The sequence below is a fragment of the Taudactylus pleione genome, unplaced genomic scaffold (assembly GCF_031769625.1).
Source record: "Taudactylus pleione unplaced genomic scaffold, aTauple2 ptg000032l, whole genome shotgun sequence".
Taxonomy (NCBI): Eukaryota; Metazoa; Chordata; class Amphibia; order Anura; family Myobatrachidae; genus Taudactylus; species Taudactylus pleione.
The window spans coordinates 11,865,096-11,937,184 of record NW_028284434.1 but is presented as its reverse complement, the minus strand read 5'-3'; positions in this window follow the sequence as shown (position 1 = coordinate 11,937,184).

Here is a 72,089-nt window from a genome sequence, read left to right as displayed (position 1 = left end):
AGGGATGAAACTTGCTATCCTCGAGTTTCTGGGATAGTACTGCCCCTACTGCTTCAGAAGAGGCATCTACCTCAAGAATGAATGGGTAGTTAATGTTGGGTTGTCTCAGCACAGGGGCTGAAATGAAGGCTTGCTTTAAGAGTTGAAAGGCAGTTTCAGCCTCTGGAGGCCATCGGGAGGGATTTGCCCCCTTGCAAGTTAGGGCGGAAATGGGTGCCATGAGAGTGGAGAATCCTTTGATAAACCATCGATAATAATTTGCGAAGCCCAAAAATCTTTGTACTGCCTTCAAAGAATTCGGACAAGACCAGTCCAATATTGCCTGAACTTTCTGGGGATCCATTTCAAGGCCGGCACCTGAAATGATGTAACCTAGAAAGGGAACTGAGGGAACTTCAAATACGCATTTTTCAGCTTTGCAGTACAGGTGGTTCTTTTGTAGGCGAGTTAACACTTCCTTGACTTGGGATCGATGTCTGTCAATATTGGAGGAGAATATCAGAATATCATCGAAGTATACTACCACAGAGATATATAGTTAGTCCCAAAAGATCTCATTCACAAAGTTCTGGAACACAGCAGGAGTGTTACAGAGACCAAAAGGCATTACCAGGTATTCATAATGCCCGTCTTAAGTTTTGAATGCTGTTTTCCACTCGTCTCCGGCTCATATCCTAATGAGATTGTAGGCCCCTCTTAAATTCAGCTTGATGAAAATAGTAGCGCCTTTTACTCAATCAAAAAGTTTGGTAATGAGGGCTATCGGGTAGCGATTTTTGATAGTTATATCATTTAAGCCCCCGTAATCGATGCAAGGACGCAGGCCTCCATCCTTCTTAGACACAAAAAAGAATCCTGCCCCTGCCGGTGAGGAGGATGGTCGAATGAACCCCTTTTGCAGGTTCTCCTGGATGTATGCTGACATGGCCTTAGTCTCGGGTAGGTAGAGTGGGTAAGTACGACCTCGCGGAGGAGTTTTGCCAGGAATCAACTCAATGGGACAGTCCCACTCCCGGTGAGAAGGCAGAATATCCGCTCCGGTTTTACAGAAGACATCAGAGAAGGAGCGATACTGGTAGGGAATTGGAGTAGTGGTTGCAATGTAACTACCTTTGCCGGGTTTGATTTGAGGAAGGCAGGATACTTGACAAGTTTTTCACCAGGACTAGATCTGCATGGTGCCCCAATCAATATTGGGGGATTGCTTGCGTAACCAGGGGTATCCAAGGATGACTTCATGGGAGACTTTGGGAATTACTAGGAATCAGATAGTTTCTGCGTGGAGAGCTCCGACACAAACTGGCACTGGCACTACTGCAGATAGAGTGATGGTGTGGTCAAGAGAGGAGACAGGAAGCCGAAACCTCTAGACAAGTTCAGCAGTGATAAAATTTTCAGCAGCCCCTGAATCGAGGAGAGAAAGAACAGTTTTAGAACCAACGGAGATCTCAAAAGTAATGGAGAGGGTAGATTCATTTTTTGATGGAGACAGGGACATCACTCCTAACCTGGTGTCTCCGGCACATAATTAGGCTCGGGAGTTTCCCGGACGATGTGGGCAGGCTGCAACCATATGACCGGTCTCCCCGCAGTACATGCATAGACTTTCTCATCGGCGCCTCTGCCGCTCTTCTACCATGAGGCAAGCCCGGATAATCTGCATGGGTTCATCACCCGCAGGTTCAGACGGAGGAAGGGTTGGAGTAAAGGTCGGCCGTAACCTAAAGCGATCTCCCCTAGTTTTCTCACTCTGCCGTTCTCTGTACCACAAATCCACTTTATTGCAAAGAGAGATAAGCTCGTTGAGGGTAGCCGGTGGATCTCGAGTGGCGAGGTCATCTTTTATGCGATCTGTCAATCCATTCCAAAAGGTGGAAGTCAGGGCTTCTTCATTCCATTTTAGTTCCGAAGCCAGCGTTTGAAATTGAATGATATATTGACTGACTGGTCGGTTCCCTTGGCGAAGTCGCAGGATCTCCGTTGCTGCAGAGGTTGTTCTGCCGGGCACGTCGAAAATCCTTCGGAAGGATGTGAGGAATTCAGAGTAGTTGTCTAGTAACGGGTCGGACCTCTGCCAGAGAGGTGAAACCCAGTCCAGGGAAGAACCGGTCAGTAGAGACACTATATAAGCCACTTTGGATTTTGGAGATGGGAAGTTCGCAGGCTGAAGTGTGAAGTGGACGTCACACTGGTTGAGAAACCCACGGCACAACTTGGGGATCCTGTCAAACTTATTGGGAGTTGGAAGGTGCAATTGAGATGGTGCAGGTGGAACAGGGACAGCTGGAGCTGCTGGCTGGTTGGTGGTGGCAGGCTTATTAACAGTAACCAGGGAAGCTTGCAGCGTATCCTGAAGAGACATTTCCTGCAGGAACGGTGCCATTTGACGCTGAGATGCCTCTAGTCCCTCTAGGCAACTAGCGATACCCTGGAGCAAGTCAGCCCTCAGATCCTGTCCACTGGCTGAATCCATTTGGCCAGTGCAAACTGTCATGGCTTGGCATCCACTTGGACCCGGAGTGGAGTCGGTTGATGAATGAGGATTCGTTTGCTGGTACTTGAAAGCAACCGGCCTTAGGGGAGTATGACTCATGAAGGTGTTAAATTCGTAAATAAACCTTTTTAATACATTCCTGCCTATAAACCTCTAAGGTTCACCTGCCTAGAACCTCTAAGACAAAACCTGCCTGTACCTTCTAAAACCACAAGATGTCGCTATTTTGATTATACCATTAATGAAATACCAAGACAGTTGAATAGCGGTTTGAAGCGCTAAAGATTATTATTCAGGTAAAAGTACAGATGTTACAACGCTATGATCTAATAATGAGCGCAAATAAATTGTACAAACATTAGGTCATAAGGTACAGTTAAAATACATGAAACGGTTATTAAAGATCAAAATACAATGAACAATATGAGACAGAGAGGCAGAGAGAGAGAGAGAAAGAGAGAGAGAGAGAGAGAAAAAGAGACACATTAAAATACAATGAGAGCTATATCAATGTCTGCTGAGAGCACATGTTCAAGATGGCTTGTGATGGAGTGTGTGTGTGTGTTTGTGTGTGAGGGGGGGTTGGGAATGCTTCCTGCCCTATTGTTCAAACCGCATGGTCTACAAACAAACTCCATTATGAAGCTACCTCATTGAAATCTCCCATAATGCCATAGTTAATTAAATATGCACGCTGGATATGCCAACACATCAGGCAAACACTGCACAATTTAATATTCCAACATGTACCACACAAGCTGATTCCAATATACAACAATACCATCCTACTACAGACCTCTTCCAGTAGTCACTAGACCATGGGGAGGGGGAAGGGCCAAAGCACATGTTTTTCCTTTGTTTGCAAGCCTCATGAACCCTAGGCAAACTCAATCCTGCACCAAGCTGCAACTCCGCAAATCATCCATCAATGACCACAACCACAACAAAGACAATATACCTATCTGACCCACACAACACCACAACTGGGCAGAATCACAATTTCCCTTGTTCACCCCACATGGAGGCAAGCCATCTCCAACAAACCGCAGACAACATACCCATCTGACTCACACAACACCACACGGCAACCACCCACGACCATTCAAAGCTACCATCAATTCAACCTCCACGATACAACACTGACACCACCCTATGATCACATTCATGAGTATACAACACACACCAAGCCCATCTCTCCCAAGCAGAGATACCGTTCAAGCACATGGCAAGGCCCCAACACAGAACACATGGCAAGGCCCCAACACAGAACACATGGCAAGGCTGCAACACAGAACACATGGCAAGGCCCCAACACAGAACACATGGCAAGGCCCCAACACAGAACACATGGCAAGGCTGCAACACAGAACACATGACAAGGCCGCAACACAGAACACATGGCAAGGCCCCAACACAGAACACATGGCAAGGCCCCAACACAGAACACATGGCAAGGCCCCAACACAGAACACACCAGAGGGTCTCAATCAACCAGCATCAATCATCCTCAAATATCACGACAACTCCACAATCAATCCCTTTCCTGCATGCTGACAACAGACCACTGTACCCTACAGTGCAGATGAAAAGCACAGACCAGACAACACATCATCCACTGCATGCCAACACAGACCCATGATTATCCTTAGAAAACTACAAACCACACACCATGCTAAGCTAATAACAGATTAACACCAAACATAGCTACAGACACCCAAATAGGCTAAATATTGCACATTTTATACTCAGCTATAACCCAGAGGAACTGAGACCCATTATTCTGTTGTCTGGTCAGGGAGTGTACCTCACTCTTCCTTCTAAAATCTGCAAGTGTGTCCCAGTCTGTTTCTCCAAGTGTGTGCATGCTATGGTTCCCACCCCCTTTTACCTGTGAGGTCATCAGAAAGGGAGTATCCTTTTGGGTTACCTGAGACTACTGTTAATTAGATTCTACTCTCAGCTAGCTAGCTCTATTGATTTGACTGGAATAACCAGTCCTTTGGACAAAAATGTAAACAGGCCTACACCATGTTATTGTCTTTTGGTAAAAGTTAGAAATCTGTTACAGGGCATTTAATGGACAATTCCAAATGGATACAAAAGGTCTCCAACTTCCTTTTGTATCCCTCACATGCAAATCTAAGCTGCTATGGAAAACAACATTTCAAATAGATATTCTCTCTAACATTCATATTTCATAGCCGCATGTTTTGATCTTCATATTGATGTCACTGGAATGCTGCGGAAACAGAGTAGATCAGTACGGCTCCACACACAGTCCAATTGTCATTTACTAAGCCATAGTTACAGAAAACAATCATTTCTTAATTATCCTTTTTGCGTTACGGGACCATTGCTTTTAAATGTATGTATGCGGGGAAAACACCACTGAATTGCATTGTGCGTCTGAGGGTCGGTGGGGCACTCAGCGAGCAGCACTAAGCTGGAAGGGCATCTATGTGTGTGTGTGGCCATGCCAGTATGATTTTGGGAAGGATCACTATAAGTCTGTGTGATATTATAAAGTCCACGCATGATGGGCCACATGTACACACACACACACACATATATATATATATATATATATATATATACATATACACACACACATAAGCACACATGTATTTTTCTGATGTTCTTAAACTGCAAATTGCAAAATGTGTTTATACAGTGAATTTAATTCTCATACAGGAAGGAGGCTTCCAGCTGTGCTGTCGGAGCCTCCCTGTCTAGTCTGCCTGTGTTTGAGGAAGGCTGACTATGTACCTTTTGTTTACAAAATAGTGCTGTGAGATTTTATTTCTAAGATGGAGTCTTGGCCCTTTACAAGACAGCATTGCGCAGATTCCAATTGCAAACAGATTCTGTCTTCGCCAATTATCTGGTTTTCACAGTCCACCCTTTGATAGCCAATCAAGCGCTATCACAACCTGTTCTGAATCTGTTTAGCCATGCATGAGAATATACCGTTCAATGTTATTATGGTATGACACAGTATGGTCATTTGAACCATTCAGATAATGCGTCTCCGGGAGGGACATGAAACTGTCCTTATACGCACACCTCGGATCCTTAAGGGATCATGGGAAAGATGTTGGGATGCACCTATCCTATAAGGAGAGCATTGGAAGGGGTTGGGACTGCATTACCTAAGATGTCTTAAAACAACATAAACGTTATATCCATGCATGACCACTCAAACTCAGGCTACATTATTATACACTACATATTGGACCGGCACTCCCCTGGTTTGGTATAGCACTCCTCCTTTCGACTCCTCTGCATCAATGCCGACATCAACTCCCATTGTCTGTATCAGTACCCCATCACCGAAACCAGGAATCCCCGAGCAACCCAGGATGGTGAAAACTCTGAAAAAGAATACAAAAATGAACACAGCGGACTGGTCCATTGCTGCAACACTGATCTGCAATTTCTATAGCTCAGATAGCTCACAGTCACCATTTAATCTTCCCAGCACAAGCTCGCGATCGACAGGTCCATGCTATCGGCCTCGTCTCTGCCTAGTATCTCCTCCGGTAGATTAATCCTCCCTGTATTTGGTGGAATGGACTCTGGCATCTTAGTCGGCCACCCTTTGAGGATGTAGAATTTCGTTAATACATCGGATATGGTTCTATCCCCCGATCAATCAGGCAATCTGAACACAAGAAATTATTAGATCAAATGAATTTTTCTCCAGGTTTAAAATCATTACAGTTTGCTTCAGGCATGTTAGTAAATAACACTTCAATTCCTGTTGTTCTTACACATTGTCATGAGAACCTGCACAGTAACCTCATAATATTTTCACATGAGGCTACCTGGCAAAAAGTATCTCAACGGGAGACAGACAGGTGGTCTGGGATGATCTTGATACTAGTACCTATCACATTTCACATGTTGTAAAAGATATTACTTGTGAAATGAGTATCCCTTCTATCACTAATTCTAAGGATACTGTATTGATACAAAAATTCCTGCAATAAAAAAATTCTGTTATAAATGTCTACGGTTCTATTGTTTCCTTGTCCCCTGGGTAGGGCAGTACTTCAAATATTTAACCTTAGCCGGGTATGGCTGTCGTATGTCTTTGGCAGCCTTGTGTCCTGTATATGAGAGATAAAGCAAAACAGTTTAATATCATTTAAACATACGGGCTGAAAAGATTTTAAACAGTTCTATAAAGCTTTGACAAACAATACTGGGTTAGTCCCTGGGACCCTGAGGCTTTCGTGTCTATGTGCAGTGTACCTCTCCCTTATATGGAAGCAAGAGGGCACTGGTAATTGGGGTATGGGAGGGAGAAAATAAACAATAGTTAAGCTACCTTACTCTGGATCTCTTACATTTTTATGGGTTTTCACATTGACTGTACCTACACCCCCATCTGCATATGACGGTGGTGGTGCGCGTGAACCATCTATACTACCTTCCACAACGCTACCGTACCGCACGTGCGCGCTATTTCGCAGCTCGTACGCATTGCAATTCAGCGCTGCGGGTTTTATTCTATGGTAATGTGCTCACGACGCTAGTTTGCGTCATTTGCACATTGTTAAGCCACGCATCCCCTTCATGCTGCCATATTTTTTCTAAACAATCAAAATGCTTAATCTTTTTGCTCTCGGGATCGCACCATACTGATGAGATCCTGGACATTATCTAACACATTTTTATCAAAATTACCAAGTCTGGGGAACGGACTAACACTCATTCTCGTCATATTAAACCATATATCACAATACCTTATTGCATAAGTACCGTACTTAGTTATGCATGATACGACGGGCCGATCTGATCGGCGCCTCCATTAGCAGCACATCATTGCCTAACATTTCTACTGTTTGCGTGGCTCCCATTCTGAGACAACTCCTACGCTTTTCAATAAAAATTGAAACCGGTGAAAGACAATCAAGATACTTTCACTTACCTGTTTATACAGTGAATTTAATTCTCATACAGGAAGGAGGCTTCCAGCTGTGCTTTTGGAGCCTCCCTGTCTAGTCTGCCTGTGTTTGAGGAAGGCTGTCTATGTACCTTTTGTTTACAAAATAGTGCTGTGAGATTTTATTTCTAAGATGGAGTCTTGGCCCTTTACAAGACAGCATTGCGCAGATTCCAATTGCAAACAGATTCTGTCTTTGCCAATTATCCGGTTTTGACAAAGGAGTGGCACACGATGGGATCAGAACTAGGCTGCGAGACACTGGCAGAACTCAGAAACCCGGGGTAGGCTGGGTAATAGCAGGTAGTCTGGGTCAGGAGACCGGTAGTAACAGGAACAAACCACACCAAGGCTGAGAGGTGAGTCTGCAGAAACACACTGGTAATGGCACTTTAAATGAGCAAGGGAGCACAGAGAACTAGCTCACAGCATAAGCTGTGATAGACATTGCACCTGATTGGCCAGAAACAACATGTGACCGAAATCCAAGATGGCCACGCCCAGTGGTCACCGCACGGAAGTGCTGCCGGTCTCAGCCCCTCTCACCTGCCTCCAGATGGAAGCCCTTGGTCTGTGGAGACACACAGCACCCAGTGCTGTTCTCCAGGAACCTGCACCTCTGCTGGAAATGCCATGCCACAGCACCCGGAGCGGTAAGCGCTGTCATCTCGGCAGCTTGTCACCCCTGGTCGTGACATATACAGAGCAAATTCAATCTGTCTGGAAGGGAAAAAATAATAGAAAAAAAAGTATTATACTCCTTGCGCTCAAACGGCAGCTTACCAGAATCCAGAGTAACAGCGGCAGAGGAGGGATACCACAGGACCCATCCAGAATCATTGTGGGACAGATGAGGATTGATAGCTGAGAATTGACCCGGGTTAAACAACATCTTTTCAGTGGTTATACGCATCTGTTACTCTGGATTCTGATAGGAGACCAACTTCACCTGTGATAAATTATGTACCAGTTGTACATTTAAGGAAGATACAACGCTTTTGAGAACTTCCTTTATTTTCATTATTTCTATGTGTTTTGCTGTTTGTTCAAATAAATGTGTTTTTTTTAATATAAACACTTATAGGAGATGATCTATTTTGCCTTACACATAAGAATTTTGTTGTAAGAGATTGTGCGAAAAATCACATTACAATCTGCACTAGATTTTTCTATATTCCTCTCTTACATGTCTCAACATATATGTGTTATTCTGCAACACCATTTGGAAGTGAGCTTTGAAAAATAAGACTTCGTGTGACACACCAAGTTAAGTACATTTTGTGTGTGTATTTCATACAGGTGCTAAGGTAGGGTATGCTATCCACATTATTCTATATGGAAGGGAAAAAGACTAAAAAACCTATTAGGGGCCAACAACCTGATACCATCAGTATTGGTTAGGCTTACCTCAGCCCATCTCCAGAACCCTTTGGGGCTACAAAACATATCAGCTCTTCTGTTCTTCTTTTGGATATAGATTTCAAATCCAAATTCAATCCTGTACATGACAATACACCTTTTCCTGAGGACCATTTGATATTTGATCCTATTCTTCCTAGTTATGTGTTTTCCCAAGAATTACCAGTAAGAGCTACTACACTGCAAAAGAAAAGTTCTTCTTTCCGTACTAAACACGATCTGAAAATTGGGAGCTCCACAGTTCCTCATGCTAAATCTTTGTGTGCTTTAGTTATTAAAAATACTCCTTTTTTAGGCATTACTAAAGACTTTGTGGATGATGAAAGTTCCATCTATAGTGAAGATGAATGGTCTACAGATCATGAAGATGAGAATAATTTTTTGGGATACGAGAGTTGGGAAGATATCTGAAAATTAGTTTTCAAGTCTTGTGGAACCCAATTCTTTTTATGTCTTCAAGCAAGATTCTTTGATTTTCTTGTGTTTTCAAGTAATACATTTTTTCAAGATTTGTGTTTTCCTTCTACTCCTAGTGAAGATCTTTCAAGGTTTTTGGAAGTTTTGAGTTCAAGAGGATTACATCTAGAAGATATTCACTTTTCCTGGTGGATAGCTGATCATGTTTTTCTGTGAAGTTCCAGCCAAACCTTTATTGGTGTCCAGAGTCCAGCCTAAAAAGAGGGGGTACTGTCAGGATTCTGCCTGGGATTGGCACAGTGCCGGCTTCCCCTCACTAGCGTGAGCAGTGAGACATCAGGTGCAGCAGTAGGTGACTTGCTGAGTATTCTCCTGGGGCCCAGATGACTATCACGCAATTCTCCATATTGGAGTTCCTGCGGTGATGGTCATAGGTGCAGCCATCTTGGCTGAATCACCTGATATATCTTTATCCAGTGGTATCTGTGTCAGTTCTCAGCTGACTTGCTCTTCCAATGGACAGCTACCTGGGGATATAAACAGGACTCCAGGTGAACAGGAAATTTCCTGATCAACTTCGTTATTCCCAGATGGTTGCTGTTTGCTTCATCCAGGCATCACATGCAATCTTCCAGAGACTCTTCCCCATGGTATTTCCAGTATATTCTCAGAACATCTCCTATGTACTGAGTCCTAGTGATTATTTACAAAGTGTCCTATCCTTGTAGAGCAGTGTGATAGAACATCTATGTCTGTTTGCTATTTACATATCATTGTACAGCAGTGCTACAGAACCCCTTGCCTGTGTGTGCTAACTCAAGTGCCTTTTCCTGTGATTATTTGCAAAGTGCCATATCATTGTGCAGCAGTGTGATAGAACATCTTTGCCTGTTTGCTCTTTACATATCCTTGTACAGCAGTGCTACATAACCCCTTGCCTGTGTGTGCTAATTTAAGTGCCTTTTCCTGTGATTATTTACAAAGTGCCATATCCTTGTGCAGCAGTGTGATAGAACATCTTTGCCTGTTTGCTATTTACATATCCTTGTACAGCAGTGCTACAGAACCCCTTAGAGGATTAATGTAAAAGTCTGCACTCAAAGGTTTTGCTAAGGAATTAGAGCCTCTATCTGCTAGACACTTGAAGGGTATCCCAACCTTCCTGTGTAATGGTATGGAATGGAGTACAGTGTCAGCGCTTAGAGTTCCTGCTATGTTGGCAATATGTAATCATTGTGGAAATATATAAAATTATTATTCTTCACATGGATTAAGTTTATAAGGTAATGTCTATTTAGTCTCAGTTTGATCCACCTAATGCAAGCTGTAGGGTGGGTGTTCTTATAAAGACAATTTTAGTGTTTTGTCAATAGTAATCAATCACTGGTTTGCAATAACTTGGGGCAGGTAAGTTCATCTGTGTCTCAATGAATAAGTAAGGGTGATGCTCATTAGTGATGGCGTGTTGTGGAAAACTTCTCTCCTCTCCAGCTGGTAACTGTATCAGTATGTTGCCACTCCACCTAAGGGTTCACACAAAAAAACAAACAAACAAACCAAGGTGTCAGGTACTTGTGGACACTATTGTACAGAAATGGTGGGTAAGATGTGCAGACTTACCAAGGTTCCGATGTTTTCCTGCTGGTCCACCTGACATATTCCTGTGGCTCGGTGGATGTGTGTGGGTGAGGGATGAAACGTGTTGGGCCACTGGAACACCATATTTTTACCATCCCAAATCCTGACCTATATGTATGTTCTATTCATTGTGACACATGCATTGGAGTAGTGTTGACTATTAGTGTTTTTATACTCCCTGCAAACACACAAACCGAGACAGGCATGAGGGCAGAGAAACAAACAAAACCTTTTTATCTCCTCCTTGCACATAGTGTTATGTGTACCAATTGGACCACAGAGTCTGCTGCCTTTTTCCCCCTCCTCCCCCCCTCACCCACACACATCAACTGAGCCACAGGAATACGTCAGGTGGACCAGCAGGAAAACATCAGAACCTGGGTAAGTTGCACATCTTACCCAGCATTTCTGTACAATAGTGTCTACAAGTACATGACACCTTGGTTGTTTTTTTTTGTGTGAACCCTTAGGTGGAGTGGCAACATACTGATACAGTTACCAGCTGGAGAGGAGAGAAGTTTTGAACAACTTGCCATCACTAATGAGCATCATCCTTACTTATTCTTTGAGACACAGATGAACTTTCCTGCCCCAAGTTATTGCAAACCAGCAATTGATTACTATTGACCGAACACTAAAATTGTCATTATAAGAACACCCACCCTACAGCTTGCATTAGGTGGATCACACTGAGACTAAATAGACACTACCTTATAAACTTAATCCATGTGAACAATAATCATATTATATATTTCCACATTGATTACATATTACCGACATAGCAGGACCTCTAAGAGCTGACACTGTACTCCATTCCATATCACTACAGAACACCTTGCCTTGTACTCAGTATGCACAGTGGTGTACAAAGTACAGATCCTCCTTCTCCTCGAATCAGCAGCATATCCTCATTCTCCAGTGTTAGCTGCAGAATGTACTATTCAGTGGATTTCCTTTCTCTGGTCTGCCACCGCACCTCTTCAGGAAACATCTCTATTGTGCTACTCTGTACTAGTGGTACAGAGATTATATTTCCAGAGGGCCAAAGTTTGGTGTCTTTCCCTATTCCCACTCTCATGAGATCCCTGACCTGGGGACCGCCTGCCAGGTGCAGCTGAAACCCATATCCCGCTTGGAGGGGTCACTGGTGAACACCTCCCAGCAGGTTAGACTCCGCACACTAGGTCAGGTCTCACTTACATCTGATGCTTGTGGATGAGGAGACTGAACAAGCAGGCCCCTTACTCCTGACTCCTTCATTGACTCGGGACCACAAATTCCAACCCCTCAATATAGAAATGAGCGGGTTCGGATCTCAGAGATCCGAACTCACCCGAATTTTGAGATCTGGGGCGAGAACCGTATGTGCATTTGGTTCCTCTGCCAGCCCAGGATCTCAAGCCAAGGCAAAACAATAGAGATCAAATCTTGCAGTTCGTGAGCTTTCATCTCTATGATCTATGTAGTATATAGGGACCACGCAGTGAACGCCATTTCACTCTGGCTGTGGAGACTGAACAGGTAGGGTGGGTAGTGTAGGGCTGGGAGAGGTGCTGGTGCTGTGCTGTCTGCTGTGTCCTGAATTGGTGATGATCCATTCTGGGCTGGTGCTCTGTTGTCTGCTGTGTCCATCTGGGCTGTTGCTGATCCATCTGGGCTGGTGCTGTGCTGCCTACTGCTTCTATCAGGGCTGGTGCTGATCCATCTTGGCTGGTGCTGTGCTGTCTGCTGCATCCAGCTGGGCCCAAGTTCTGGACCCCAAAAAATTTAAATGTTTTTTCAATTTATTTTCTGTGTGTGTGTGTGCGTGTTAGGCTTAGCTGCACAAGATACAGCAAGTTGCAACATAGTGCTGTCCAACTCCGGTCATCATCAATTGGTGCTCTGGGCCCAAGTTCTGGACCTGAAAATAAAAATAAATTGTCTTTATTTGTCTAATATTTGTCTGTGTGTGTGCATGTTAGGCTTCACTGCACAAGATACAGCAAGTCAGCAACGCATCCTAGTGCTGCCTAACTCCAGTTGTCATCAATCTGTGCTCTGGGCCCAAGTTCTGGACCTAAAAAGAAAAAAAAAAAAATTGTCTTTTTTTGTCTAATATTTGTCTGTGTGTGTGTGCGTTTTAAGCTTAAAGCACAAAATACAGTAAGTCAGCAACACATCCTAGTGCTGCCCAACTCCAGTTGTCATCAATCTGTGCTCTTGGCCCAAGTTCTGGACCTGAAAAAAAATAAAAATAAATTGTCTTTTTTTGCCTAATATATGTCTGTGTGTGTATGCGTGTTAGGCTTAAATGCACAATGTACAGCAAGTCAGCAATGTAACCTAGTGCTGCCCGACTCCGGTCATCATCAATCTGTGCTCTGGGCCCAAGTTCTGGACCTGAAAAAAAATAAATTATTTTTTTGTCTAATATTTGTCTGTCTGTGTGTGTGTGTGTTTTAGGCTTAACCGCACAAAATACAGTAAGTCAGCAATGCAATCTAGTGCTGAGCAACTCCAGTTGTCAACAATCTGTGCTCTGGGACCAAGTTCTGGACCTGAAAAAAATAAAAATAAATTGTTTTTGTTTGTCTAATATTTGTCTGTGTGTGTATGCGTGTTAGGCTTAACTGCACAAGATACAGCAAGTCAGCAACGCAACCTAGTGCAGCCCGACTCCAGTCATCATCAATCTGTGCTCTAGGCCCAAGTTCTGGACCTGAAAAAAAAAATCGATTGTCTTTATTTGTCTAATATTTGTCTGTGTGTGCATGTTAGGCTTAACCGCACAAGAAACAGCAAGTCAGCAATGCATCCTAGTGCTACCCGACTCCAGTCATCATCAATCTGTGCTCTGGGCCCAAGTTCTGAAGCTGAAAAAAAAATAAAAATAAATTGTAATTTTTTGTCTAATATTTGTCTCTGTGTGCGTGTTAGGCTTAACCACACAAGATACAGCAAGTCAGCAACGCATCCTAGTGCTGCCCAACTCCAGTCATCATCAATCTGTGCACTGGGCTCAAGTTCTGGACCTGAAAAAAAAAATTGTTTTTTTTGTCTAATATTTGTCTGTGTGTGTATGCATGTTAGGCTTAACTGCACAAGATACAGCAAGTCAGCAATGCAACCTAATGCTGCCCGACTCCAGTCATCATCAATTTGTGCTCTGGGCCCAAGTTCTGGACCTGAAAAAATAAATCAATTGTCTTTATTTGTCTAATATTTGTCTGTGTGTGTATGTTAGGCTTAACCACACAAGATACAGCAAGTCAGCAATGGATCCTAGTGCTGCCCGACTCCAGTCGTCATCAATCTGTGCTCTGGGCCCAAGTTCTGAACCTGAAAAAAAATAAAAATAAATTATAATTTTTGTCTAATATTAGTCTGTGTGTGTGTGCATGTTAGGCTTAACCACACAAGATACAGCAAGTGAGCAACGCCTACTAGTGCTGCCCGACTCCAATCGACATCAATCTGTGCTCTTGGCCCAAGTTCTGGACCTGAATTTTTTATTTTTTTTGTCTAATATTTGTCTGTGTGTGCATGTTAGTCTTAACCGCACAAGATACAGTAAGTCAGCAACGCATCCTAGTGCTGCCCAACTCCAGTCATCATCAATCTGTGCTCTGGGCCCAAGTTCTGGACCTGAAAAATAAAAAATTGTCTTATTTGTCTAATATTTGACTGTGTATGTGCGTTTTAGGCTTAACCACACAAGATACAGCAAGTCAGCAATGCAACCTAGTGCTGCCCAACTCCAGTCATCATCAATCTGTGCTCTGGGCCCTAGTTCTGGACCTAAAAAAAAAAAAAATTGTCTTTTTTTGTCTAATATTTGTCTGTGTGTGTTTGTTAGGCTTTACTGCACAAGATAAAGCAAGTCAGAAATGCAACCTAGTGCTGCCCGACTCCAGTCGTCATCAATCTGTGCTCTGGGCCCAAGTTCTGGACCTAAAAAAAAATATAAATAAATTGTCTATTTTTGTCTAAAATGTGTCTGTGTGCGCACGACTGCACGTGTGCGAATTTTGTAACCACACTTTGGCTACACTATTGGTGCTTGTGACACTGCTTCAAGACTGCAGAAAATATGGAGGGCTGTCACATGACAGGAGAGCAAGGCAAAGAACCACATGTTGTAGCTGCCGCCAGCAGTGCAAGGCCATCAACTTTCACATCCTCTATGAAGGCCCATGCCCCAGGGCTTAAGTCATGCCATCTTTATGGTAAAGCTTCTTTTGCTGAAGTTAAGAAAAAAAATTTAAAAGAAATTTGCCTTTAGATAAATAAAATTGGAAATATGCCATTCACTAGATGAAGTGGCAAGGAAAGATAAGGCCTTGGCCTTTCTTTAGGAAGACTGCTGGTTCTGATTCTGATAGCCCTTCTGCTTGTAGTAGTAGTAGTGATGGTGGTATCATTAAAAAATTGAGTTGTTAAGATGAGTAAGACAGCTCTGGAAAAATCAACTGCGTGCCCTGAGAAATCGAAATCACAAATCCCCAAGGAGAGTTCAAGTGTGTCTGCAGTTGCCAAGTGTAAGCCAGACCTAAATACTAGTGTACTGGATGATCCTCCAAGTTCCAACATTTGTGTGCCCTCTGTAAATGTGGGGAAGTTCTGTCAACATTTTGCAGACGTAGTCATCGAGGATGCTTTTGTGGAATTGCAAAGTATGTTGGACTAGTGGATCAAGCCCTCTATTCACTTCACCAGAATCCAAGGGTAGTCAATCTATTGAAATCTGAAAAATATATTTTGCCGACCATTCAGGATCCTAGGTTTAAGTCCTACCTTGTGAGTTTTTTTCCAACAGACTGAATCTAGAACTATGATAAGAGCTGTTGGTAAAAATATTGTCAGCTGCAGCCGCACATGAAATACCATCATGTCCTCCTTCAGTTTCTGCAGCTTCCAGGAAAAAACTCAATTTTCCTTATAGAATGCCTACTGGTCATGCAGATCGTTCACTAAAAATGATATCTGGTCAGACCTGAGAGAATTGCCTACTAGTGACATGTCTTCTACCTTGACTTTGTGTGATGCAGTCTCCATTCACAGAATGGTGGAGGACTATTTCAGAGATAACATCCTAATAGGTATGTCAGACAGTCCCTTTCAGTACTGGCAGGAAAAAGAGGCAATTTGGAGTCCCATACACAAACTGGCTTTGCATTACTTAAGTTGCCCACCCTCCAATGTGTACTCCGAAAGAGTTTTCAGTGCAGCTGGCAACCTTGTCAGTGATTGGCGTAGGAGGTTACTTCCTCAAAATGTGGAAAAGATGATGTTCATTAAAATGAATTACAAATTCCACGAGGAATACCTCTACCAACAATTACATCAGAAAATTACAGAGGCGCCTATGGTGGATTCCAGCGGGGACGAATTGAAATTGTGTGAAGAAGAGGATGTACACACTAATGGGGATGACAAGAACAATGACAAATTGTAATGTAAAGCCAGTTTGTGTATGGGATCATTTTCATTTCCATGTCCAATGCACATTGGCAGCCTTTTTTATGGGGTCCAAACAAACCAATCATTTCAGCCACAATTGGCAGTCCTTGTCAATGAAATGATTGATTTGTTAAACTGTGAATGTCCTGTTTCGTATATAACATAAGGGTGGGTGGGATGGCCCAAGGACTATTCCATCTTGCACCTTTTTCGTTTCCATTATGTTCTGATTGGGGCATTGCTGCATGACATTTTAAATTAATGTTATGGTTGGTTTAGGACAAATGATTTTTTTTAAATTAATTTATTATTAATTTTACAGCCAGGGGCTGTATCAATGAAATGCTTTTTATTAATTATTCAGCCAGTGGCTGCACCCAATGAATTGTTTTTTAATTAATCTATTATCAATTTTACAGCCAGGGGCTGCACCCAATGAATAGTTTTTTAATAACTTTATTATTAATTTAACAGCATGGGGCTGTACCAATGAATTGCTTTTTAGTAATTATTCAGCCAGGGGCTGCACCCAAAGAATTGTTTTTTAATGAAATTATAATTAATTTTATAGCCAGGGACTGCACCCAATGAATTGTTTTTTAATTAACCACTTAACTGTCGTGGTCAGTTTTGATGCAAATGCAGCCAGCTGTACTTCAAATGACAAGGTGAGATTGCACCGTCTGGCTATTTTTTTGAAGAGAAAATTTGTTCTACACATGTGCAGAACAGATCTCTTCTGACTACCAAGACTTTTCTGCAGACCATGTAATTTCTGACCAGTTTTGCTGGAAAAATCATCAGTTAAGTGGTTAATTTATTATCAATTTAACAGCCAGGGGCTGCACCCAATTAATTTCTTTATATTAATTATTCAGCCAGGGGCTGCACCCAATGAATTGATTTTGAATTAAATTATTATCAATCTTACAGCCAGGGGCTGCACCAATTACTTTATTTTTATTAATTATTCAGCCAGGGGCTGCACCCATTGAATTGTTTTTTACTTTTTCAATTAAATTAATATTAATAAAGAAATCATATACCAGTAGAACTCAGTTTCATTCCACTTTCTATAGCTATGCGCAATGAGGGTTCTACTTCAGACCAGAATATTTATTGGAAGAATAGACAGTAATATATTGAAATCAACAGAACATATAGAGATGTACAGTATGTTCCTTGAAAGTAATAGCACTGTATTAAATAACAAAAAGGCAGGGTCCCACTTCTGAGAGCAGATATTCAGGTCTGGTAATGCAGTAGATAACTACTTACATATATTTAATAGTCTATTGCAACATATTATATTTATGAGTGAGGGCAAAGGTTCCCAATCAATTATCATGACAGAGATACATTTTGAATGATGCAAAATAAATTGTCTATGAATTTTTCACATTTACAGCAGTTTTATTAAAACCAATTTGTGGATCCCAAACTGGATGCATTGCAGGAAAGCCACGGGTTTGTGACTGCCAATCATAAAATACATGGCCAAACAGAAATGCAACCATGTCTACCACCACATACAGCAACTGAACCTAAAGATGACAGTTAAGCACAATTTACTTAATTTAATAATTATTGCTGAATTTCTTAATAAAAAAACTTTTGGCCTAGGGAAGCCATGACAAAAATGCTAATACTTTAGAGTACAGTGATTTAAAAAGTTTGGAGCAGAGTTACATCATACTGCCAATTAGCGTAGTTGCTCTGAATTATTTACCTAACTAGAAAACTTCTATTTAAATAAGTTTTGTTTATATATTCATTCATTGAAAATCAATTGATTTTTGATTAATTTTTATTTTATTTATCACCACGAATATTTATTTTCTCATTTGACTGTACTGCATTCAATTGTATATTATTTGTATGTAAAATTTCTCTATATTCTGTTGAATGATTTTTTATTGTTCATATGATCTCATACATATCGTGATCCATTTTTTATCATAATTAAAATCTTCTAACAGTTATTGATAAGCGCAGCTGATTATCTTCTTTTTTAAAACACATTTGTTGAAGTATTTGCACATCCTTCATATTTTGGCAGCAGCTTTTCTATAACATCAAGTCTTTAGGGGAGCGCTAATACTCATCAGTTTCTCCCTTTTATACATATTTATCCCTAGTACAGAAGATGGTGTACTCTGGATTACACTGGTATACTATGAAGACTTACAAATGTAGGAGACAAGCCGGATCAAAACCAAACAAACAAACCAGGAATCAGACAATATGTAAAGTGCAGTACCAGACAGGAGATGGAATCAGGTCACTGACAAGTCAAAAGTCATGGATGAGCAGAAAGAATTTCATGATTAAGGAATGCTGGAGTAAAGTTGGGAGCCTATACTCTAGTACTGTTCAGTGCTCAGAGTCTCCTATATATGAGGCCTGATTGAAAAATAATGAAAGTGCCTATTTTTTTCTGTCCCAGTTAGACGTGGCAACACTTTGCTGGTTGTTGTGAAGCTCATACATTGATCTTCGTATGTTCGTCGAGGAAGATGTGTCTTTGAGGGATGCAGTCAGGAATCCGATGGTTGAAATGCCAACCGCTGAATTCCCAACTGTCTAATCCTGGCGGGGGTCTAATGACAGGCGTCGAGATTCCGACACCTGTCATTTTACCTACACTTGGAGCCCAATGCCTGGAATACCAATTGAAGGTAAGCCGGGCGCTGGGTGCAGCCAGCCGCAGGGGGGAGGGTTATGTTAGGTGCTTCTTTGTGGACTTAGGGTTAGGCACCCCTGCGGGAGGGTCAGGGTTAGGCTAGTGGAAGGGGGTTAAGGTTAGGCACCCCCCCAGGAGGGTTAGGTTTAGGCAGTGGGGAAGGGGGTGTTAGGTTTAGGCACTTAGAGAGGGGTTAGGGTTAGGCACTAGGGAGGGAGGTTAGGGTTAGGAACCTCTAAAGGAGGGTTATGGTTAAAGGGGGGTAAGGTTAGTACTTACCTCTAGTGTAGTCGGTATCTTCTCTGGTGCCGGGCTTGTGGCATCAGGATTTGAACTGGCAAACAAAGTTCCGGTGGTATTTCATACTGATCCCATCTTTGAGATTACGTCAGAGATATGTGATTTTGTGTTAAACTTGGAAAAAGCAGAAATGAAACTCATGAAATGTTACTTCAAGCATATGGTGGAGAAACACTGAGCCATGCTGCAGTATTTTGGTGTTGGATGCATCCTGATGTTCTACTGGAATTGCAGAGGGTGCGCTGCAAGGTGTTGAAAATCAACTAAGCACCATAGGTTTGAGGAGAGAGACATGAAATGTATTAGGTATTCTGAGAGTGCCAGGAAAATTTTAGACAATGTAATTGGATTTGTGACCTGAAGAATCTGAAAGGGACCAATGAATCTGGGAGTGAACTTCATGGTAGAAACATTTAATCAGAAGTGTTTAGTTGACAACCACACTGTGTCACCCTGATTGGCATACACATATATCCAAATAAACTTCTCCAGGTTCTGGTTTACTCATTCCATCTATCCATTACACTAAGGGTAGTGAGAAGCTTAGGTTGACCCCAAAGCACTTATATAATGACTTCCAGAATTTAGGAGTAAATTGCACCCCACGGTCCGAGACAATGTCCTTGGAAGACCCTTGTGACCTTGGCTTTGTTACTTACCATGATATTGTTTCCCTTCTTGTATGAACACATCAGCTAATTTTGGATCCAAGGGAAAGCCTTTTAATGGAACAAAATGAGCAACCTTGGGGAATCTGTCCACCACCACCCATATGGTATTGAAGTTTTGACAGGATGGTAGATCAGTGACAAAGTCCATAGATATATGGGACAACAGGTGATCAGGCATCGATAGTGGACCTAAAGATCCTGAGGGAAAATGAGGTGGAATCTTGTGTTGAGTGGAGGTAGTACAGGCTGCCCCAAAGTCTTTGACATAACCATGCACAGATGGCCACAAATAGTTTCTAAGGATTAGTTACAGAGTTATTCTCACACCTGCATGAACAGTGAAGCGTGATGAATGTTTGCCCACCGAAGTAGTTTAGGCCAGATTTAGGCTGCTATGAATCTTTTACCTGGTGGAATCTTGACCTTGAAGGTGTTTGCTAAAAAAACAAGCAGGGTTCAGAATGAGCTTGTTATACCATTCCTGTTCCACATTAGCAGAACTGAATGCTTGGGAAAAAGCATTGGCTTTAGTGTTTTTGTTACCTGGATGGTAGGTATTCGCCAGATTAAAGTGATCAAATAATAATGACAATATAGACTGACGGTAATTTAGGTAGTGAGCTGTTTTGAGATATGTCAGGTTATTGTGATCTCTATTAGCTGTCACTGGAAATTTTGCACTCTCCAACAGGTATCACCATTCCTGAAGGGTCAACTTGATGGCTAATAGTTTTTTATCCAGAATGGTATAATTATTCTCTGGAGAAGAGAACTTACGGGAAAAGAACCCACAGGAATACCACTTGCAATCTTCCTATGTCTGCAAAAGGACTGCCCCAACTCCTACCATAAAAGCGTCCACCTCCAGGAAAAAGGTAGGTCAAATTAAGGTGATCTTAGAATTGGTGATGAAATAAAATACTGTTTTAGAAGGTTGATAAACCTTCCTTTGCCTCAGGAGGCCACACTCAAGTGTCTTGAACTTTCTTGCTAAGAGCAATGATGGGAGCTGAAATAGAGAAGTATTTCCAGATGAACTGATGATGGAAGTTGCAGAAACCCAGGAATAATTGTATTACTTTTAACCCAATCAGACAAGGCCAGTTGACAATGGCAGCATGTTTCTATGGATCCATCCAAAGGCAAGAGCCTGAAATGTAGTAACCCAGGAATGTCAGCTCCTTTCACTTGAAGGAGCATTTCTCTCTTCTGTAGCTTTAGGAAGAGCTGATTAGTCCAGAGTACTTTACAGTACTTCACTAATGTGTTGACAATGGCTGACTACTTCTTCAGAAAATATCAGGATGTCGTCCAGATATACCACTACGTACTTATATAACAGGTCTTGCAAAATATGATTCATATTTTTTTGGAAAATAGCAGAAGCATTGCTTAATCCAAACGGCATGACTAAGTACTCAAAAGGGCCATCACGAAGTTGAACACTGTATTCCACTCATCTCCAGATCAGATCCTGATTAGATTATAGGCCCTGCGAAGGTCTAATTTGGTAAAAATCTTTGCCCCTTTTATTCAATCAAAAAGCTCCAAAATCAGAAATAAGGGGATCCAGTCCTTAACGGTAATGTCGTTCAGGCCCCAATAATCATTGTATGGGCTCAGACCACCATCTTGTTTCTTAACAAAGAATATGCCAGTTCTTGTGGGAGATTTTAGACTCTGATGAACTCATGCTCAAGTTTCTTCTTGAAGTATTATGACACCGCCTAGGCCTCAGGAAGTGATAGAGGGAACACTCTTCCACAAGGGAGCATTTTCCCACGCAACAAGTTAATAGAGTAGTCCCACTCCTGATGAGCTGGTAGTGTCTTAGTGGCCTCTCACAAAATGGGTGCATGCTGTACTTTTCCGCTGGGTGCTTACTCACCCCTCCCATTCTGTGAGTGTGCCCCAGCACATCTCCGCTGGCACCTTCTGTCTGCAGGTCATTTTTTCTCTCAGCTGCCGCAATGATCAGTGTCTCACATGGAGCTGTACCTGGGTGCCAAAGCTAGTATTTTTGTCACCCGAGGCAATACAGTAATTTGGTGCCCCCCTGGTAATTCCCCCATAGTAATGCCCCCTGCAGCAGTGCCCCTATAGTAATGCCCCTGAAATAATGCACCTGTAGTAGTGCCCATATAGTAATGCCCCCATAGTAATGCCACTGTAGTAGTGCCGATATGGTAATGCCCCCATAGTAATGCGCCTGTTTTAGTGCCCATATGGTAATGCCCCCATAGTAATGCCACTGTAGTGACGCTTGCACAAAAAAAACAATACTTACCTTAAACCCCGCTCCTATGTCTGCCACCATCTGGTTCTACTGGCTGCTCCTCGGAACTATGGGACAGACATCATGACATCTCTCCACTTGGAGTAGCCCTATGGCACCAGGCTGGAGTACACTGGTGGCAAGGGCCAATCACTGGAGACCTAGTGGTATAAAGGAAGTCCAACTGCACTTCCTGATTGCCAGTGCTTTATTGTCTTCAGACCTGCTGTATCCTAATCTAGGAATCTCTCTAGCAAATGATCTGCCTATAGACTCCAGTGCTATTGTTACCTCCAGCAATTCCTGGCTCAAACCAGGCAACAAGTTAATAGAGTAGTCCCACTCTTGATGAGCAGGTAATGCAAATCGCAGTGTTCCTGCATAACTGGTACTGCAAAATCCCAGTGCTCTTGAATATCTGGTACTGCTTATCCCAGCAATTATGTATGACGTGGCTAACAACTAAGGCACACCACTATAATTACGATCGGGATGGCGGATGTCAGGATTCCGGGATTGGGATCTAAACTGGTGTTGGGATTGACACCTATATTTAGTACTGGGTTGGGATTTCGATGACAGGATTTCAACAGCCGGCATCCCGTCTGCTCTCAAACTGACTACATTACCCCAGTGTTTCTGCATAACTGGTACTGCATATCCCAGTGCTCCTGTATAGGTGGTACTGCTTATCCCAATTCATCATATATCTATTACCTTCTCCTTTTTTTCAATGTTAACCCTTCCAGAACCTTGTACATACAGTATGTCACCTTTTTGCCCATTCCCAGGTTTGCATTAAACTTGCAGGACACACTAAACTTGCAGGACACATATGCAGCTACATTCAACCTCTCCTTTCTCTCCTTTTACACATGTACTGTATCTGCAAATCCTTTTTCTTCATGGCTGAAAGCTTGGATTGTGCTGCACTATGGTCCAATAGATATATCACCTGCATCACTTACCTCACTCACAGCTCACACAGCACCTCTGATCAAAAATATCCCTTTCAAAATAGACACTTAATATATTCACCTCTGTTTCAATATCAGTTTTAAACCTCATTTCTGGGTCTGACCCAGAGGTTGGAAAAGGGTTCCAATCCGAAACAGACCCGGAATTTCCCCGGCGCCTACCCAGGATATTCCCGAGTCTGTGCCATTCACACCAGTGTGCAGTGACCTGGCTCTTCTGGCATTGAAGTGGACGCATGGAGATGACATCATCTCCAAGCGCCCCTGAAGCCGGCTAATCGCAGGCCTGCAGCGAGCTCCAGGTGACCATGACCCGGATCGCACCATTTACACTGCAGGGATCCATGGATCATTCCCATGTTAAACTCTGCAAGTTTACCTGGGTTGGATTGCCGGGTCACTCGACTCAGGAATCCAACCTTGTTCCCTTTTACACCAAGAAGCTACACGGGTTAACCCTGCAATAACCTGGGTTTTAGCTCTGGTGTAACAGGGGTATTAGTCTACAGCATGCTAACTCCATTCAATATGCTCTGTCTACAAAATACTCTTGGTCTAAACAACTATTTAATGTTTATTTATAAGAAAAGCCCAGTAAATATTAGATAAAGTAGTCGGTGGTGTTCCCTAGAGTCCAAATATGAAATTCCAGAAATGGCGAGAAAAGAAGACTCTTTGTTAGGGGCAAAGTGTCAGCATGTGGTCTGGGATCAGCCTTTACTCACCGCTGAACTGGCGTCCTTGGGGTCCGAGGTGTTTGGATGCCTGGTGTGCTGTGGTGAGCTATGGCTGAGGATTATCCCCGGGGTTTGCTAGGACTTCCATGCATGCATCCTGGTTCCTGTGGTAGCGGGTATGGGTGCAGCCATGTCATCTTCACCTCATCAGTCTCCTCCAATGGCAGTCCTGTGGTCTCTCAACTGATCTCACAATCCAATGATCAACTGCCTAGGGGTATTTAGTTCTGACTCCTGCAACAGGAAGTTGCCTGATCAACATCACTGTATTACTTTCCTCAGTGTTCCTGACTTCTTGTTGTCTTCTGAGACCTACATGTACTCACTACCTGTGTTCCTGTATCAGTCTGTGCCCACACCTCTGGTGCATCTCAAGAGCACCTGTGTATTTATTTCCAGTGTTTATGTATTCTCTGTGTATCCAGTACTTGTGCCTTCATGTTTGCACTTCCCGTGTGTCTCAAGTAGCAACTTTGTGTACTCAATTCCTGTGTCTCAATACAAGTTTGTTCCCACATGTCCAGTCTGTTGCCAGAGCATCTTTGTGTACTCATTACCCAGACCTCAAAATCATCTCGGCATATCCAGTACGTTCCCAGACAATCTTTGTGTACTCAGGGCCTGATTCAGACGTGGGATTAGAGAGAGATATCTCTCTCAACTGATCATCTTGGTGAAACCATGCTACACTGCAGATGGGGCAAATTTAAAATGTGCAGAGAGATTTAGATTTGGGTGGAGTGTTTCCAAACTGACATCTAAATTGTAGAGTAATAATAAAGCTGTGCAGTATTTGTGGGCTACATGCAAAAGCAGCCAGTATTTACACCACATGGAAAAAAAAATTGTATTTACACCCCTTGCATTGCAATATGTTTTGTTCAGGTACACAGTTGAGAGAGATATCTCTCTCTATTCCCAAGTCTCTATTCCCAAGTTCCTGTATTTCAGTACAAGTCCGTCCCCACACTCCTGGTGCGTCCCCACTGCATCTTTGTGTACTCAATAATCGGATCATAGTACAAGTTCTTGTGTGCACCTCCCGTACATCTCAAGTGTATTCCCAAGTACTCATTCCATTTACCTTTACCAGTTTGTGTCAATGGCTCTAGTGTGTCTCAAGTGCAACTCTGAGGATATTCCCTGTGTTTTCCTGACCAAGCCTATCTCTGGATCATACTCCTCTAGTGCATCTTGTGCCTCTTTATTTCAGTTCCTTTCAGTGTTAATTTATGCCTAGTCTCCCTGTGTTATTTCTAATGTTCCCAGTGTTAGTGATTTTCTCATAAAATTTGATATGGTCTTCTGTCGCTCCCAGGTACCTGTCCAGAGGGCCGCGACCTGCTCACTTGGTGAAGCAAAAACTAAATCCCAATTGGAGGGGTCACTGGAGAAAACCACCAAGTGAGTTAGACTCTGGGCAGGTCTAGCCAAACCTTTGTTTTGCTGCAATTAGAAGACTTAGGCCCTCATTCAGAGCCGTACGCTCTGAGCAGAGCACACGCTCTGAATGAGGGCCGGCCTCCATGAAAATGGAGCGTCCTCCTGGACGCTCGTATAGCTGTGGGTCACCACCCACAGGCTATACGAGCGTGCAGTTTGATGGCCGCGATGGTCTTGACCATCGTGACCATCGAAACTGCGAGCCGGAGCCTGCGGTTGAGGTTTTCAACCGCAAGCTCCGGAGTGATTTTGGCTCTATCAGAGCCAAAATCACTCCCACTGACATCACTAGTGATGTCAGTGGGCAGATGGGAGGCGTTCCCGTGGGAACGCCCCCGTCAGGGAGGCATGCCCCCGGAACGCCTACCAAAGGGGGCGTGCTGTCAATCAACATTGACAGCACGCCCCCTTTGATCAGACACAGCGAGCGACGGACTTTCCTTCGCTCGTCGCGTCTGGCGCATGCGCACGACGGAGCTCCCTCCATTGTGCGCATGCTCAGTCCAGAACATCGACCCACTTGCGAGCAGACAGCCGCTCACGAGTGGGTCTGAATCAGGCCCTTAGTCTGTCACCCCCATCATTGCTTCATGGCTATCCTAACCCTCCAGTTCTTAACCTCAACAGAGGTATTCCTACTGCCCGGTTGTGACACACAGTTGTACATTGGAAGAAGGGATTGACTGATTAATTAATTCATTATTTAATTAAAACTTAACTTTTATTGGTGGTAAGAAAAAAAAAGGTTTTTTGAATGGAGGGTATTTAGAATAAAACAATTTCTCAATATTAACACGTCTCATGTAATTATTTGTACAGAGAAAATTATATTATTTTAAATCCAGCATGAAAATATAACACTGTTTACAAAAAAATATGTAGACAATAATTAGTGAAAAATATCATACATCAAATGAATTGTGGCAAAGTAATTTTTCTATCATAGCTGTATAAATATCTATAATAGAAAAATATGACACATATAAAAGGAACACAAATATAAGTGTTTCTATATTCAAATCAAATAGAGAGCTTAAACATGGTCACAAAATCATAGCAATCATTTACAAGTAGAAGTCAGTTTTGATCCACTTTGTATATCTATGCGTAATGAGGGTTCCACTTAAGACCAGAATATTTATTGGAAAAATAGCCAGTAATATATTCAAACCAACAGAGCATATAAAGATGTACAGTATGTTCCTTGAAAGTATAGCACTGTATTAAGCAACAAAAAGGGACGGTCCCACTTCAGAGAGCAGATATTCAGGTTAGTTAATTAAGTAATTAACTACTTACATATATTTAATAGTTTATTTCAAAATATTATATTTATGCGTGAGGGCAAAGATTCCCAATCAATTATCATGACAGAGATACATTTTGAATGATGCAAAATAAATTGTGTATGCATTTTTCACATTTACAGCAGTTTTATAAAAAAAACAATTTTATAATGAGTATAGACCAGTGGATCCCAAACTGGATGCACTTACAGGAATGCCATGGGTTGGTGACTGCCAATCATAAAATACATGTCCAAACAGAAGTGCAACCTTGTCTACCACCACAACTGAACCTAAGGATGACGTTAAGCACAATTTACTTAATTTAATAATTGTTGCTAAATTTCTTAATAAAAAAACTTTTGGCCTAGGGGAACCATGACAAAAATACTGCTACTTTTGGGTGCAGTGATTCAAAAAAGTTTGGGAACCACTGGTATAGGATTCATAAATGAATGAATCACTACTTGTTCACAAGGGATGCGGTTAAGATGCCGGTGGAGGGGATGCCAGGCATCGGTATACTGATGCCGAAATAATATACTTATGAGTGAGAGCCAAGCTTCCGAATCATTGCTCATGGCTGATAAACATTTCAAATGATGCAAAATAAATTGTGCATGAATTTTCCCTTTTTAACAGTTGCACATAATAGCTTAGCACTTATAGCAGCTTTATAAACCAATTATATATTGAGTATAAAAAACAGAAATCACAATTATTATTTATGGCAGCAACACATTTTGTTGAATAGTTGAATGTATTTACTGCAATAATTGTCTGGGATGGGTAAAATATGCCGACATTTATCATGTCGACAGGAGAATGTCAACTTAGTCATAATGTCAACATTGTCCATGTCATTCATCATGTAGACAGTGGTGAAATGTCGATATGTTAGAATGTTGACATATCGGTTACTGACCTGCTGCTCAGAGGTGTCTCCTGGGTCCTAGCAGTCATGCAACTGTCACTCCCATGTCAGACCACCAGTCCCTCAGCATTTGGGTGAGTATTTCTTCCCTATCCCTAATTCCTACCCCAAACCCTCCCAATAGCCCCTCACAACTCACTGATAGGTAGTGGATGCTAGCCTTTACTTCAGGATTGGCAAGACCCAATACTGAGGTGTGGAGTCTAATGTGCCAGTCAGGGCTCGCTCCAGGGGTCAGAGCACACTGTTTCGGCATTCAAAAATGGGTGTGTGGACTAATTATCATATTCCACACCCCCTACATGATGGTATTAGGAGACATGCCCGCCTCCAAATAACTTCAGGCTGGGGAGAGCCTCACTAGCTGGGTGTCCCACAGCCCCTCTTCCATCACTGAATGGATGTCATGCGCATGCGCGCAGCATCAATTCAGAGTCTCCGGGGTCTGGCACCACCACAGCACTGCCGCACAGCTGTGGCAGTGAGGGTCCTCAACCTCCTGATTTGCCCACCAGCGAGCCACTTCTGCCCATGGGTGGAACAGCGGGACAATACTGTCCTGCTGAAATTGGGATGTTGGGGATCGGTGCACAATCTATGGGTGGCACCACTGTGCAACCACACAGGTTGAACACCCGTAGAGCCGGCCCTGGTGCCAGTGATATTCACCAGGGACCCGCACAAGGAAGTTTGGAGTTACTGTAACTGCATCCGACACGTAGGTTGTGGCCCTCAGACCTGCTTCCCTAATATAGATGCTGGTGTACACTGTATCACACTGGTGTATGATGATGACATACAAACTTAGTCAACAAACCAGACCAAAACCAAATAGACAAGACTGTACCAGGAATTAGACATTATCAGGGTCAGGAATGAAGCCATGGTCAGAACTGGACAGCCAAGCGAAGTACCAGGGAGGAGATGGAATCAGGTCATGGACAAGCCAAAGGTCAGGGATGAGCAGTAAGAATCACATGATTAAGGAATGCTGGAGTAAGGTTGGGAGCCTATACTCTAGCACTGTTCAGTTTTCAGAGTCTCCTATATATAAAGGCTGATTGAAAAATAATGAGAGTGCCTTATTTTTTCTGTCCCAGGTAAACATGGCAACACTTTGCTGGTTATTGTAAAGCTCATACATCGATGTGTCTGAACCTGCAGTTGGACTGCCGTCGTCTTATTTGTTTGGTCACAGCGAGTCGAAGATCTTTGTTTGTTTCATCATGGCAGATGAGGAAGAGGTATCTTTGAGATTATGTCAAAAATGTGTGATTGAATTTTGTGTTAAACTTGGAAAAAGCAGACATGAAACTCATGAAAGATTACGGTAAGCAAACGGTGGAGAAACAATGAGCTGTGTTGCAGTATTTCATTGGAGGAAGTACTTTAAAAAGTGTAATATGTGAGTGACTGATGAAGCACGTTCTGGGAGAGGATCCACCACAGTTACAGATGTCAACATTGCCAAAGCTGTGGAGATTTAGCAAAATTACAGTAGGTTAACTTTACGCAAACTTTTGGCTCACTTGGCATCTCATTCACACGGGTTCATCATATTGTGATAAAGGTTCTGAAAATGCATTGTGTGTGTGCCAAGTGGGTACCCATACATCTCACAAAAGAGCAGATGCCACAACAAGTTGAATTGTGCAAGAACACCAGTCGAATTTAGGAGAAGATACCATATTTCCTGACATCGATTTTGACGTGTCACATAAGTTCGAGTAAAGTTAACCTTCTGTCATTTTGCAAAATCTCCACAGCTTTGGCAATGTTGACATCTGTAACCATGGTGGATGGTCTCTCTGAATGTGCCTCATCAAACACTCGCATATTACCCTCTTTGAAGTGCTTCCAACACCAAAATACTGCAGCACGGATGTTTGTTTCTCCACCGTAATCTTGCCGTAACATTTATTGAGTTTTATTTCCACTTTTTACAAGTTTAACACAAAATTCAATCACATATCTCTGACAAAATCTTACAGACACATCTTCCTCATCCGCCATTACGAAACATATGAAGATCTACCACTCGCTGTGAACAAACAAAGAAGAATATGGCAGTCCAACCACACGTTCAGACACATCGATGTATGAGCTTCACAATAACCAGCATATCATTGTCACTTCTACCTATGGGACAAAAAAACAGAGGCAGTCTCAATACTTTTCAATCAGCCCTCATATAGTGAGAGGCCACAGAAATTTCACGCCTGACTTTCGCATCTCTCCCTTTACATTTTGTACACAACTGCACGTGCATCACTAAGGGAGCTGCAACTGTCTGCACCTTGAATCCACTGATGGAAGGAGACAGGATTGCAGACACCATCAAAGGGTGCCTGGGATTCCCCACCTGCCGCTTGCTGCTGGCATGAACCCCAACACTGCCAGACCTGGAAAGTAACAGCTGGTGCTCGGTGCACTGCAATATTACCCCTCCTCTAGGGGTGGGCACTGAACACCCAACAAAAGGTTTGTAAGGAAACATCCGCTGGAATTTCTGGATGAGCTGAGGTGCATGAAAATCTGAAGCCATGACCCAGCAGCGCTCCTCATGTCCATACCCCTTTCAATCCACCAGGAACTGAACAGAACCTTAAGAAACACTGGAGTCCAAGATCTGCTTCACTTCATATTCATCCTGATGTTCTACTGGAATTGCGGAGGGAGGGTTGCGAGGGGATTGAAAATCATCTAAGCACCTGAGGTTTGAGAAGAGAGACATGATATGCATTAGGTATTCTGAGAGTGCCAAGAAGTTTTACACTGAATGCCACTGGATTGATCACCTAGAGAATCTGAAAGGGACCAATGAATTGGGAGCGAACTACATGGTAGAAACTTTTAATCAGAAGTGTTTAGTTGACAACCACACTTTGCCACGAGGCCTTAGCAAAGGAGCACTCCTGCTGTTCTTATCCGCAAACAGTTTATACCCTCAGGAAGCTTTGCAAGGATTCCTTTTTACCTCCTTTCAGATCTTGAAGAACTGGTCCACCATACCACAGATAGCTGGAAGGGACACTGACCCAAGGACTGGTAACTCTGGTAGAATAGGATGCAGGCCATACTGAATAAAAAATGGAGAATGACCTGATGTCTCATGAAACAGATTATTGTTGGCAAATTCAGCCCATGGCAACAGGGAGATCCATTCATCCTGATTAGCATACACATACATCCAAATAATCGTCTCCAGGTCCTGGTTTACTTGTTCCTTCTAGCCAATACACTGAGGGTTTTTAAGAAACTTAGGTTAACCCAAAAGCACTTACATAATGACCTACAGAATTTAGAGGTACAGTAAATTGCGCCCCAATCCATGTGACCTTGGCTTAGTTTCTGACCTTGATATTATCTGATTTCCTGTATGAACACATCAACTAATTTTGGAGCCGAGGGTAAGCATTTTAATGGAACAACACTCTCTCCATGACCTTCCCTCATTTTGTGCTATTCTTGGCCTCCACCTCGTCAAGACACCTGAATAGAAGGACCCACTGGCTCAGCTGGACTCACCCTCTCATCTGGAAAAGAATACTTCCTGGCAGAAAGTCCAGAACCCGAGACGTACTTCTGATCACCTAGAGATGGATGACACCTGAGGTCTTACTACCGTTTCTACTATTGTTCCTATTCATTTTTTTCTAGATTCCATTCTAGATTGTGTATTGTGAACAATGACTTTAAAATGGTTTCAGGCTCTTTCCACCTAGGTTCCAATGCTAACATTGTTCTTCAAGTATTCTCAATATACATTCTCTATGCAATCAGTACCTTTCCTACTTGGTACTGATAGTAATTACTAGTGGTGGGCTGGGCCGTGGGGCAGGGTGCCATGTGCCCCCCGGGCCACAGCTTCATGCGGGGCCGCGGGCCACGGGCAGTTTGTGTCACTGTGACACAGACTGCACCGCATGTGTAGCGCTGACCAGACAGAGTTCAGTCAGCGCTACACAAGTGACAAACACACAGCCGTCTGTCAGACTCTCATTAGCTGCTGCTGCACCCACTGCAGGAACCGCTCCATCTTCCGGCTCCCGCAGTGGGCAATGGGAGAGGCATCATGACAACATATGACATTTCTCCCATAATGCAGAGCGGCCTGGCCCAGGAAGGACAGATGGAGGAGCGGATGGCGATGGCAGGGGCGGGGATTCAGGTAAGTGTTTTTTGTATTTTTTTTACTACATGTGTCTACTAGGGGAAGGCTGGAACTACAAGGGGGAGACCACTACTGGTGGGCACCACAAGGGGGGAACCACTAATGGAGGCACTGCAAGGGGGGGACTACTACTAATGGGGGCAATACAAGGGGGGGACTACTACTACTGGGGGCACTACAAGGGGGGACTACTGGTGGCACTACAAAGGGGGAACCACTACTGGACTGAGGGCACTACAAGAGGGAAGGACTACTACAGGGGGCACTACAAGAGGGAGACCACTACTGGGGTACTACAAGGGGGAGATCACTACTGTGGGTACTACAGGGGGGGACTTCAAAGGGGGACCACTACTGGGGATTATAACTGGGGGCACTTCAAGGGGGGACTACTACTGGGGGCACTACAATGGGAGGACTACTATTACAAGGGGGGACTGCTACTACTAGGGGTACTACAAGGGGAGGGGACAACTGCTAGGGGCACTGCATAGGGGGGAAGAGACTACTACTAGGAGCACTACATAGGGTGGAGGGGACTACCACTGGGGGGCACTGCATCGAGGGACCACTGCTGGGGGCTCTATAAAAAGGTCAATACTGGGGGTACTGCATAGGGGGGAGACTACAACTGGGGCCACTATTTAAGGGGCACTGCATAAGGGTTACCACTATTGGGGGCACTGCATGGGGTGTGGACTGCTAATGGGGGCACTATATAAGGAGCACTGCATAGGGGGTACCACTAATGGGGGCACTATATAAGGGGCTTACTACTGGGGGCACAAGGGGCACTGCACAGGGGGGACCACTACTGGGGGCACTGTATAAGGGGCACTGCATAGGGGGATCACTACTGGGGGCACTACTGGAGGCCTGCATAAGGGGATCCTGTCCTGGGGCACAGGGGCACTGCATATGGGCACCACGACGGGGCTGTTCCTAATCTTTATTTTTACTTTACATTAATCCCATATGGACCCGCCTCCTCCCTGGAACACTTGAGGGGGGGGTGCCATAGCACGCATGTTATTCGGGCACCCTGGCTACACGCTACCCCTCTGCCAGGGCCGCCTGCATGCATTTGCTCCCCAGGCTAAAAGTTGCCAGCCAGCCCCTGGTAATCACCATAATAATAATAACTTTATAATAACTTTAGGTGTTAAAATTCTAGTTTTGTATACTTCTATATTGTTGTCTGTCTCATTATATTTGTTTTACTAGGTTACTTTAAATATTCAAGATGTCATTGAATTGAAATGTTATCCTTTTTATTAATGAGGCTGTGTTCAACACAGACCCCCTATGCTCCCTTCCCCACAATTCATGTTCTCACCCACTCTGATGCCAGATTGTATATCACAGTCCATGGTCTCAGTTGTGAGAATTGTATTATTGTTATTAATATTGTACCTATGTTTGTTCCTTTTTTTTCTTATACTTTTTCTTTCACTATTCCTCCTACCATCATTTTCCTGTGGATCGCCATTATACTTTCTATCTAATTTTATCTGATGACTTCAGCGGTTAACATTAAAATCTCCTCCATTAATGGCCGAGGCCTAAATATTCCTGAAAAAAATTCCAAACTTTTACACTCACTCTGGGTTGACAGGGTATATGTGGCCATTATTTAAGAAACCCACTTTAAATCTGACTCACAAGCTCCTACCCTCCATGATCGCCATTGCCGCACCACCTTCTTTAGCAACAGCCCTGAAGGGAAATCTAAACGCGTTGTCATTCTCTTATCACATAGACTCCCCATCATCAATTTTTGGCCACTTATTGATTCCAGGTAGACTTCTCCTGATAACCTGTCAGCTTTTCAATCAGGCCTTTATGTTCATCAATTTATATGCTCAGAACCACACTTTTCTCAAATCTTCCCTGAATCAGATTGACCCCCTGATTAAGGGCATTGCAGTTTTAGGTGGAGATCTTAACTGGACTCTAGATCCTACCCTTGATACCTCTAATAACTCCCCTCATTTCTCAAATGCCAAGTACTGTAGGCTTAGAAGAGTGTTTCATGATTACTAGTTGGCCGACTATTTGAGGATCATGCACCCCTCAAATTGTGACTACTCATTCTACTTTCATCCTCACAAAATATTCTTGCCTTGACTATTTATTCTTGAGTCATAGACATCCTCCATATGCTTGCTGATGCTACAATAGGTTAGATTACATGGTCAGATCATGCCCCAATTTCTCTGACATTAACTCTACCCCATTCCTCATCTAAACAGTGGACTTGGCGGCTCAACAAGTCTCTTTTACAACATGCTCATTGTAGAGCTGAGATTGTATTGGCTCTTGCTGATAATCTAGCCCATAATGTCACTCCCAAAGTTTTCCAGATTGCTATCTGGGAAGCACATAAGTGTGTTCTCTGGGGCAAATTTATTCAACTAGGCTCCTATATTAAAAAGTAAAAAAACTGTTTCATTCTTAGCCCTACTTCAGCATGTTTGACAACTTGAGACCTCCCACAAGTCTTCTCTCTCTGGTGACGTCTATCTTGAGTTATCAGAAACACGCACAGCACTCAATAAATTACTTTCTGACAAAGTTAAATCTTCATTGCAGAAATGCAAACGTTTATTTTACCAATGAAGGAACAAACCAGGGAAGCTTCTTGCCAGAGCTATATACACACTATTAAAGATAATTTGGGTACGTCACATTTGCTGACCTCTAAACTTGCTTCCTGCTTTCAGCTGTATTATTCTGCTCTTTATAACCTGGCAGGTTCCTCCCCCTGGTTATCAGCCCATCCTTCTCCTAAAGATATCTTGGACTACCTTTCTTCAGTCTCTTTCTTACCCTTTCACCATCAGATAGAGAATCTCTAGAACTTCATTTTACTCTACAAGAGGTGAATTGGCCTTGTTTTCATCTCCTTCAGGTAAAAGCCCTGGCCCTGATGGCCTAACAACAGCTTACTACAAAACATTTAAAGATACATTGGCTCCTATGCTTCTTTGCACTTTTAATGCCTTTTCTGCAGACTCCCAGTTTTCCAATCAATCCTTGGAAGCACACATCTCAGTCATACCTAAGCCAGGTAAGGATCCCTCCCCGTGCCCGAGCTACTTAGGTTGACATTATCGTTGACATTAAATTAAATGCCAAACTCATAGCCAACCGAATTCATCCCCTTCTTCCACAACTGATCCACAGTGATCAGGTAGGCTTTGTTAGAGGTTGAGAAGCACGCAATAACACCATAAAAGTTCTTAATCTTATACATCTAGCATCACAGAAAAATATACCCACTATTCTTCTGTCCACTGATGCTGAAAAAGCATTTGACAGTATCAGTTGGACGTATATTAGGTCTGTGCTTGGTCACATGGGATTAAGTCCCCTTGCTTTAAAAATAATCCTAGCTACTGTATACGTGACTCCTTCAGTGAGAGTTATAGTCAATCATACACTTTCACAGGCATTTTTTATTACTAATGGTACCCAACAGGGATACCCATTATCTTCGTTAATTTTTGTGCTGTGCATAGAAGCCCTAGCAAGATCTATAAAAGCCAATTCACATGTTTCAGGCATACAAGTTGGTGGAGTGGAACACAAACTTGCATTATTCCCGATGATTTGTTAGCCACCATGGGAAGTTGTCCAATTTTTAGATTATTTTTTAAAAATCTAGTGCCCTCAATATTTCCTCCCCCACCTCTACAGTAGCTGGCTTGCAAGCTGCCTTCCCATTTTCATGGCACTCCTCCTACATTACCTATTTAGGGAGTAAACTCACTCACAATTATTTCAAGCTAATTTCTCCCCTCTCCTCTCCTTTCCTCTCCTCAGTTAGTTTAGATTATAATAGTTGGCATCTGAAGCAGCTTTCCTGGCTAGGGAAAATGAATGTAGTTAACATTAATATGCTTCCTAAGTTGCTTTATGGCCTCAGTCCATACCGATAGGAATGCCTGAGACTTGGTTCCGTCCACTCGCCTTACTGATTTGGCAGTTAATTTGGTCCCGGAAAAGACACAGAATAAGACAGGATTTATTGTCATGCTCAAAACAGTCAAATGTTCTTCAACTTTCTGATATTAAATCTTATTATCATGCCATACACCTAAGTAGAATTCTCAAATGGACTGGGAATAGAGACATTAAACAATGGGTTGCCTTGGAAGGCTGCTTCATGAAGCAACACCCTGAAATACAGTAGTACCATGGTTGCCCTCACTTTCCAAGTTCTCTCCTCCTCACCCAACTATCTCCTCTATGCTCTTCATCTGGAAGTCTTTGAGAAAACACCCTTCTATATCTTCAGTCTTTGGCCCTCTCACCCAATTTCTGGCTAACCCCAGGTTCCAGCCGGGTGTCAACCCATCCCATTTCCCCAATTGGACCACTACAGGCCTTTTAGAGTTGGCCAACTGGTAACTACTGCAGGTATTAAACAATTCTCACAGTTCTGAGAAAAATGGGATATTCCTCATTCCAATTTTTGGAAATAATACCAAGTTTGTCATTTTCTAATTTCAGACAATTAAGTGGCCTTAGCTAATTCTTAAGTGGCCTAGTTCTTACCCCTTTTGAGAAGCTTTGTGTCTCTCCCCACTACCCCTCCCACACACACCATGTCCTATACCAGTTGCTAGTATTGGAAAAGGCTGCCTCCCACCCACCCTGAGCAGGACCTGGGAAAAAGATTTAGGTTTCTCCCTGTCTGACCTGGAATGGCAGAATATTTTCCTCAAGGCCCATTCAAGCTCTATTTGTACTAAGGAAACACAATATAAGATCCCAATGCAATGGTATAGACACCCCTCTCTGCTTCATGCAGTGTATCCATCTATCTCTAACTCCTGCTGGCGGTGCTCTCCTGATTTAGGATCTTTACGTTAGATATGGTGGGACTGTCCCCGTTTATCAACCTCCCACTTTCTGGCTACTTAACCACTCCCCAAACCCGATATCCAAATATAATTAATCCCTACTTCGCCATTTTAGTAATGCAGTGCGCTCTGTTATTCCTATTCTTTGGAATTCTAATAAAGCTCCCTCTCACAAAGATTGGTTTCATAAGATCAATTATTTTATGTCTATGGAAGATATTTTAAGCTCCTCACTAGATAAATCCTCTGATTTTACCAGTATTCATTGTTTGGAAATTGGAATACAAATCCTCGGAAAACTATAAAAATTATATTTCATCTTTATAGCCACATATGTAATTTGTGCACAATAGACAACATCTCGAACATTCTTGAATGATCCCTTTTCTTTCTTTTACCATACAGCCACACATATTCCTTTTTTCTCCCCTTTCAGCTTTTTCCTCTTTTTTTCTCTAAGACAGGCATATGATTGTCATTGTGAACAGATCTAGTTTTGTTGTAATATCATATTGCAATGTCTGTGTCTGTATTCTTTATGTCTATTTGGAAAGTTAATGAAAACAGAATGCATAAAAAAAAATGTAAGAAGAAAATCAAGGAATAGAGCATTTTGTCCCTCCTGGAATGGGTCATGTTGGGAGGTATGTAACTTTTATGGCAAATCCCAGTGTTCCTGAATAGCTGGTACTACTCTGCATCCCAATAATCCTGCAATAGCTGAACTACTCGGCAGTCCAGCAATCCTAGTGCTATCCATATTTTTGCCATTCTCCTGACGGCTCTCTTCTGCATGAAGAAAAGCTATATCAAGCCAACAAACTTCCAACCCAGCCTTTTACTTCCCACTCCCTTGGCAACCTCAAGTCCAAATCCACAAACAGATCCATGTCTCACACTCTCTTTTTACTGAATACATCCCTGAAAGACTGGTGTGGAGCTGGAAGAGGATCCTCTGGGGAGATGACTGAACTCCTGATGACACAATGTGGAGGTTTGATAGATGGCAACCAGGTCTAATTGCACTGGGATTCCCATGCCAGGATTTGAGGTTCACTCCAATCTAAAGTGGGAGCCTGTTTACGGAGGAACAGAAGACCCAGGATAATCAGACTTGGCTGAAGAATATAGAACAAGATTAACTCCTCATGGAGAGTGCCAACTTGCATGGTGACTTATGAAGTCCGGAAAAACACTGATTCAGGAATCCCTGACAACCTTTGGAATTCCCATCAAATATCAAAGGATTTGGAATCCACAGTGGCGTGGAATTTCCGGTAGCTGAAACTGATACAACAGGAGATGGTGCTTATTGTACCAGAGGCAACTGATTGGAACTGACTTGCTGTATCAGTGTCTATAGCCCCTGCTTGATCTAGGCCTGATCACGGTTTTGCTTCTCAACTCTAGTAAGATTTTCAAGCAATTCCCATAGTGAGGGATTACCAGCCACATCCATGTTTTTGGGCCAGAGTATTCTGCTGCAACTCACAGATAGGTAGTGGATGCTAGTCCATACTTCGGTATTGGTGAGACCCTGGCACGGTGTCTAACATGCCTGCAGTATTAACCAGGGACCCCTGCAAGGAGGTTTGGATTTAACTGCATCCAACATGCAAGTTGTGGCCCTCAGACTCGGTCCCCTAGTACAGGTGCTGGTGTACTCTGGATTACAGTGGTGTACGATGAAGGCATACAAACGTAGTCAACAAGCCAGGTCAGAATCAAACGGACAAGATGGTACCAGTAATCAGACAGTGTCAGGGTCAGGAATGAAGCCAAGGTCAGAACCAGAATACCAAGCACAGTACCAGGGAGGAGACAGAATCAGGTCATGGACATGCTAAAGGTCAGGAACGAGCACAATGAATCACTGGATTAAGAAACGCTTGAGTAAGGTTGTGAACCTATACTCTGGCACTGTTCAGTGATCAGAGTCTCCTATATATAGGGATGAGCCTAGTGTGTCTGGATCATTAAATTTTACACAGAGCGGTGTGCACATCCCTAAGGGAGCTGCAGCCACCTGTACACTTATGCCGCTGAAGTAGGGAGCCGGGAGTGAGGACACCAGCAGCGGGTGCCAGGGATTCCCTGCCCATTGCCCACCACTGGCCGGGACCCCAGTGCTTCTGGACCCAGTAAGTAACAGCCAGTGTCTGGTGCTCTGTGACAGTGTCTAACCCCTAACCCTCCCATCTGTAGCCTAACCCTAATGTCGACATTCTGACAATGTCAACATTTCACCTGTCAACATTCTAAGAATAACAATACATCTGTTGGCAATTTAACCAGGTCAACATGATAACTGTTGATTTAATGATGTCAACAATCTGAATGTCGACATTGTCATTGTCAACCTTTGGATACATCCTTAATTGTCCAGTGTGTGTGTGTGAGATGTAGTAATAGTCCAGTATGCCTAAGTTGTCTGGCTTCTACTTTCTACTTCTACAGTACTTTCACATCATCATGTTTGTGCAAAGGACGGTAGATTAGAGGACAATGGGAGGCTGCTGTTATGGAAACAAGTAAGTACTTCTGCTGTCAGTATGCATACAGCTTACATGTACTGGTGTCAGGAGATATTGCAGGACATGTACTGTGGCTACTGATGAGAGAGTACTTGGATAGAGCAAAGCAATGCCTAGTGGAGTGGAGATATTTCCAATATGAGGTTTTGTGTCATTCACCGTGTGCCATCTGAGCTGGTGGCACTCGGATTGCGGACTCAGATACTGATAGGATCTGCAGTTAGTAGGGCATCTAGGTTGCAGTTTCCAGTCTTTGTTGTTACTAGGAAACTGCATGTAATCCTGTATTGTCTGTGTTTAGCTCTTAGCCTGTCATTCCTGTCTGTGTGTTGATCTCATGTGTTCATTAATCACTGTCTGTGTGCAGTATCAGCTACATGCTAATTAATATCTTGTCAGTGTGCACACTAGTCTATCATTTACTAGGCTTGCAGAGTTGCTCTGATTGGGCCTTGTATCTGTTAACTTACAGCCAGCCTTTCACTCCATGCCGGTGATAGAGTATTTGTGTTTCCGGTTCTGGCTTAGTCTCCTGTCACCCAGTCGAGCTCCAGTTCTCCTGTCATTTGTATTGTGTTATTCTGCCATTTGTGTCATCTGGGCGGCACAGTTTGCTTATCATCTACCTGCTGTTAGTGTCATCTTGGAGGCACGGTTCGCATACCTGTCCTCTGCCGTTCGTGTCATCCAGGTGGCACGGACAGTACTCTGTGTCGAGAGTACACAGCACAGCATCAGCTGCTTGTGTCAACCCAGTGACACAGGCTGCACTACAGCATCAGCTGCTTGTGTCAGCCCCTGTATAGATGTGTCCCTCTATATCTTGGAGGTGAGTACATTTAACTGCAATGTAATGATGTGCTGGGCATATATGCTAGTGTAGGGACCTGCAGAAAAATGGGGTCCCTTGATGCTGGGCTACAGGCTTAAATGCTTTGATCAAATCATGACAAAATCCCCTTTGTTTTATTTGCTGCACACACATAAATTTGCAGTATATTACTGTTAGCGCCAATAGCAAATGTTTTTCTGTTTTGTATACATTTATGGCATTAATATTGTCATGCTGCTGGTACCATGTATGATAAGGGTAAAACCGAGCGTGGGCATATTTCTTTTCTGAGCTGCTTGTGTCAACCCGGCAACACAGGCCACACTCCATCTGGCATACCAATGCCAGTGACTTTATTATTGTACAGATCTTCATCTGCCACAACCTGCCAAGTTACTCCAGCCCTCAAGGCTGTTACACAACCCAAAGGCAACTACATTGCCCAAAGGCCGCAAACTGCCAAGTTACTCCAGCTCTCAAGGCTGCTACACAGCCCAGAGGCTGCTACCAGCCCTTAGGCTGCTACATGGCCCAAAAGGCAACAACCTGCCAAGTTACTCCAGCCCTCAAGGCTGCTACTCAGCCCAGAGGCTGCTATTCAACCCATAGGCTGCTACTGGCCTAAAGGCAGCATCTCATCTACTGGCCCACAGGCCACAGCCCCTCTCCAAATCAGCTGTTCAAGCTGTTACATGGCCGCATCTAGCCAAGGTGATACCAGCTCTCAAGGCAGTTGTGGGACAATATCCTACAAATCATACAAAGGCTTAATAGATATATGTTTCACCTAGGGGGTCTTGGTCAGATTACAGCCTGTGTTGTTGCTTCCCCTTGGCTATGTATTATATTTATGAATCCTTGGAGTGTACAAATTAAATTAAAATTAATCATATGCCCACTGTGATGATTGGTGGATCAAATTCATATGACGGTAGCCATGGGGAAGCGATACCACAGGTTGGGATGCGACCAAGCCCCCCAAGGGGCTCATGTCAGATCAAGATATTCAGGTTAGGTAATTCAGTAAATTCAGTAAATCACTATTACATACAGTATATAACAGGATTTTTTTCTGAATTTTACCAGGGTCATGCTACAGTAACTACCCAATCCAACCCTCATAACAAGAGCACCTGTAAAAACAATGCCAATCTGGAGGGGTGAGCAGAAGAATGACCCAGCAAAGTCAGGGATAGCTGCAAAGGTTTAATTGTTCCATTATTCAATTATACATTTTGCTTGGTTCTCTCTGAGAGATTACAAGATGAAAAGGTGCATGTGAGAATACCCAAAACTCTGGAGTCTCTGTTTGAACTGACAGTAACAATTGGCCAACACCTGAGAGAGATGGAGGGAAAGTGGAGGTATCCCAGGACATACTTGGGGTTTGTCTACAGACTCTCCATTTAATAAATCCACTACTACTTGTCTGAGAGGCAGTAACTGATGCAGATTGGTTGATATGTCCTGCAATTTTCTGTTATATCCTTTATATCTGTGCATATACAGAAGAGGAGCCCAGACATTCCCACCTAGGGCCAGTTCAGGTATGTATATCTCAGATAGAATGCCTCAACATATACAATGAGCAATATAATAAAATTGTGATTAGCTATATATTAGGCCGGCCCGAGTTCTACTAGCACTCTGTGCAAGAAATTTTGAAATGCCCCCCCCCAAAAAAAAATCCCACCTATATCCATAATGAATACTTATATTTTTATTATAAATAAACACACTAGTTGGCCTCCACAACAAAATAAATAAAGCACACTGGCCCCCACAGGAAAGAAAACATGTTGGCTCCTCACAGGAAAAAACACAGCGAAAAAAAACAAATACAGCATATTGGCTGGTTATGTATATGCCGGTGCTTGGGATCCCAATGCCAGCATCCCAACAGGATTAGGATACTGACACCTGTTGGTTGGTATCCTAACCCTCCCCCTCTCCCTATCCCTATCCCCCCCTACTCGGTGCCTGATCCCCCTAGTGCCTAAGCCTAACCTCCCCCTAGTGCCTAACCCTAACCCTCCCACAAACCCCATCTACTTGCCTTCAGGAACTGGTGGTTGGGATGCTGTTGCCAGGATACTGACAGGTGTCAGGATTCCGGAGCCGGTATTCTAAGCACCGGCATCCCCTTTGTCGGGATACTGAATGTACATTAGTTTCCAGCCCCCACAGAAGACTGACCTGACCTGTTGGTAGCAAAAGGGAAGATAGAGAGCAGCTCCTAGTCCCTAACCCCCCCTGGACAGCAGCAGCTGTAGCCTCAGTGTCTGCAGAGACAGGTCTGGTATTTGGCAGGGTGAGAGAGCCTGCAGGAACAGGTGTGGTGGTTGATAGGATGAGAGTCTGTAGGGCAGGTTTGGTGGGTGGCAAGGTGAGATAGCTTGCGAGAGTGGTCTTGTGTTTGGCAGGGTGGGAGAGTCTGTGTGGACAGCCTAGTAACAAAGCAGGTACGACTAGTATGATTTGTCGCCAGATGCGGCTGATGAAGAAAGCATTTCGGAGACCCAACGGTGATGGTGCTACCATGCTGAGAAGTAGCTCAGGCTCAGCTCCACAGCATGATGATATGGTGAGAGTCTGTAGAGGAGGTTTGGTGGGAGACAGGGTGAGAGAGCGTGCGAGAGAGGTCTTGTGTTTGGCAGGGTGAGAGAGAGTCTGCATGCACAGCCTAGTAACAGAGCAGATGTGGCTAGTGTGTTTTGCCGGTGAATGCGGCTGATGAAGAAAGCATCCCGGAGATGGTGCTACCAAGCTGAACAGTAGCTCAGGCTCAGCCCCTCAGCACCCTACCACAGAAGATTGACTGACCTGACCTGTTGGTAGCAAAACAGAAGAGAGAGAGCAGCTCCCAGTCCCTTCCTCGCCCTCAGGCAACACCAGCAGCAGCTGCAGCCTCAGTGTCTGCAGAGACAGGTCTGGTGTTTGGCAGGGTGAGAGAGCCTGCGAAAACAGCCTAGTAACAGAGCAGATGCAGCTAGTGTGATTAATTGCCAGATGTGGCTGATGAAGAGAGCTGCCGGGAGACCCTGCAGTGCTGGTGCTACCAGGCTGATCAGTAGCTCAGGCTCAGCCCCTCAGCACCCTACCACAGCCTGAGTCCCTAAGTCACTCCATCACTGTGCTCGGGCAGGGGCAGCATGCAGCAATGTGACCTATGATGTTACACCACTGCATCATCTTCAGAAGCGTCACACCCAAATCGGGCCACAGCTGGTCTATCTGGAAGAGCCCAGTGCTGCCCGAACCAGGCTACAAGTAATCAGACACAGCACAGTGGATCCCACACTGCGCACCCTCTATGGAGTGGCCGCTCGCTTGGAACGGGCCATGAGCAGACCCTGCATCTGGCACAACCTTTCTATGTTTATTGCTCCTGTATGTTACGGTATCTCTTTTTTGTCCCAATCTATAATTTCACCATCTATATCTTAAAAACAATGTTGCACTTTCAAATGTCAATCACATATCTAGTCATTATAAATTCCCATGGAGGAGATAGTGTAGAAACTGAAACTCATTTACTATAATTGACTGTCAGTCTATTAATTTACTTTGCATATTTCACTAAAGAAGAAAGCAAAATGCAAATATTATGAAAGCACATTTAAATAAGCATGTTTTGGGCAATATTGTAGAATGAGATGTTTCTCCGGACCAGATTAGTTGCTAAATATACATAGGGGCATGTTCATATAGCTGGGTTAACCAGTTGACAGAGATTGACATGGCTAAATGTACATTACCGCAGCTGTGTGTGAGTTTCTTGCTATCCTACTAGCTGCGCAAATTAAGCCATGTTAACTTTGAGGCTTTCTTCCAGCAGACCCTGAGCAGTTGAAAAGTTTAGGAAAGCTATATTTTAAGGTCAAAATTATGGGAGTTAGGGCCTGATTCAGAGCCGCTGATAAGCGGCCGCTCGCTCGCTCGCTCCGAGCAATGTTCGCACATCTGCGCATGCGTATGGATTGTTATACGCATGCGCGAACCAGTCAGTGTGGCCGGAATTCGTGTGCTCACAAAATAGCGAGTGCCTGCTAATTTGAGTGACAGGATGAGGCGTTTGTGGGTGGTAACAGGGGAAGGTGCTTGAAAACGGGGAGTGGAGATCTGAATGCAGGCATGCAAAACGATCAAAATGGGCATTTTAAGGGTGTGCATAATTAACTAAGAAGCATCATTGACCACGTCACTTGGTTGTCTTTTAGCTTGAACTGCTTGCATGATTGCGGTAGGAAAATGCTACCACAAGAATAGCGAGCAGTTCAGACGCCGTTCGATGTACTCGATTAATCAAATAAATAGCGGAGATGATGTATGGTGCGAGCGGCCAGGGGGCGTTTTTTGGAAAATAGCGGCCGCATGTTTTGTTCGCTCGTTCAGACATAGAGGCGTCAACAGACCGCAAAGAGCGAGGGCTTAATTTAAATATCCGGCCCCTTTATCTGAACGACCATCCGCAAATAGCGTCCGGCTCTGAATCAGACCCTTAGGACTTGATTGAGACTCGGTCGCTAAGTTGCGCTCTCTCGCTCTGAGCGATTTTTGGCCATCTGCGCAAGCCAGTCTTTGCGATCTGATTTTGTTTGCTTGAAGCCACTATCAGGTCGCTACCTGTACTTTGATTGACAGGTAGTGCCATCTGTGGGTGGTAACAGGGGGAGGTGCTTGAAAACAGGGGAGTGGTGTTGGGGACGCAGGCATGTCAGGCCGCCAAAATGCTGTTTAATGGGCGTGCATAATTAGTAATGTAACGTCATTGTACATGTCACCTGCATGTATTTCAGCCCGCACTGATCGCAGTGCTTGCTGTAGGGAAAGCCAACCTCAAGGGCTGCGAGCAGCTTTGATGGCTCTCGATGTTAATCCTATAATTCCTGAAGATGACATGTGTTGCTAGTGGAAAAGGGGGTGTCTTTATACACTTGCGAGCGCTCAGAGCTGTAGCTCGCTAAGACATAAAGGGAGTCCTTACGCGATGCAGTACGAGTGCTTAATTTAAATATCCGGCCCCTTTTGGAAGTGAGTGATCACGCCTTAGCGACCGGGTCAGAAGGAGCTCCTTAGGCCCTGATTCAGAGTTGCTCACAAGCGCTGTGCACTCGCAAGCGGCCCGATGTTTAGGCACTGCACATGCGCCGCGTCCGGGGTGTGTGATGCCTGCCGAGCAACTGAAGTTCAGTTGCAATGGGGCTCGCAACAAGATGGGATGGCTGTCGATTGTGAGTTACAGCTCTCCCAGTTTTGTGGGCGGGAAGGGGGGGTGGCTGGACAAATGCAGACATTCCATTAGGAACGGCTGGTGTTTGTAGGGAGGTCTTACTGACATCACTACTGATGTCAGTAGTGGACTTCCTGCTCTATTAGAGCAGGAAGTCCACTTGGCCTTGCGGCAGCCTAGACCCTACCGTAGTGTCTCATCGCAAGGTCGATTGTCGCGATTATCGCAATGGTCTCCTGGCCGCTCGCACAAGCTGTGGGTGGTCTCCCACAGCTTTGCAAGCGGGCGGAGAACAAAAAAAAAACGCCCACAATCCCAGTGTGCGGGCAGTAGCAGCGAGTGGCTCTGAATCAGGGCCCTAGTTAATAACCCCTGCTATACCATCCCTACTAAATAATAAGGCACTTGGAAGTTTAAGCCTAATTTGACCTATAATGATCTGTCATTTTTGGGGTGATATTCTGCGAAATGAAGAATACTTGGTTCATTGATGTAAGAGGTGTATGGGGTGTTGTATTGATGGAAAAACTGTTTTGAGGCTTACAGGTGGGAGTTCAGGGCTTTAACTAGGGTGGTGCGGAGGTTGTCCTGGGGTGGAACTGGCCGCAACCACAATCTCTGTTTGCTGGGTTCCCGCATGTCACTTGCAGTGCATCTGGCTTCTTCAATGCCGTGTGGAGCTCCACCTCCCAGACAGTGCCCTGGGCCAATGGTAGCAGCGGAGTAGTGGGGCAGAGGCCAATAGTGGTGGAGGAGTGTGAGGCTGTGAGCGGAACAAAGGAGAAGGACAGCTTCATCAGCTCAGATACTGTCTCCCCATGCCTGTACTCCCCCCAGAGCACTTTTAGTATCTAGTATCATCCTGTCCCATCCCACCTCGTGATGGCAGCACACTCAACCAACACCCCCTGAGATCAACCCCCTACCTGGGCAGCAGGCAGCAGCACCTTCAGTATCTCTATATGGTGTTATACTCATTTATAAATTTTTCAGTAAATCAGTATCCACTGTCCTCGCTGCACTATAACCCTATAATTACTGTCCTGGTTGCACTAAGGCCCTGTTTTAATATGTTTTATTTATATGAGACCATTGTGTCGCATAATGTGTATAAGGGCACTACTAATTTGTTGCATAATGTGAAAGGGGCATTACTACTGTGTGACATAACGTGAATAAGGGGCAATACTGTGTGGCGTAACATGAATAAGGGACTCTACTGTGTGACATTACATGAATAAGGGGTACTACTGTATGGCGTAACATGAATAAGGGGCTCAATTGTGCGCTGTAATGTAAATAATATTGCACTGCTGTGTAGTGTAATTTGAATTTGTACTATTGTGTGACCACACCCCCAGCGTTGTCCCTATTTAAAGTATGGGCCCAGGGCACCAAAATGTCTAGTTACGGCTCTGTGGGAGTTATAGGTGTTTTTAATAAATTTTTAAAAGTGGCTAATAATTACACAAAAATCACCTTACAGGCATTATAGACTACACTTGAAAAAGTCCCGCAGATGTGACAAAACGAGTTGGGCTCATTACTGACACATAGAAAATGGGCCTCACACTACACACCCTGAATATATATATATATATATATATATATATATATATATATATATTATATAATTGGAGGTGCTACCTGTGGAGACCTTTGATATATACACAAAAAGAAGAAATACAAGTGCACAACTCCAATTAACTGATTATACTGTATATAAATATATACATTTGGCAGTAAGTAGAGGTTTGTGGCATAATCTTGGCAAGGTTATGGGCCTACCCACCACATCCAGGTAACCTCTGTAGGGTAGGTCCCCAATCAGTGCATTGATTTGCACACCTGAAAGCTTGAGACACTTTCTACTCAGACTAGCACCCCTACCACATTGGTTTAGAGCATGGAGTCTGGCATTGTAATATGCTCACCAGTCAGAGGCACAATATAGGTAAGTCCTGCAAATATTTAGACTGGTGCAGCTTTGTTTCATTTTTGAGGCATGGGTCCCCTGGATTGCTTTGGTTGATCTGCTACAGGGCACCGCATTATAACACATTTTTACTTTATAGCACATTTTAACGCTTCACTGTCTTTTTTTATATATGTGTTTCACATTTTTATTCTTTATATGCAGCTGCGGCTGCTCTTAACTATTTCCTTTACTCTTCGCGGAGGCGTTGTGTGTGTTTCAGCAGTCAATGAGTCAGACAGACTCTCATTGGATGCTGCTACTCCCACTGCAAGAGTCAGGCTGGAGCTCACTCATGAGCTCCACCTTCCAGGTCCTGCAGCGGGTTATGGTTATCGTCATGACATCTTTCCCATAATGCAGAGCGCTCCAGCCCTGGAAGGCTGAGGTGTGGAAGGAGGCGGGAGCAGGAGACAGAGCGGGGTTTCAGGTAAGAGTTTTTTTTTTTTTAACTTGTGTGTCTTCACTACTGGGGGCACTGCATTGGGGCAGACCTCTACAGGGGGCTTACTACTGGGGGTACTGCATCAGTGGGGGACATCTACTAGGGACTACTACTGGGGGGTCTACTACTGGGGCACTGCATAGGGGGGACCACTACTGGGGACTACTACTGGGGGCACTACTACTGTGGTACTGCAACGGGGGACCACTACTAAGGGCACTGCATAGGGGGGACCACTACTGGGGGCACTATCTAAAGAGCACTGCATAGGGGGGTACCACTACTCGGGGCACTGCATGGGTACACTACTACTGGGGGCAATATATAAGGGGCATTGCATAGGGGGGACCAAAATTGGTGGCACTAAATAGGGAGGACCACTACAGGGGGCACTGTACAAAAGGCACTGGATAGGGGGGATCACTACTGGGGGCCTGCATAAGGGGGACCACTACTGGGGACATTGCATACTGGGAGTACTGTATAAGGGCACTAGTGGGAGACCACTACTGGGGGCACTGCATAAGGGGGACTGTATAAGGGGCACTCCACTAAGGTGCATATGGAATGGAAAGGAATGTTCAGAGTGATGAGAAAGGGGTGTGTCATGTTGTGCCATTTTCCCAGCGCGCACGCCCTCGGCACGCGTACATAGGTGGGGGGGCTCAATTTTTCATTTTGCCCTGGCCTCCAAATACCCTAGTTATGCCACTGATGATCATGTTCAAGTATGGTGTGCCATCAGCTAATGTTTGCTCCTCTGGCCCCAAAGTTGCGACCCCTGCATTTGCAGAATGTGTGCGTACCTAGAAAGGGAGTGTGACTGCTTAGACTACACCAAAACTAGACAACTGGAGATGTATCCTCATCACTACGTGTTCTTACTCATGGGTTGTCAGCCTGACACATATTTCCATGATTTAAAAATCTATACTTAGGGCCGTATTCAATCAAATGTGAAAAGTTGCGTTTGGTGAAAAGTGTTTGCCGGTGCAAACTTTTCATGCATACATGCGTATCGCGCTATCCAATTGCTTGCAAATTGTTCGCATGTGCAAAAACTCCACAGGCAGAAACAGGTTAAAAGTTTTCACCATCTTAGACCAGATGATAAAATGTGCAAGATCTCTATTATTGGCTAAAAATGTGAGGATTTGGGGCCTGATTCACTACCAAATGCAACTGCAAAAATGCACGCAATTGCCGATTGTTTTGCTCTGCGTATGCATCGCAGTGCGCATGCGCAGGCTGGCCACTGCAATCGGGACTGCAATCGCAATGCAGAGTGATTGACAGAAAGTGACGATTGTGGGTTGTGATGGGAGGTGGTCTGCAAAACGCAGACATGCCAGGGCATTTGAATGCCTTTGCAGGGGCATGCATAAATTTTCCACTGCGATCCCATATGCAGCTTGAGGCCTGATAGCACACACTGAAGGGTTTGGGTATGAAATCCCGGCTGTTGGGATGCCACAGGTCAGTATTCAGACCATCAGTATCCCACATGCCGGGAGGCCGACTACATCCCGCACTGAAGTTGGCAATTTCTGAGTAAGGTCAGGGCTTGTGCAAGTGTGCGTGAGGCTGCGATGGTACTCGATTGTACCAATGGTTTCGCTATTCTGCTAAACATTACGGATGTGTGTGAGGTAAAGTGGGCATCCTTATGTTGTGCATTGCGATCTCAGTGGATTAGCTTGCTATCGCAGTTGAACTGCATGCGTACGCAGTATTGCATTCCGTAGTGAATCAGGCCATTGGTTCAGAACCCTTTGCACACCCACCCTAATGACTAATTACATAAACAAAAATTGAATTAGCTTAATTCCCCCTAATAATGACGTCATTTTTGGGGTGAAAATTTAAAAAGTGTTGGAAAATGGGTTTAAAGTAGGGATGTGCAGGCTCGGTTCTACTCGGTTCCGTTCGGTTCTTTTTACCGAATCTTATTGGCTATCCAAAACTCATGACAGCTGAAACCCAATAAGATCCGGTAAAAAGAACCGAACGGAACCGAGTAGAACCGAGCCTGCACATCCCTAGTTTAAAGCAGGTATTTTGGGTGGCTGTATGGATGGGACAGGGTTTTTAGGATTGCAGGTGGCCGTAGCAGATGAATTTTTTTATTTTTTTAAAACTGCACTTTATAGCCACAAGAATGTACTAGCCCCCATTTTAATGTACCCCCAATTTAACTACAGCAATTATTTTTTTCAAAAGAAATTGCTTTATATAATTTTTCCACTTATGCAAATATACATATAACAGCCATTTGACTCATTTTAAGAACCCCAAAACTTTTATTACAGTTATTAATACACTTCTGTATTGATTTCCAGTGTCAATTAGGCTTTTTATTGGGTACAGACTGATTTCCCCAAAATGTGCTGTACTTTTCGCTAGTTTTCCTATTGCGCAATTATCGCACATATGCGTTTTCATATGTAGGATCTGGTGAAAAACAGGAGCGTGCATTGAGAAAGTACGTGAAAAGATTGCATCAAAACTGGCGAATGCAGCGATAAGTTCGCAATGCGAAAATCTTTCACCAAACTAGACTTTTTGCACCTAATTGAATACGGCCCATAGTATAAAATAAAGTCCCTGGCAGTCGTCTGTCTGTTTGGGCTAATCTCAAGAATCACTGGATGGACTTTGATGCAGTTTTCACTATTCTACAGAGCATTTGTCGAGGGACGTTTAGGCAGTGGCGGATCTAGACTTCACTTTTAGGGGGGCGGTTTAAGAATAATACTAACTCCCCCCTGGATTCCCCCAACAATAATATGCTCCACAAGGAGGCTCCTCCAGTCCCATATGTCCAGCAGAAACTTTAGTAAATATACCCCATGGTGACAAACCTACTGAGAGGGGGCTGGAGGTAGACACATGCCGGCTGCAGTCCCATCGCTGTCCTCAGCTGTCACACTGGCCCTTCCCCATGATGCATATAATAAGGATATATACATTTTTCCCACAAATGTATACTCATTTGAATTAGGGATGTGCAGGCTCGGATAGGTTCGAGTTTGCACGCCGAGTTCGGATTTTTCTCTCCAAAAAACGGAACTCAGAAAGAGGCAAAAAGTCATCATGCATGGACAAACATCATCATTGCTGGACTTTATAGCCACTTTTGTACAGGAATGATGATGTTTGTCCATGCAAGATGACATTTTGCCTCTTTCTGAGTTCTGTTTTTGGAGGGAAAAATCTGAACTCGGCGTGCAAACTCGAACCTATCCGAGCCTGTACATCCATACTTTGAATAAACAGCAGCCACCAGCAAAATAATTTAGGTTATGGGTTCTAAGGATACAGTTTTGGGTGCAGGGTTAGGGGTTTAAGGATATAGTATTGGTTGCAGGATTAGGGCTGTAAGGATACAGTATTGGGTGTAAACGTTCCTCTGCATGCGCTGAAAGCACACGCGCTTCTGGAAAGGGAGCGTGTCCTTGTGGAACACCCCCAATTCATCAAACTGTGGGTCATGCCCAGCACTTATGAAGGTGCTGGGCTTCCCCCAAGCTCTCCCCTCGTGGCGAATAATTGCCATGTGCAGTAATGTGCCATACACAGTAATGGCCTTTATAAACAAATTATGCCACACGCAGTAATGGCCTTTATAACACATTATGCCACATGCAGTAATGAAATGTATAACACATTATACCACACGCAGTAATGCCCTTTATAAACACATTATGCCACAGGCAGTAATGCCCTGTATAACACATTATGCCACACGCAGTAATGGCCTTTATAACACATTATGCCACATGCAGTAATGCCCTGTATAACACATTATGCCAAACGCAGTAATGGCCTTTATAACACATTATGCCACACGCAGTAATGCCCTGTATAACATATTAGGGGTAAGGGGTGTAAGGATACAGTATTGGGTGCAGGGTTAGGGGTGTAAGGATATATTATTTGGGTGCAGGTTTAGGGGTGTTAGGAGACAGTATTGGGTGCAAGGTTAGGGGTTCTAAGGATACAATAATGGGTGCAGGGTTAGGGTTGTAAGGATACAATAATGGGTGCAGGGTTAGGGTTGTAAGGATACAATAATGGGTGCAAGGTTAGGTTTGTAAGGATACAATAATGGGTGCAGGGTTAGGGATGTAAGGATACAGTAATGGGTGCAGGGTTAGGGGTGTAATGATGCAGTTTTGGGTGTAGGGTTAGGAGTTCGAAGGATACAGTATTGGGCGCAGGGGTAGGGGTTTGAGGATACACTATTGGGTGCAGGGTTAGAGGTGTAAGGATACAGTATTGGGTGCAAGGTTAGGGTTGTAAGGATACAATAATGGGTGCAGGGTTAGGGATGTAAGGATACAGTAATGGGTGCAGGGTTATGGGTGTAAAGATGCAGTTTTGGGCTTAGGGTTAGGGGTTCTAAGGACACAGTATTGGGTGCAGGGTTAGGGGTTTGAGGATACACTATTGGGTGCAGGGTTAGGGGTGTAAGGATACAGTATTGGTTGCAAGGTTAGGTTTGTAAGGATACAATAATGGGTGCAGGGTTAGGGATGTAAGGATACAGTAATGGTTGCAGGATTATTGGTATAAGGATACAGAAATGGGTGCAGGGTTAGGGAATATAGAATACAGTATTGGGTGCAGGGTTAGGGGTGTTAGCATACATTATTGGGTGCAGGGTTAGAGGTGTAAGGATACAGTATTGGGTGCAGGGTTAGAGGTGAAAGGATATAGTATTGGGTGCTGGTTTAGGGGTGTTAGGAGACAGTATTGGGTGCAGGGTTAGGGGTTCTAAGGATACAATAATGGGTGCAGGGTTAGGGTTGTAAGGATACAATAATGTGTGCAGAGTTAGGGTTGTAAGGATACAATAATGGGTGCAAGGTTAGGGTTGCAAGGATACAATAATGGGTGCAGGCTTAGGGATGTAAGTAAACAGTAATGGGTGCAGGGTTAGGGGAGTAAGGATGCAGTTTTGGGTCTATGGTTAGGGGTTCTAAGGATACAGTATTGGGCGCAGTGGTAGGGGTTTGAGGATACACTATTGGGTGCAGGGTTAGTGGTGTAAGGATACAGTATTGGGTGCAAGGTTAGGGTTGTAAGGATACAATAATGGGTGCAGGGTTAGGGATGTAAGGATATCGTATTGGGTGCAGGGTTAGGGGTGTAAGGATGCAGTTTTGGGTGTAGGGTTAGGGGTTCTAAGTATACTGTATTGGGCTCAGGGTAAGGGATTTGAGGATACACTATAGGGTGCAGGGTTAGGGGTGTAAGGATACAGTATTGGGTGCAGGGTTAGGGGTGTATGTAGGGCCAGTTCTAGACATTGTGGAACTCAGGGCAAAAGGTCACAGTTGCGCCACCCCCCCCCAAAAAAAAATAATCTTTTTGTAGATAACGTTCCTCTGCATGCGCTGAAAGCACACACGCTTCTGGAAAGGGGGCATGTCCTTGCGGAACACCCCCAATTCATTAAACTGTGGGGCATGCCCAGCACTTATGAAGGTGCTGGGCTTCCCCCAAGCTCTCTCCTCGTGGCGAATAATTGCCATGTGCAGTAATGTGCCTTACACAGTAATGCCCTTTATAAATACATTATGCCACATGCAGTAATGCCCTTTATAAACAAATTATGCCACACGCAGAAATGGCCTTTATAACACCTTGTGCCACATGCAGTAATGCCCTGTATAACACATTATGCCACATGCAGTAATGCCCTTTATAAACACATTATGCCACACACAGTAATGCCCTGTATAACACATTATGCCACACGCAGTAATGCCCTGTATAGCACATTATGCCACACACAGTAATGACCTTTATAATACATTATGCCACAGGCAGAAATGCCCTGTATAACACATTATGCCACATGCAGTAATGCCCAGTATAACACATTATGCCACATGCAGTAATGGCCTTTAAAACACATTATACCACATGCAGTAATGCCCTGTATAACACATTATGCCACATGCAGTAATGCCCTGTATAACACATTATGCCACACACAGTAATGCCCTGTATAGCACATTATGCCACACACAGTAATGACCTTTATAACACATTATGTCACAGGCAGTAATGCCCTGTATAACAAATTATGCCACACGCAGTAATGCCCTGTATAACACATAATGCCACATGCAGTAATGGCCTTTATAACACATTATGCCACATGCAGTAATTTCCTGTATAACACATAATGCCACATGCAGTAATGGCCAGTATAACAAATTATGCCACATGCAGTAATGCCCTGTATAGCACATTATGCCACATGCAGTAATTCCCTTTATAATACAGTATCCCCAATTCAAATTATGCCACACATTAGTCCATTATTCATGTTATGACACACAGTGGTGCCCCTTTTACACAATACCCAAATTAGTGCCCCTTATACACAAGGCCCACAGTACTGAGTAGTAGTGCCCCTAATACAATGCCCACAGTAGTAGTGCCCCCTATAGTAGTGCCCACATTAGTAGTGCCCCAGTAATAATGCCCCCAATAGTAGTGCCCACAGTAGGAATGCCCCCCATGGTAGTGCTCAAAGTTGGAATGCCCCCATTAGTGCCCCATATAGTAGTGCCCCCAGTAGGAATGCCCCCTTAAAGACATGTCCCCAGTAGTAATGCCCCCTTATAGACATGCCACAGTAGTAATGTCCCCTTATAGACATGCCCCAGTAGTAATGCCCCCTTATTGACATGCCCCCAGTAGAAATGCCCCCATATAGACATACTCCCTGTAGCAATGCCCCCCTATGGACATGCCCCCAGTAGTAATGCCCCTTATAGACATGCCCCCAGTAGTAATACCCCCTTATAGACATGCCCCCTTATAGACATGCCCCCAGTATTAAAATGCCCCTGTATAGACATGCTCCCAGTAGTAATGCCCCTTATAGACATGCTCCCAGTAGTAATGTCCCCCTATAGACATGCCCCCAGTAGTAATGCCCCTTATAGAAATGACCCAGTAGTAATGCCCCCTTATAGACATGCCTCTAGTAGTAATGCCCCCATGCCTCCCTTCTGAAAAATAAAAAATACAAACTCAATACTTACCTTAGGCCCCGCTCCTGTGTCTGCTGCCATCCGGTCTGACCACGGCTCCACCACGGATCTATGAAAGAGACGTCATGACGTCCCTCCCATAGTGCTCTCTGCTGGAGCCGGAGCTCTGGAGTGAGCTCCGGCTCCACGGATCTATGGGAGAGACGTCATGACATCCCTCCCATAGTGCTCTATGCGGGAGCCGGAGCTTTGGAGTGAGATTCATCTGCCATTGCAGGGAGGGAGCCGGGTGCCTGGGCGGGACCGGCGCTGTTTTTTTTTATGGTATTTTTTTTTTTTACCTTCTGGGGACTCAGTGGTACCCTCTAGGGGTCAGTGCCCAGGGGGACTACCCTGTTAGCCCACCCTTAGTACAGCTACTGGGTGTAAGGATATAGTATTGGGTGCAGGGTTATAGGTGTAAGGATACATTAATGGGTGCAGGTTAGTGGTGTAAGGATGCAGTATTGGGTGCAGGTTAGAGGTGTAAGGATACAGTAATGGGTGCTGGTTTAGGGGTGTAAGCATACTGTATTGGGTGCAAGGTTAAGGGTTCTAAGGCTACAATAATGGGTGCAGGGTTAGGGGTTCTAAGGATACAATAATGGGTGCAGAATTAGGGGTGTAAGGATGCAATATTGGGTGTTGGGTTAGGGGTTCTAAGGATACAGTTTTTGGTGCAGGGTTAGGGGTTTGAGGATACACTATTGGGTGCAGGGTTAGGGGTGTAAGGATACAGTATTGGGTGCAGGTTTAGGGGTGTAAGGATACAGTATTGGGTGCAGGGTTAGGGGTTCTAAAGATACAACAATGGGTGCAGGTTTAGGGGTGTAAGGATACTGTAATGGGTGCAGGTTTAGGGATTCTATGGATACAATAATGGTTGCAGGTTTAGGGGTGTTAGGATACAGTATTGGGTGCAGGATTAGTGGTGTAAGGATACAGTATTGGGTGCAGGGTTAGGGAATTTAGAATACAGTGTTGGGTGCAGGGTTAGGGGTGTTAGCATACATTATTGGGTGCAGGGTTAGAGGTGTAAGGATACAGTATTGGGTGCAGGGTTAGGGGTGTAAGGATATAGTATTGGGTGCAGGTTTAGGGGTGTTTCGAGACAGTATTGGGTGCAGGGTTAGGGTTGTAAGGATACAATAATGGGTGCATGGTTAGGGTTGTAAGGATACAATAATGGGTGCAAGGTTAGGGTTGTAAGGATACAATAATGGGTGCAGGGTTAGGGGTGTAAGGATGCAGTTTTGGGTGTAGGCTTAAGGGTGTAAGGTTACAGTATTGGGTGCAGGTTTAGTGGTGTTAATATACAGTATTGGGAGCATGGTTAGGGGTGTAAGGATACAATATTGGGTGCAGTTTTAAGGATGTAAGGATACAGTAATGGGGGTGGCAGGTTTAGGGGTGTAAGGATACAGTATTGGGTGTGGCAGGGTTAGGGGTGTAAGGATACAGTATTAGGTGAGGCAGGGTTAGGGGTGTAAGGATACAGTATTGGGTGCAGGGTTAGGGGTGTAAGGATACATTAATGGGTGCAGGGTTAGGGGTGTAAGGATATAGTATTGGGTACAGGGTTGGGTTCTAAGGCTAGAATAATGGGTGCAGGGTTAGGGGTGTAAGGATGCAGTTTTGGGTGTAGGTTTAGGGGTTCTAAGGATACAGTATTGGGTGCAAGTTTAGGGGTGTGAGGATACAGTATTGGGTGCAGTTTTATGGGTGTAAGGATACATTAATGGGTGCAGGGTTAGGGGTTCTTTGGATACAATATTGAGTGCAGGGTTTGGGGTGTAAGGATGCAGTTTTGGGTGTAGGGTTAGGGATTCTAAGGATACAGTATTGGGTGTAGGCTTAAGGGTGTAAGGTTTCAGTATTGGGTGCAGGTTTAGGGGTGTTAAGATACAGTATTGGGTGCAGGGCTATGGGTGTAAAGATACAGTATTGGGTGCAGAGTTAAGGGTTCTAAGGATACAGTGTTGAGTGTAGGCTTAAGGGTGTAAGGTTACAGTATTGGGTGAAGATTTAGGGGTGTTAAGATACGGTATTGGGAGCAGGGTTAGGGGTGTTCAGATACAGTATTGGGTGCAGGGTTATGGGTGTAAGGATACAATATTGGGTGCAGGGTTAGGGGTGTAAGGATACAGTATTGGGTGTGGCGGGGTTAGAGGTTAAATGGTATTGTATTAAGAGCAGGGTTAGGGGGGGTACATTTACAGTAGTGGGTGCAGGGTTATTGGGATAAGGATACAGTATTGGGTGCAGGGTTAGAATTGTAAAGATACAGTATCAGGTGCAGACTATTGTTAGGAAATAAGTCTACAATACTGAATGCAGGGTTAGAGGGTAAGGATACAGTATTTGGAATAGGGTTAAGGGTAAAGTAGTGGGTGCAGGGTTAAGGCATACCTTCCAACTGTAGCGGGACAGTCCAATTTTTCAGGGACTGTCCCGCTGTTCCGACTTCGAGCCGCAGTGTCCCGTGGTGGCAGAAGCATTCATTGCTGCTCTGCTATGCAGGGCAGCATATATGTAGAGCGAGAATAGAATCTATTCACAGTACTGGTGAAGCACGGGGGCAGCCCAGCATCTTGGAGATGCTGGGCTTGCCCCATTAGTGATGTAATCTGGGGGTGTCATCAGACCATATCCCCTTTATGATCTGGCCACGCCCCTTTTTGGTGCACGAAGGTCCCAACTCCTTGCTTTAAATGTTGGGAGGTATGGTTAAGGGATAAGGACACACTAGTGGATGTAGGGTTAAGGGGGATGAGAATTGAGTGTAGGGTTGAGTGGTAAGGACACAGTATAGAGTGCAGGGTTAGGACTAAGGCTGAATAGGTAGGGTTTGGTTAGCATAGTGTTGTGACAATAGTATGTAGGTGCAATTCTGAGATGTTCACAGACTGGGGAGTCCGGGCAGAATATTGAGGTGCTGTGGAGTGGGAGCAGCTCTAATGCATTATTGGCTGATAGTGTAAATTGGTTAGACAGGACAGTTCACCCAACTGCAGAGTAAGGGGGAGAGAGAGAGAGAGAGAGAGAGCCTGGCTGCTGCTGTTCTGCTGCCGCATGAATAGATGCTGTGTGCACGGCATCTATTCACATTATGGGAGCTCCGTAGGTGCTGGGCACACCCCCATTAGTGATGCTGCTGGCTGGGCATGCCTGAATTAGTGACATTGGTGGGGCCACACTACCCCCAACAGTGACGTCAGTGGGGCTGTGCTCCCTTCACCGTCTGGCCACCGCACTCCTGCACCCTGCCTCCTCCAAATCCTGCTGGGAGTACTATTAATTATTAAAACAAAGGAGCTGCTGGAGAGATGAACATTATGTGAATGGATCTGCCCATCTGTGTACCGTGCATGCTGCGGAGCCAAATGCACATAAAATTCAGAGTCGTACCCACCCATTCACATCTCCACTGACTGAAAGGGCATAATTGCTATGGTAAATGGGTGTTTCCACAAGTGTAACTTGGGACTGCTGACAGAATTGTGGCCTATGCGGAGCTGTGAGGGCACAAAGATACGTCTATTTTCAGATGGATCTCCTGCACCAAGGATAGCACTGGTGCAAGTGCACACCACATGTATGGAGTGGGGCAGTAGTCACATACAGTAGATTCATACAGCTCTGCATACACGCAAATATTTGCATTTGGTTTTGTATACGCTATGTGGAACCATTAACGGACGGCTTGAGTGCAACTAATTTGCTGGGTTTTTCAAAATTGAGCACATTGTGGAGTGGCCTGGATGTCAACAGATGCAGATGTGCCTAAGGTGGGCTCCTGTACTTCAGCATTAAATATATGTCTCTGCAGTTATACCTGGCTCAGCACGGCGCTTGTGGACTCACCATCTCATCTTCTGTGAACAGGTCTCCTTTTTGTGCCACAGTGCTGCACCAGGAGTGTTTAGGAGGATGGGGTCTTTCATTCTGCGGGAAGCCTAGGTTGCCTGGCGCTCCGTGACCATCGGCTTCACAGAAGGAGTTGTGCAGGGAGGTGGTGTCAAGTCTCCTTACTGGCTGCAGGAATCCTCTGGCGGCTCTCAGCGGCTTGCTGGCAGGTTCAGCGCTCCATGCTGGGCTCCTGCTTAGGACGGCAGCCATCTTGGGAACTCCATTACCTGCAGACACTGGGTTCTCTGCAGCAACTGCATCCCTTCTAAGTGCCCACACCTTTTGTGACCCCGGAGGAGGCTGTCTCTTACAAGGCTGCTGGGTGAATGTGAAGATCTCCCCTTTGTCTGTTCCTTCTATGGGTTGCTGCCCTGATTAACTGCTTTCTTTGGCACTGCTGAGGGATGGTCACACAGCTAGCTATATTGCACACAAGGAGACTTATGGACTGTCCCTATATGGTACAACCCTTCCAGCTGTCAGGTAGTTGTACAAGTGTTGGGATTACCTGCCAGAATGTCTTCTATCACTATCTAATGGCTTGCACTCAATATCACTACATGGAGTTCTTGTATTATTGCCACTCCTCTTAGTCTACTTTCTGAAATTTTAATTGTTATTGCCTATCTACTATGGCCCCTACAGGGCAAAGTTGTCCCATACAGTCTCACAGGTGGATGTTTCAAGCCTTCCCTCCAGGCATCCAAGTATAAAAGTGCGGGAGATACTAAGTTGCAGAGGAAGTGTCAATCTACTAACTTCGGTGACAGCTTCATGTCTTTTGCTTCTGGATCTCCACTGTGACAGATTAGTGACAGTAAGGCCCTCATAGTGGACTCCATGAAACACCTTTTTGTCCCTTTTTAAAGAGGAAGTAGTGGCTGAATTTAGAGCAACTCTCCAGTCTTGTCAGCAATCTTTAGATGATTATAGTGGTCAGACAGATCACCTGGAAACTAAATTGGAAGCAGTTGTAGGCTCCTATAATGACCTGATCATTCTCCATGAAACACTGCAGACAGATGTAGTGGCTCATAAAGAAAAAATTCACAATTTGGGAGACAGATTACCGCACAAAAATATTAAATTGTGAGGATGCATTATTTTCATATTAAGGCGACAATTCTTAAGGCAACTAGGCCATGAGCAGAGTCAGCAGTGATTTTGGGCCAACTTCAAGTATTCAGAGACCTCTTGCTGGCTACCCTAGCTAGGCGTTGAACCCTCCAATCCAACACCATTGCTTTACGGAAAGCTAGCATCCTGTACCATTGGGGATTCCCAACCAAGTTGCTTGTCTCTCACAATGGCTCCACAGTCACGATCTCTTCTTTGGAGGAAAGCACAAAAATACTGGCCACATGGAATCTGGTTGGGACTTCTCTGCATTCCAGTTCTAGCCACGTGGTTTAGCAGTACTGGGCCATATTGAGACCAACGGGATGAAGTCAAGTTATTTGTTGCAGATACTTGCATTTATCTTTTCAGCTGTATCTCATTTGACAAGGCTGCTATTCATTTGGTCATTCCTTATAGTTCCTTTAGTGTATCGTTTTATTAACTATGTTATCCGGTACAGATTTCAAATGCTGAGCATTGCATATGCTATTTCCATACAAATTGAAGTCCCGACTGGATACTTTGTAATTAGCTATCCTCCTATATGGACCAGCTACAGCCTAGAGCAATGAATTTAACCTGTCCTAGTTAGTTAGCTTTGATACTGCATACCCCATATTTTCAGCTAGACTTTCTACCTGTCACCATATGTTGATTTTGGGTTGCTTTGGTTAGTTGATGTTATACATTTTTATGATAAGTTAAGCTTTTATGTGATAGGAGACAGGACTCTACCCCCCAGCCACCATTAGTGCTATCATGGTTTGGTGGCCACTCTTGGCTTCAAGTGAAGCAAATTCAGTTGTTTTTTGTTATTTTTTCCTTCTTCCCTTTTCACTTTTGTTGGCACTTCAATCTCATGTATGTTTTATAATGGTTAAAAATTGTATCAATTAATGCTAAGGGGCTAACTCTCCGCAAAAATGCAAACCCACTCTAAAACATTTTGCCAGACTGAAAGCACATATATTTGCAGTTCAGGAAACTCACTTCCAACAATTTGTTACCCCTATGTTCAATTCCAAACTTCCCTCTCTACTATACAGCAAATAGTATACATAAAAAAGCAGGGGTGGCCATTCTGATATCTACACATTGCCCCTTTGTACTGGCAAGCAAACATACATGTAAATTGTAGGTATTTAATTCTAATTGTCTGTTTAGATGGGATAGAGATCACATGGGTGTCTATTTATGCCACTAACACCAGTCAGCTTCAATTTTCTACTAAATTTTGTTATATAGTAAGGAAGCTGTATTGTTACTTGGTGATTTTAATGTGGTTCTAGATCCAGTATTGAAAAGGTCTCAAACTATTTCTCCTTGCTCTTGTCAACCCCATAAGTTTTCTAGAGGTTTCCAACAACTCATAGCAGAGTACGAGCCATGATGTGTGGAGCTAAACACCCCATGACTAGGAACTATTTATTCTTTTCACATGTGCATAGATTATACTGTAGGATTGACTTAGCCCTGTGATAAGTGGACTCTGCACTCTATTAAGAAATGTCATATTTTACCAATATCATGGTCGGATCATTCTCCTTTGTTTCTTGTCTGAGATAGTCGTCATAGGTGTCGGAATGGGAGGGGGTGAAGCTCTCCCCCCAAAACATTTGAAAGGCGCAGCAGATGGTCATGTGCATTATAGCAATAGGCTACACAGCCCCTGAACTGCACCAAGGAGGTGTAACCAGGCCCTCCAACAGCCGCGGCGGGCACAGGTAACAGGGGTCGTAGCCTAATCACGGGAGGTGTAGCCACACCACCTTCAGGGAAAAAATTTCAGTGCCCGCAGAGCGGCGCTGGGCACTGGCAAGGGTGCTCTGAGCACCCTCAGCCCGGTGCAATGCCATGGAGGGCATGATCAGTGTTATTGCCCCCCCACAGGCATAGGATACTGCTGTGGCTGCTGCTCAGCAGCCACGAGCAGCCTTCCACTGCAGCTCAGCACACGCTGTGTGCTGAGCTGCTATGAGAGAGGGGGGGTGGCATAAGACCCGGGCCCCTGCCGGGCTCCTCAGGAAGCCCGGGCCCAGGTAATTTGTACCCACTCCCCCCCTCTCTGTGCCCCTGGGTGTAATGTGTGATCTTAAAAGACCACACATTACTGTGCAACCTATTGCTATAAATCACAGCCCCTGACCATCTGCGGCTGTCACTTCAGTCCCTGCGTGCCCAGCAACAACCAGGTAAGTTGGAGGTATGGAGGGGGTAAGGCAGCAGAGGCATCAAAATAATTTTATGTTGCCCCCAACATAATATCATTCCGATGCCCCTGATACTAGTTTTAGGTATGTCCCCCCTGGTGACTAAATTACTATTTGCTGTCACAAGTAGAATATAAACAGGCTCTCCAGCAATCTCTATTCCTGTTTCTAGACACCAATAAACCTGAGTACGCCTGTCTATAATTTCTGGTGTTCCTTGAATGCAGTGGTTGGAGGTCTCAAGCAAACCCTAATAATAGGGGACAATTTAAAAAATGACTCCAAGCGAAGGAGAAAGTTAATGTTTACTCTCTATGAAGTCCATCTTTCTCACCTCAACCAAAAATTCTTTATTTTTGGTAATTGAGCCAATAGACTATTGGTACACAGGATATGGGGAAAGCAAGCAAGAGGAAGAATGCAAAACATATTTTATTCCAAAGGGGTTAAGGTTTCTGATCCTCTAGTGATTGCAAATATGTTCGCTGACTACTATTCTCATTTGTATAACCTTGAGATCGATCCTAATATCCCCAACCCCACTGTGAGGGTATTGAAGAGTTCTTGAAAGGGATAAATCTTCCTTCTCTTGCTCCTGAGATCTATCTGTCCCTGGATTCCCCTTAGTCAGTGGAAGAGGTTGAATGAGTTATTTATTTTTATTTCTATCTTTTTTAAGACCTTTACGGGGAATTTGGTGTTGGTGTCTGCGTTCAAAGAGGCTTGTAAGGGAAGTTCCCCGAAGAGATGTTAGAAGTACAGATTCTCGCTCTCTCCCCAAACCTCTGTTCAAAATTACAGTCCCATAGTCTTATTGAACACAGATGTTAAACTGTAAGCTAAATTGGTCACTATCAGATTATAGGCCTGATTCAACTTGGATTACAGTTGCTAATATGCACTCAATCAGCCGATAGTTGCGTTCTGCCTATGTGTATGCATTGCAGTGCACGTGTGCGAACAGGCCACTGCGATTGGAACTACAATCACAGTGACTATGCAGACCCATCGCAGAGTGATTGACAGGAAGTGCTGTTTGTGGATGGTGATGGGGAGTGGTCGGCAAACTGCAGGCGTGCCAGGGTGTTTGAACGCCATTGCAGGGGTGTGCATAAATTATCCACTATGATGCTCTACGCAGCCTGAGACCTGACAGTGTGCACTGAAGATAGCAATTTCTGAGTAAGGTCAGGGCTTGTACAAGTGTGCGTGAGGATCCGATGGTACTAGTGCTGCGAGTTCATAGTGATCACAGTGGATTAGCTTACTTTTGCAGTGAAACTGCGAACATATTAGCAATTTCATTAACAGTTGTGTTCCTTGCTGAATCAGGCCCTATGTCCTTTACTTCCCTCATTGATACATGCGGACCAGGAGAGTTCTTTTTGGGCAGATAGGCTCCAGATAACTCCCACCATGTCCTTAATATCATAGAGTATTGCAACACGCAGGAAGCATCGACTTTTGACAGGCTCCATTGGGGTTACCTTAAAGCTGTCCTACTCCATTTTGGGTTTGAAAGGTTGGATTTTAGTCTCAATTCTAGCCTTATACTCCTTCCCTTTGGTGAGAATATTTGTAAATGGTTTTCTTTCTGCTGGTTTTACAATATTCAGTGATAGTTGCCAGGGCTGCCTGCTTTCCTCTGATTTCTATGCTTGTAATGTAGCCTCTAGCTGCAAAAATTTGCAACATGGGTTCCATCCAAGGCCCCCAGAGAGGCAGTGCCTCACACAAGATGTCTGTTTGCAGAAATATCTTGCTCTGCCTTTCAAACTTAAAGATTTTTCGGAAGTCTCCTTTTACAAGTGAAATACTAATAAAACTTGGGCCCTTCCCTTACATATATTATACTCTATATTGGTTAATCTGCATTCCACTTATAAATAAGCCTGGCAATCCCAATCTCTTAGTTATCTGGGGGTTCATATATCTTGTAAGCAGGATTTCTTAGCCTGTAATTATAACCCGCTTCTTAAGGTTTTTGATAAGATCACTAAAGATTGGATGTTTCAGGAGGTATCATGGTTGGGTAGGCTAGCTGCAACCAAGATGGTCCTACACCCAAAATTATAGTAATATTTATTCTGCACTATCTCTAGACCAATTCTTAAATCCCAATGCAATAAATTATATTCTTTGATCATAAACTATGTATGGAGTGGCTATAGATCCAGATTAGCTACAGGAACGGTATCCCTGCCCAACCTGGAGGGAGGATTAGCATTTCCCAATTGGGAAAAATATCAATCTGTATGTTTGTTGAGTCAAGCCAGAGATTGGTTTGATGAGACTTCTAAATCTTGGGTGTTCTTAGAGAGAGGCTTCGCACAAACCTTTAGACTTTCATGGCTCCCTGGATCTATTAATCCTTCAGGTTTGGGATATCAAAGGCAGTGTTGGCTGCTATATTGGCTTGGCATTGGCTAGTGTCCGCCTCATATGATATCTTGTTACCATCTCCATGCCTGGAATAGCTAATTTGATACTATATTTACAGTTAGATTCTTGGGCCAGCTGCGGTCTATCCACATTGGTGGATGCTATGTCTGAAAATGGGTTACCTACATTTTCATATTTACAGTCTGTTTACAATATTCTGGCTCAGGATTTATATAAATATTTGCAATTAAAACACTGGCTGCAGGGTGTCTTGCCTGTCCCTCTTAGTAAGCCGTTTTTTCCTGCATATGAGTTAGCACAATTTACTTTTTCTTGACACAAAAGGGGTATAACTTGGTGGTATCACTTCCAAGTTTTGGATGCTAAAAGAGGCAAGCTTGCCTGTCACACTAAGAGGACTTAACTGGGAGAGTGACTTATCTCAGCCATTGTCGGAGGCGGTTTGGACAATAATATTTCGCACTGCTTCAAAGTATCCCAGTGTATAAATATTTGAGAAATATTTAATAAATTAATCCAGAGTGTATCTTTCCCCAGATAGAAAGCATAATATATGTCCCTCTCAATCCATATTTTCTTATTGTGGACAGGTGGGGTAATTTTCTGTATTTTTGGAACTGTTCACTACTCCAGGCTATTTGACTGGTAGTTTTTATCTTAAGAAAGTAATGGTTGTGACTTTACTTTGCTTCCCATTAGTCACTTTGTTTTATTACAATATACGGGGGAGATGACATCAAATGACAGGTACCTTTTAGGTCATATTTTGATAGCCACAAAATATACCATTGCTCAGCTGTGGAGGACAGCTGCTGTACCAAGTATGCACATCACAAAGGGTAAGATACAGAAACATTTTGAATTTGAGACAGCAGATTGTAAATATTCCTTCTCAGCCTAATCTCTTCTTATGAAATGGTTCAGTTGGGGTGAATACCGAGAAACACAGGGAATCCCCTCCTCATATTGTAGGACGACCGATCCTAGCATTCTGGATTCCCCTAGTAACTGAGAAGTGGAACTTTACAGCCCTCTTTGCTGTGTGCTTCCTTTCCAGGTAGAGTTCATATAACTACACATCTGTAGATTTCATGTAGCACTTATTGTGGTTTCCTGCATCATTTATATAATTATGTATAAGTGTATATGTTGTGTACCCATCCTTGGGCCTTGACGTGCCCTATATTATGCTCCCATTGTCCCCTTTTCTTTTCTGTTCCCCTTTTTTCCTTGTGTGTGAAAAATTTTATAAGAATATAATGTTTAAAAAAAAGTAAGCACATTACTCGCATTATATATATATATATATATATATATATATATATTCTAGAAAAGGAGGAATACCAGTCACACCAGTACTAGTAATTCATCACATACAGTGCAAAAGAGTAAATATCACCCCATCAGTACAATATTAAACCAGGGGAAGTTCCAATGTATTAAAGATAATCCTAGTAACTTATTTAAGACCCTATATTATTTTATAAATTATGTGATGTCCCCCTAGGATACTAGATCAGTGTTTATTAACTTTTTAAAAGCATAAACACAAAGCATTACTAAGATAAAGTTAAGTTATGTCTTGATCTGGGTACATACAGTGATGACGGATCGATCGGCAGAGCGATCTCCCATCAGAGCAGCCAATTGGTAAGCTATAAACATTTACCAATCGGCAGCTCTGAAGTGTCTGGGTTGACATCACAATGGGGCGGGCATTTAAATGTTCCCATCCAGTTGAGATATCAGAGTCGGCGGTCTCCTGCAGCCAGTGTACGGGTGGTCAGCAGATCACCTGTGCACACAGCCAGACGTACCAATATATCTGCATCGGCTGTGCTGCAGGGCCGACCTCATATATCTGTGAACTACATCATTCACAGACATATCAGGTGTACACACCTGCCGATATGCTACCGATATATCGTGTGTTGTTGGAACGAGAGCTATATTGACTAGTGTGTACCCTGCCTAACTTGGTATCCCACCACATCAGTATTATATTAATTAACCCCCTACTCCAGCAAGCAATGTCACAATGTGGGCATAATTCAGGAAAAGACAGCATACATATCACATTTATTATATGCAACATAAAATTTTTCAGATGGTTCAGCAAAATCTTCTTTAAAATAAATGAGAGTTTGTGCTTAAAGATAAAGGGGTAAATTTACTAAGGGTCAGTTTGACTTTCGTTTTGTAGTTTGATTTAGCTCACCTCAAACTGACTCAAATCGAATGTTCAAATCCCTCTTCAAATCCCTCATTTACTAAAATTTGATTTGAGAAGCATTTCTCAATTCAAATTCGATTTGGTTCGGTTTGGAACAGTGATTTGCTGTTCGATTTGACATGTTCATGTACAAATCGAATGGCAAATCCCACTTCAAAGCGAACTGCAAATCCCCGACTGCATAGAACTGCTTCATGCTTTCACTTTCAGCATGAGCAGTTCATTTTCACACAGATACATCCAGACATCATTGAGATACCTGCATGTATCTGACTGTAACAAGCTTCTAAATAGCTAAATTTAGAAAAATAATGATGTGGGTACCCCCCCCAAAAAAACAGAACACACCTTCTCCTATGCATGGATCTGTCCTCTTCGTTCCAAAGTAGGCATCCAAGGTCTTCTTAAAATAAAAAAAACAAATACGTGACCCACAAATTTAAGTAATAACCAGGATGGTTATTACTTCCCGTCTGAAGCACTCAGACTTGGTTTCTTCCTTTGGAGGTCAGTGTCTGAGTGTTCATTGGCTGAGAAAGGTCAGCCCCCGCCTCTTAGCCAATGTACTGCTCCCTCCATTGAACTCAATGGAGAGCCGCAGGGTAACTAAAGTTTATTCAGTGGTTCCCATCATTGAGTACAATGGAGGGAGCTGTTCATTGGCAGAGAGGCAGGGGGTGACCTCTCTCAGTCAATGAACGCTCAGACACAGACTTTCAAAGGAAGAAGCCATGTCTGAGCACTTCAGTCGGGAAGTAATAACCATCCTGGTTATTACTTAAGTGCGTGGGTCTCGTATTTTGTTTTTTTATTTTAAGAAGACCTTGGATGCCTACAGGGACAAGGGGACCACTCCAGGTAATGTAGGTGAGTATGTGTGAGTGTGTATGTATATATGTATGTATTAAAACTTTACTGTCACGTTGTGTGTGTCTTGTGTTGTTTTAAACATATCTTTACAGGTGAACTACAGTGGGCCCTTAATGCCCCGCATGCTGGTACTTGTGGTTCTTCAAGTACCAGCATGTGGGGGAGGCTTGCTGGGACCTGCAGTTCTACTGTAAAGACAATGTTTTAAGTCTTCTATTATTACACTACACTTACTGATATATCATATCTACTATCAACCCGCCACCCACCGTCCAGTAGTGACGGGCTTAGCCCCGGGCTATCAGCCTAGGCTGGGTGTGCCCTGGAGAGGGGAACCCCTTTATTGGAGGGGTCACCAACTCCCCAGGAATCCCTGGCCTGGGCTGACTAGTGGTCAGGGATGATGCTGCAGCTAGGGGGCCCTTTGATAGGGCTCCACTGACTGTAGCATCAGTCCCCCGCTAGAAAGGGTCCACTGCTGGTTCTGGATCTTACAGGGGAAACCTTCGCAATTTTTTTCCTGTAAATCCAGAACCAGGACTGGCTATGAAAAGTTCGGGGCTGGTTCTGTTTTAGGGGGTGACCCCACTCTTTCTTTTTTAAATTAATTTTTTTCTTAGTTTTTTACAGTAAGATGCATGCATACATATCACTGATGTCTGCATGTACAGTATTTGTGTCAATCTGACCTGCTCATGCTCAATTCGAAAGCATGAAGCAGGGCTATTCATTTGGGGATTTGAAGTTCGATTTTGTGTTTGATTTCAAATTGAATGATAGTAAATAAGGGATTTGTGTGTTGGTATATGCAAAAGTATCGATGTTTTACCGATGTTCTATTTGAGTTCGATTTGAGTAAAATTTGGTTTTACATTTGATTTTACATTCGATTTGGCCTATAGTAAATACCCAAATGCAAAATCGAATACAAATTGAATGCAAATCGAATGCCAAATGACTCAATATGCAAAATCAAATGTTAGTAAATTTACCTCAAAGTGTGGATTACAAAAAATAAAAAAATCAGATGTGCATTTATTAAAGTTTTAGTTATTTTAATAAATGCATTAATCCAAGTCAGATAATGGTGTGTGATTGCAATTATTTTGTTGTTTCATATTACTATATTGTTAATATTATTGTTATATTAACAGTATTGTTTTTAAATCATATAATTGTATATTTGACATAACACAAAACATACACTATCATACATCCAATGTAATATACTTAAGAATAAGGGAGGGCAGGAATAGAGGGTTCATATATAGAGTTTGCATGCTCCTATAGGTAGTTCAGTCAGTACTCTTTACCCTCAATTTCTCTGAGGTATAACCTGTGATTTGGTTAAGAAAATATTATCCAGTCCATGCACATTGGCTTCCTTATATAACCTCAATAATTACCGGGTTGAGGAATGTAAGAGTCTCACTTGATACTATACGCAATAAAACGAGCAGTCTATTAATCAACTGTATGTGTTATATGTACAGTATCAACTATATGACACACTGGTATTTATCATAGTACATAGGTGTATCACGTGATAACTATTCCTATTGTGATGTCATATAACACTAGTTATTATGTTTATTACACTATATACAGCTCCAGGCACAGGCACTGTTGTGCACCAAGCCATTTTTACTCTGCATCACTCCCCATTACCCTAGGAAGGACACCCCCTTCCCACTTTGTTACTCCGGGCAGGGTATCCCCACTCCTCTAACCTAGGTAGGGCTCCCCCACTCCGTTACTCCAGGAAAGGCACCCCCCCACACACATACACACTCCTTTACTCCATGCAAGGTGGGTCCCACCTGTTAGCCCAGGTCCAACCACACCGCTATCCACACCCATCCAGCAAAGTGCGCCATGATGGGCCATGCTACAGGGGGGAGAGGGAGAGGCTGGAGAGGAGCAGCTACCTGCAAGCCCCCACACCATCCCAGCTTCCATTCCAGGATCCCTGGGTGAGTGATAATAATAAGTGCTTAACCCTGTACAGTCCTCCTCTCAGCAGCATCGGCACCACCCACTCCTATGTTCTCCACTAATGACTGAGCAGCAGCAGCTGCTGCACCACCAGGATCATGGATCAGCTATCCGCTGAGACAGTACAGTGCGAGCAAAACACTAGCTGCTAGGGGGCGCTATTACTGACTGGCTCCGCCGACCGCTAGGAACGTGCGCTCATCATCTGCCCCACACATCGTTGTAACATGCCTACTACAAAGGCTCTTTCACTATCCAGTGGCCACCATTGATGGATAGACAGAAAACCTGTCCACTCCCACACCTATGGTCAATATTATATTCTATTGTATTTATACCAGAGTCACAGTGTAATGAGGTAGTCAGTGGTAGACATAGTCTATTTGCCCGGCTGTTTTTCACCAAAGTATGCAATTTACACATTTTATCATTAGGGGGGTGTCTAAAGGGTTCTGAAATAAATCCCCACATTTTTAGCCAAAAATAGGGATTTTGCATTTTTTTTTCGCCTGGTCTGGGATGGAGAAGCTTTTCTGCAGTTTTTTTTTGCCGTTTGCTGTTTTCGCCTATTTTTTGGTGCAAATATTGATGTTTTTTTTAGTGAAATTGTAGAGTAATGAAGAATTAACCAATCAGCTCCTAACTGTTATTTTTCAAACACAGCCTGTAACATGACAGGAGCTGAGTGACTAGTAGTTTATCACTTTCTAGAGCTTAGTACATTGCCCCCCCAGTGTAAGGAGGCAGTCAGTTATATATACTGTACCACATAGTGTAAGCAGTGCCAGATTAAGGTCCATATGGGCCTGGAGCCAAGGCCAGATTTACAATGGGCAGGTGGAGCTACAGCTCCAGGCCACCAATGAAAATAGGCCCACATGAACCAGTGTAGGGTAGGCTAGAAAGTGCTGACAGAATTTTTTTTTCCTGTTATCTCCACTGGCATTGCAAAGCCTCACCCACTATCCCCCAATAGTCATTAGCCATGCCTGTCTATTCACCCACATTAGTGCCCCATCCACCCGTGGCCATCTGAAGCCCCACCCACCTCTCTCCCCTGGCAACCGATGGGAACTGGGAACCGCACAGGCTGAACTGCTGGTGGAAATACCAGCCTGAGAAACACAAAGTCACAGAGCAGCTGTCACATATATCAACAGGTCAGTGTAATGTCTGGTACTATTCTGACTGTTGTGATCTTAATCAGGGGCTGTGTGTCTGTCTGTGTGTCTCTCTCTCTCAATATATCTACATCTATTAGGGGTGTGCACCGCCACTTTTTGTGTTTTGTGTTATGGGTTTGGATCTGGATCTTTCTTCGTGTTTTGGATCTGGATTGGTTTTGCCAAAACTACCCTTCCGTGTTTTGGGTTTTGTGTTCTGGATCTGTATTTTTTTTTAAAAAAAAGCATAAAAACAGCTAAAATCACAAAATTTGTTTTTTTTGTTCCTACACTATTACTAACCTCAATAACATTCATTTCCACTCAATTCCAGTCGACTCTGAACACCTCACAATATTGTTTTTAGGCCAAAACATTTGCACCGAGATAGCTGGATGACTATGCTAAGCGACACAAGTGGGCCGCACAAACACGTGGCCCATCTAGGAGTGGCACTGCAGTGGCAGACAGGATGGCAGTTTGAAAAACAAGGCCCCAAAGAGCACATAATGTAAAGAACAAAAAGAGGTGCAAGATGGAATTGTCCTTGGGCCTTCCTACCCACCCTTATATTGTATAAACAGGACATGCACACTTTAACAAACTAATCATTTCAGTGCCAGGGTCTGCCACATGACTGTGGCTGAAATGATTGGTTCGTTTGGGCCCCCAAAAAACAAGCTGACAAATAATCTGTCCCTGCACAAACTTTCTCTACATAGGCAAGATGTCATCCTCATCCTCATCCACCAATTCCTTACCATCTTCAGTGTGGTGTACATCCTCACTCTCACAGAGTATTAATTCATCCCCGCTGGAATCCACCACCAGAGGTTCCTCTGTACTTTCTGGAGGCTGGTCTTCCCGGAAGAATTGATAATTCATTTTGATGAACATCATCTTCTCCACATTTTGTGGAAGCAACCTCCAACGCCTTTCACTGACAAGGTTCCTGGCTGCACTAAAAACTCTTTCGGAGAACACACTGGAGAGGGGAAACTTAGGTAAAATAGAGCCAGTTTGTACAGGGGCCTCCAAGTGCCTCTTTTTCCTGCCAGTACAGGTACGGACTGTCTGACATGCTTACTTGAATGCTGTCACCGATATAATCCTCCACCATTCTCTCAATGGTGACAGTATCATATGCAGTGACAACAGATATGTCAGAAATTGTTGGCAGATTCTTCAGTCCAGACCAGATGTCCAAACTTGGTCCTGCCTGCCCTGCATCACCACCAGCGGGTTGGTTAGGATATCTAAGTTGTTTCCTGGCAGCCCCAGTTGCGGGAGAAAGTGAAGAAGGAGTTGTTGATGTGTAACGTTCCACTTCAGCTTACAGTGTTTTCACCAGCAGGTCTTTGCACCTCTGCAGGCTTGTGTCCGCTGGAAAGAGAAACACCACATAGGCTT